Raw genomic sequence first — 72,089 nt, 5'->3', positions numbered from 1 at the left:
TATGCCAAGGTCAAGTCCGAACCTTGAGATCACATTTTCTTAACCAAGGTCGAGCTCGAACCTTGTTATGCCGAGGTTGAGTCTGAACCTCGAGATCACATTTTCTTAACCAAGGTCGAGCTCGAACCTTATTATGCCGAGGTCGAGTCCGAACCTCGAGATCACATTTGCTTAACCAAGGTCGAGTTTGAACCTTGATATGCCAAGGTCGAGTCCGAACCTTGAGATCACATTTTCTTAACCAAGGTCGAGCTCGAACCTTGTTATGCCGAGGCCGAGTCCGAACCTTGTTATGCCGAGGTCGAGTCCGAACCTCGAGATCACATTTGCTTAACCAAGGTCGAGTTCGAACCTTGATTTGCCAAGGTCGAGTCAGAACCTTGAGACTATATTTTCTTAACTAAGGTCGAGCTCGACCCTTAAAAATCACATCTACTTAACAAGATCGAATTTGAACATTCAAACATCAAATTTGGGAGCTCCTCAGAAGCCCCTTTGCTCTTACATCACTCGGTGCTGGGGGGGCAAGCGTATTGGCCAGCAGAGTTGCCAACTTGTCCCTCACCAATCTATTGACCCGGTCAAAGGTTTACTAGCCTGACCAAGCAGCAAACTCATTATTGTCGAGTTCCTCAGCTCGGCCATGAAACATGGATATCGAAATACCACATCGGCCCAAAGATGCCACGTCATCAAACGGATAAAAATACAATTTTTTCACCGTGCCGCAATCACAAGGTATAACCCTAACAATGCCAATGTGCCGGTAGACAGTAAAATCCCTAATATTAATCAAAATTTGAGGTCGAGTACGAACCAAATCCGAGGTCGAATACGAACCTCAATGCCCTCGCCTAAGGTCGAGTTCGAACCTTAATTAAATCATTTTACTCAAAATTTGAGGTCGAGTACGAACCCTAAGGCGGCAAATTCTGAGGTCGGATACGAACCTCGACAGGCTCACTTGAGGATTGAGTTCAAACCTTAACGCGTTTATTTGAGGTTCGAATACGAACCCTAAACATTCTCATCCGAGGTCGAGAACGAACCTTGTGAAGGATTACCTAACCCTATCTTAAGGTCGAATACGAGCCCGAATCTCGTCCAATTTTGAGGTCAAACACGGACCTCAGCACCCTTATTTAAAGTCGAGTACGAACCTTAAGTTCGTTCAGCAGAATTCGAGCCCGAACCTCATCCAAGTTTGAGGTCAAACACGGACCTCAGCACCCTTATTTAAAGTCGAGTACGAACCTTAAGTTCGTTCAGCAGAATTCGAACCCGAACCTTGTTAAAGGTCGAGGTCAAATACGGACCTCAACATCCTTATTTAAGGTCGAGTCCGAACCTTAATAAAATCGTTTCAACCAAATCCGAGGTCGAGTACGAACCAAATCTGAGGTCGAATACGAACCTCGACACTCTTGTTAAGGTCAGGTCTGAACCTTGTCATTCGAGGTCGAATACGAACCTTGGTGCCCTCACCTAAGGTCGAGTTCAAACCTTAATTAAATCATTTTACTCAAAATTTGAGGTCGAGTACGAACCCTAACACGCCCATTTAAGGTCGAGTACGAACCTTAACACGTCTATTTAAGGTCGAGTACGAACCTCGACATGTTTATTCGAGGTCGAGTACGAACCTTAGTATGCTAATCTGAGGTCGAGTTCGAACCTCAGCATGATTAAGGTTGAGTCCGAACCTTCACAAAAATTATCTAACAGAAAAATCTGAGGACGAATTCGAACCTCGGTATGACAAAGGTTGAGTCCGAACCTTCGCAAAAGTTACTTAATGAAAAATCCGAGGTCGAATTCGAACCTCGGTATGATTGAGGTCGAATCCGAACTATAGTACGATTAAGGTCAAACACGAACCTTAACACGATTATTCGAGGTCGAGTACGAACCTTAACACGTTTCTTCGAGGTCGAATACGAACCTTAACGTATTTGTTTAAGGTTGAATACGAACCTTAAACACGCGAACTTGAGGTCGAGCCCGAACCTCGGAATGATCGAGGTCAAATATGAACCTCGGCACTACTATTAAGATCAAGCTTGAACCTTCACGAAAATCTAAGGTCAGGTTCGAACCTCAGCTTATTACGGTCAAGTTTGAACCTTCACCAAAATTACTTAGATCTAAGGTCGAATTCGAATCCTGGTCCGATTGAAATCGAGTTCGAACCTTCACGAGAAACTACTTAAAATTAAGGTCGAATTTGGATCTCAGCGTGAGCTATCACAAAAAATGAGAGTGTACAACAGACATCGAACGTGTGTCTCAAAACATGTGCAAAGCAAAAACCAAACGCAAACACATAAAAGCAGAAGAAAAATATGCATATACAAACAAAGTTCCCAGAGTTCAACGCTTGAATTCAAAACAAAAAATCCAAGCAAAGGGAAAATTAAACTAGGTCATAACAAAATTGGCCTACGTAGAGGCATTCTCGATGGAGCTATCCTCCACGTCGTCCTCCTTGACGAGCTCGGTCTTAACTCCTCGACCTACGGTCTTCAGAGCTCGGGGGGCTAATGTACTATCTGTACCGCTACGCCGAGCTCAAACTCGGCATCTCAGCGCAAAGCGACCTCGGACACGCGCTAGGTGACGTCAGCTTGTCACTTAAACAGATTATAACTGATCTTGGGCCCAAGGCCCAACGTAATCATATCATATCATATCTCATCATATCATATCATATCATATCATATCATATCATATCTTATCATATCATATCATATGATATCTTATCATATCATATCTTATCTCAGGCCCAAGGCCCAAGACAACCCTAATTCACACAAAGGTATTGATAGACTATGGCCAAGGCCAAGGAATCCAAGAGGTGATATACTGAAAGAACCAAGAGGAATGGGATGATCTTAAAGACCTTGTTCATATATTTTGTAAATAGTCTCTTGTATAGGTTATTTTGCCTTTGTATTTGTGAGGCACTTTACTTGTTTTTTCCTAGTGTTTGTATATTGTTTTTAAGGTAGGCTACTTGGAGAGTTTAGCTCCATTTAACCTCCCTAGTTGATACATTCATTTTGTATTTTTTCAGTAGGGAAAAGGGGGTGACATTTAGCAATGCTTGAGGGTGTGTTTAGAAATTGGGCTTGAGTTGGGCCTAGGCAAAATTTTGCATATTGGACTCATTTTGCTCCTAATTTTTCATAGATTTGATTTAGCTAGGTCTCATCATCATATGATGAACCTAACTAAACCAAATCAAGGATTTTCAAATTAAATCATGGAGCATTTTGAGCCAAAGGCCGCCTAGCTCTTCCTTTCCTCCTTGGCCGAAATTTCAAGCATTCCTTCTTGAGTTTTGAAGCTTGTCTTGCAAGCTTCTAAACTCAAGTAAGGTAAGCTTACCTTACCATGGTTCTTAAGTGAACCATGGTCAAGGTTAGCTTCTCCTACAAGCTAGCTAAACCGTGGGAGTTTAAGTTAACCCTACCATGGTTCCTCGTGAACCATGGTTAAGGTTAGCTTCTCCTACAAGCTACCTTCCCCTATATAATTGATTTTCCTACTCTTGTACTCACTTTTGACAAATTTGAGAAATATAATCTGAATTTCTCTCCCACTCAAGAGTCACAAAAACCGAAGAGAACCCTCACTCTAAGGATTCTCTCAAAGTGCTTCTACTTTTGGCTTGGTTCCTAAAGCTTCCTTCACAAGCTTAAGGAGTGGCCGAACCTCCTTCATAGACTTCACCTCCATTGAAGCTTCTTCAAAGGAGATTTCAGAGATCTTAAGGAGTAAACCTCAAGGCATTTCGGTCCTTAGCATGGAACTCTTGAAGAAACATCAATCTACTTCAACTAGTTCCATCATTTTTGGTATCTAGAGCCTAGTGCTCTTGAGGTTTTGTTCTAATTTTTTCTTCATTGAATCCGTGTTGTTCCTTCCTTATTTTGTCTTGAAATTGAGTTTGCTGTATGGATCTATGTTTTCTAAAATTTCTGATGGATCCTTATGTCACATGTGAAGTAATTGATTCATGATTTTTGCTTGTTCCTAATTCCTTGAATCAATTCGGTTTGTGCTTTAGGTTCATGTGCTTGTGCTTTTATTTTTGCTTGAGTCTCTCTATTCCTATAAGCATGAGTCCGTGATTGGACATTGACAATACTTAGTGTATGTTTTTGTTTTTGAATCATATGTTTTGTCTAGAGTCATGTGTAGTCCTTTGAATGTCATTGAATCCTAGACTAGCTTGTTTTAACCTAATTTTTGTTTTGTGTTGATTGTGTCCGAATTTGTTGTGTCTTTTTCTTATTAAATATGTACCTTACCATATGTGCTTTTGATTTACATGTTTGAGTTCTTAATTTGCTATTAGTTCTAGCAAATTTCCTAGAGTTAGGTTTCTATTATGTCATATTAAAAGTTTTGTCAAGATAAGCTCATAAACACTTTCCTATTAGGTTCCTTTGTGTTTTGTTGTGTGGCTGAACCTTATTGAAATTCTTTGAACTATAAAACAGAGGCAAAACAGAGGTGTATGTGTCCTAATTTCATGAGAAAAACAAAGAAAAATAGTGCTTAAAAATTTGACCAAAAAAAATCCTACAAAATAGTGAAGCACTAGTGAAAACATGCTTGTTGACACCTCTTGTTTTGTGTAAAATTTTTGCTGCAGTTTTTCTACCTTGAAACCGAGAATTCTAAGTGTTTAAAAGGCATTAAAACTCCTGAACATCAAAAGAAAAATAAGTGAAAAATATTTTGCTAAAAAGAAAAGGAAGAAAAAGCAAAAGAAAAAGCCAAATAGGAGTGAAAACTTGTTTGTATTGCTCTCAGTTTTGGTTTTGTTTTGGCATTAAAGTTTTGTAACCAGCCACATTAATTGAGTCTTATTTTTTTATTTCTAATCTTAGCTTTTAATTTGGTAATCCATTCTAGTGCCTTTCCTAGGATAATCTTTGTGTGCTAGCTTTCAAAATTTCCTTTAATTGTTGCTTGTCATTTTTGTGGAACTCTTTCTAGTTTGTCACATTCTTTTCTACCATTTGGTGTAGCTATTCTAAATTGTTCTTTTTCATTTTTAGCACTAATATTCTAGTCTTGAAGGTGGTTGAGTGCTTCTTAAAAGGTGTAGGAGGCCAAGGCAAATGACATCCACTTGAAGGCTTTGGTGGTTGCTTAGAGAGTTTGTTCTCTCTTGGTGGCTAGGCTCTTGAAAACACCTAGAAGTGACTAACATCAAAGTTGCTTCTAAAGAGAGGAGTGAAACACCTTGTGAGGCTGCAGTTGGTGGCTGAATTGGAGCAACAAGAAACTAAACCATTTGTGAAAGTTTGTGAAAATTTAGAACAAATTTTAGTGACGGAAATTTTTGATTCTAAAACTAGTTTCCTTACAAAATCCGTGACTAAAATTTGCTTCTAATTAGTGGCAAATTTGTTTTACTTAAATTAGGTGCAGCCACTAAATTCATTTGATTGTGAATTTACATTTCATTTGGAGTGTGAATTTGCATTTCATTTGAAGAAAATTTGAATTTCATTTTCTTGTAATTTTTGATTTCCAAATTTTTGTACAAGGCCTTTATTAAGGAGTGTCTTGGAGTGCCTTTGGTGTATCTCCATCTCTCCTTAAGAGTTCTCATAGTAAATTTCGTTTAGCACTTGTGAGAGGGTCCTTGAAGGTCTTTGGTACCTCTCAAGCTCTCACTTAGGTTTAAATTGCTTACCACGCCTAGTTTATGTTTTCAGTCATTTAAGTTTTCAAGCAATTTTAATTTTAAGCAATTTATGTTTTCAGTCATTTAAGTTTTCAAGCAATTTATTTTTTCTTGCTCTTTATGTTTTCAAGCATCATATAATTGTACACATAGGCACTTGTTTGTTATTTTTCTTTAAGAAAAGTTCTTTGTGAAAATTGTTTTGTGCAAGACAAAAGTACAAGGGAGTTTAGAGATTTTTACTTGAAGAGACTTGGTTATTAAGTGGCTCTTTAGTAGCTCACCTCCCTCCAAAGTTCAATTTGTACTCTTAGACCTCCAAGTGCCAAGTCTAAGCACTTAAAAAAATCTTATTTTCATAAAAACTATTTTTGTGTGGAAAAATCTCTTGAATTAAAATGTCTCAAAATTCCTCCAATAGTGAAAGTGATGGATCTCCAAAAAGTCTTTCTTACATCACTAAAGAGCTCAAATCACTTAAACTATGGAAAAAGCAAGAGTCCATTCAAAGAGAGAAGGAAAGAATTGAAAGAGAAGGACAACTTGCTTATTTAGAGGAAGAATTGAGAATTTTAAGGCAAGAGGAAGAAAAATTGAAAGAAGATATGAAGAAACATAGAAAAAAGAGTAGGAGCTCACATTCCCAATACACATCCCCTAATGAAAGCATGAATCAAGGGGATCACTACCAACATACTCCTAGGAGGTCCACAAAGCCAAGGGAAGTCAAAGTTGACCTTCCCCAATTTTTTGGCAAAGATGATGTGGAGTTATACCTAGATTGGGAAATGAAGGTTGAGCAACTCTTTGTTTGCCATAGGGTGAGTGAAGAGAGAAAAGTCCCTCTGGCTACCCTTAGCTTCCAAGGGCATGCCATGTATTGGTGGACAGCCCTAGAAAGAGAGAGACGCCTCCACAATGATCCTCCAATTCAATATTGGAATGATCTTAAAAGTGCAATGAGGAGGATGCACATTCCCACCTATTATGGAAGGGAGCTTATGAATAAGCTCCAAAAGCTCCAACAAAGGGATTTGTCTGTAGAACAGTACAGGCAACAAATGGAGCTTTTAATGATGAGGGCTTGTATTAGGGAAGAGGAAGCCACCACTGTAGCTAGATTCCTAGTGGTCTTGACTTAGAGATTAGAGACCAAGTGGAGCTACTACCCTACAGGGACTTAAATGATTTAGTCCAACTTTGCGTAAGGGTAGAACAACAAATGTTGAGAAAATCTTCTTTTAAAAGAGAAGGCTCCCACTCTAGATCTCTTAAGAAAGACTACATGGAGGAGGAAAAATCTTTTGAAAAGAAAAATATTTTAGAACCCTCCAAGGAATTAGCTAAGAATAAGGATAAAAACAAAGAGAAGGGTAAAGGTACCCACACTCCACACACTAGCACAAAGACTAGTGATATTAAATGTTCCAAGTGTCTAGGGAGAGGCCACATTGCTTCTCAATGCCCTACAAAGAAAGTCATGATCTTAAGGGGGCATGACACTTATAGTAGTCAAGAAGAGACTACTACCTCCTCTTCTAGTGAGAGTGAGGTTGAAACAAAACTTCAAAGGACCCAAGTGGAGCCATTTTATCCTTATGAAGGAGAGCTCCTAATGCTTAGGAGAATCCTTCATAATCAACCTAGTGGTACCCTATCCCAAAGAGAGAACATCTTTCATACAAGATGTAATATTTTAAATAATGCTTGTTCTCTCATTGTTGATAGTGGTTCATGGTGCAATTGTTGTAGCACTAGGTTGGTTAAAAAGATGAGTTTAATTACTATGCCACATCCTCAACCTTATCATTTGCAATGGCTTAATAAGGATGGAGACATAGTAGTTGACCAACAAGTGAAGGTCAAGTTTTCCATTGGGAAGTATGAGGATCAAGTTTTATGTGATATAGTACCAATGGAAGCTTGTCATATTTTGTTAGGAAGACCATGGCAATTTGAAAAGAAAACTATACATAATGGTCTTACTAATGAAATTTCCTTCACTCACAAGGAAAAGAAATTTGTATTTTATCCTCTTTCACCTCAACAAGTGGCTGAGGATCAAGCACAAATGAAAAACAAAAGAAAAAGAGAAAAGGTAGGGAAGAGTAAAGAGGAAGAAATATCCTCTAAGGGAATTACGTCTAAAGAGAATTGCTTTATCACTAAAGAATCTATGAAAACTACTCTCTTTATTCATAAAGATCTTAACTCTTACCCTCACGCTGCCACTAGTCTTGAAGAAGAGATTCACAAATCCATTATTTTTAAAGAAAAAAAATCTCAACTTCAAGATTTTGTGAAGGAGAAGTGGACTTCATTTAGTTCTACTTCTCATGCTACTTCCTTGGTGGTGCCCAAGGTAGATAGCCTTCCTTTTTGTAGGACTTGTCCTACCTTAGTTATGTCAATAATGCACCCAATTTATGGAATATATTATTTGTTGGATATAACATATGAACCTTCAAGGTTCCTTGTGACAAATTCTTTTCATAACTATCCAACAAATAATATAATCCAAAATTGTTTAGGAAATTTCTTAGTAGTATTTTCCTTATTTTCTAGGAAATGCCTAGGTTACCACATAGGGTACTTTAGGCAAGATATTTTAGTTTTTAGGATTAAGTCTTTAGTGTGCTATAGTTTTAGTTTTAACACATTTTTAGGATTTAATAATATACCTAGTCTATGTTTAAGAAAGGATCCTATTCATTATATTAGTAGGTCTAGTGTCATTGATTTCTTTAGGTTCCATAAAAGGATTCCTTCTAGGATATTCCTTTCACATTTATTTGTTGAAAATATCACCTCTAATGAATTTTATTATATATTTGTAGGTATGGCCAATAATCATGAGGACCCTCGAGATTTGAGGTCAAATCCTTTTCAAGAGGGAGGGGATGATAGACTATGGCCAAGGCCAAGGAATCCAAGAGGTGATATACTGAAAGAACCAAGAGGAATGGGATGATCTTAAAGACATTGTTCATATATTTTGTAAATAGTCTCTTGTATAGGTTATTTTGCCTTTGTATTTGTGAGGCACTTTACTTGTTTTTTCCTAGTGTTTGTATATTGTTTTTAAGGTAGGCTACTTGGAGAGTTTAGCTCCATTTAACCTCCCTAGTTGATACATTCATTTTGTATTTTTTCAGTAGGGAAAAGGGGGTGACATTTAGCAATGCTTGAGGGTGTGTTTAGAAATTGGGCTTGAGTTGGGCCTAGGCAAAATTTTGCATATTGGACTCATTTTGCTCCTAATTTTTCATAGATTTGATTTAGCTAGGTCTCATCATCATATGATGAACCTAACTAAACCAAATCAAGGATTTTTAAATTAAATCATGGAGCATTTTGAGCCAAAGGCCGCCTAGCTCTTCCTTTCCTCCTTGGCCGAAATTTCAAGCATTCCTTCTTGAGTTTTGAAGCTTGTCTTGCAAGCTTCTAAACTCAAGTAAGGTAAGCTTACCTTACCATGGTTCTTAAGTGAACCATGGTCAAGGTTAGCTTCTCCTACAAGCTAGCTAAACCGTGGGAGTTTAAGTTAACCCTACCATGGTTCCTCGTGAACCATGGTTAAGGTTAGCTTCTCCTACAAGCTACCTTCCCCTATATAATTGATTTTCCTACTCTTGTACTCACTTTTGAAAAATTTGAGAAATATAATCTGAATTTCTCTCCCACTCAAGAGTCACAAAAACCGAAGAGAACCCTCACTCTAAGGATTCTCTCAAAGTGCTTCTACTTTTGGCTTGGTTCCTAAAGCTTCCTTCACAAGTTTAAGGAGTGGCCGAACCTCCTTCATAGACTTCACCTCCATTGAAGCTTCTTCAAAGGAGATTTCAGAGATCTTAAGGAGTAAACCTCAAGGCATTTCGGTCCTTAGCATGGAACTCTTGAAGAAACATCAATCTACTTCAACTAGTTCCATCAGGTATATGCATTATTTATACGAGATTCATACTCTCACAAACACTAACTTTAGCATCGGAGCCTCTTTTGCAAGTACCAACCCCATCTTGGAGCACCAGCGTACTAGTAAAGGAGGCTCACCGATCTTACCTGGTGGATCAGCTCTACAGCAGATTTCCGGTAAGAATAGAAACATTAATGTTCCAATGAATTACAAAAAAGATTGAAATATCTAGAACAAAGTCACACTTAGCACAAATCAACTCACATCTCAAAATCTCTTGTGGTGCTCATTTTGAATCTCTTGCTTAGCGAGACTTGGTCTCAATTAGCGTCCAAATACACCATGTTCTTTATGCTCTTGCACTTAATATTAGTGAGAGCATAGTCTCGCTTAATGCATACAAAAATGTCATTCTTTATATGGGTTCTACACTTAGAATGAGGTCTCTTACAGTTAGTGCCAAAACCTTGATGCTCATTATGGCTATAATGCTTAGTGAAAGTTAGGACTTGTTAAATGTAAGAAAGTCAAAGAGCAAGTTCTAACTTTGAGGGAGTCTTGGTCTTAGCAAGGAAGTCTCCTCCCTGTACAGACTCACAAATTTGTATAGTTTGGGGTTTACGAAAACTGTTTGTTTTAATCTTAGGATAAAGAAAAACATATATTTTTTTTTATAAAGATAAGAAATATTATAAAAATGGACGTAATAAGGATTGAACTTAATCCTCATACTTTTAACAACCTCAACTCTTCCCCACCCAATCATTAGGCTAACCCTAATAGTTAAACATGTTGTATAGTTTGAGATATTTCAAAAGTTTAATTAATTTGTGAAATTATTTTAAATTTAAATTTAAACTCAAAATAATTATTTTATTAATTATAGGTTTTAAAACTTAATTAATATTAGTTTTAATGAGATGTAATTGTAACGTAGTAAGTTATTTCAGAAGGCCCAAAAGCTCAATATGAGTGATTTAGTAGCCCAGAACGGGCCATTCCCAAACTGGAACGGGCCATTCCAAACTACTAAATTGTCCTGTAAATCGTAGTTGAGAACGGGTCATTCTAAATGTAGTACGGACTGTTCTGGATGGAGTACAGGGCGTCCTGAAGGGAGTACAGGCCGTTCTGGATGGAGAACGAGCCGTTCTGGATGAGTCTCAAAATGGACTGTTCTGGTTTTAGAACGGACTGTTCTGTAGTGATTTTTGCACATGATGAAGGGGTGTAGAACGGGCCGTTCCGGATTTAGAACGGGCCGTTCCGAATTCGAAACAGGCCGTTCTGGCCACTCCTGAACTTCTATATATAGGGGTTGTGTGGTGGAGTAGAAAATGTGTTTTTTTAGAAAGAAGTTTAATTTAGAGAGAAGGACTCTGGGTCTATGAGCTCCTTTTTCTCCCAAATTTCTCTGTATGATTCCTTTTCTCCTCTAGATCACTAATGCCTTCTTTCTTTTCTTGAAATTCAAATTAGGAAGCTTGCTTTGGGAGGATTGAAGTTCCAGGTTGAGCTTCGGAAGGGAATTCTACTTCTTCTCAGTTATTGGCTATTTTGAGCCAATCTTCAAGTGAGGGAAGCTAGAATGTTTTTTGTTTAAGTTGCATCTGAGTTTAGAAACTCAATTGATGCATAATGTTGAGAATCCATAGATGGATTGAAGAAAATCTCATTTTTGGGGTTTTGAGAAAAAAGAGGATTTTGATGCATAGGTTGGATGCATGTGAGATTTAAGTTTATTTTGAGTTGTATGGAGCCTATGCATTGTGTTTTGTGTTTGCATGTGGCTGGATTTGTTGGTTTGGATGAGATTTTTTGAACTCTCTAACTGAGATTAGGTCACTACAAAAAAAATTGGATTTAGCGACCACCAAAATCGGTTGCTAAATTGCTAACATCAGTCGCTATTTACCTTAGCGACCAAATTTAAGTAGTCGCAAAAAACCTAGTCGCAAAGCTATATAGTGACCAAAAATAAATAGCGACCGAAAATTTTGGTTTAGCGACCGAAAATTTCGGTCGCAAAATGGTTGCAATCATTTTGGTCGCTGAAGTGTATGGGGACCAAATAGTGACCGAATAAATCAGTCGCTAAATCGGTCGCTAAAGATTTATTTTTTATTTTATTAAATTTTATAGACGTTGTGAATTCGGTCACTACGAAATACTCATATTTGGCCTCTCAAGGATTCTATTTCACAATACTTCACTTTTTAACATGTTTTGTCCTTAATTACACAATTTTTGAGAAACTTCCCAGAAGGTCACTCATCCCTTTATTACTCCAAGTCAAGCACGCTTAACTGTGAAGTTCTTATGAGATAAGCTATAGAAAGGCATATGTATATTGTCAGTATAGGTAGTACAAATTAATTCATTTAAGTCATCCTCAAATATACAATCTCATACTTATACTATCTTTGGATCCCTCTCATTTCGGTGTATCCGAACCGTTATAAAAATATAAAAATATATTTAATAATTATATTACTAATAATAATTATTATATTATATTTAATTAATCTTTATTTATATATACTTACTTTTATAATTAACAATCTACTTATTTCTATTTAAAATTAATATAATGATACAATTTAAATTATCTATTATAAATTTAAAATTTAAAATAATATTTTTTATATTTTAAAATGAGAAGGGTTATATAATAACACTGATATAACTTTTACTAACTATTACATTGTTCAATAACTTTATATTAAATGTGACTTTTGTAAATCCAACCGTTAAATTGAAAGTTCATATCACTTTATATGTTTATTTCAAGTTTTGTTAAAATTGAACAACAACTTGAAGGTAATCAAAGTGCTCATATTTTAATATATTTTGAAATGTATATGTTACGTCAATTTTGTTTTACAAGAATGAAGTATCAAATCATCTTGAATTCATATAAAATTTTGAATATATGATCTAAGAGTAAAAAACTTTCAATCTAACGGTTGAATTTATAAAATTGACATTTAATATAAAGTTATTGAGCGATGTAATACTTAGTAAAAGTTACATCTGTGTTGTTATAACACTTTTCTTTTAAAATATTATTTTTATAAATTAAATTTTAGCATTTTAAATAAATTATTAATTAACTTAATATATTTATTCATCTTAAATCTAAGATATAAAATTCAAAAAATGTATTTATCCTTGTTTTATTTTTTAATTATCAATCATTAATAAAATACTAATTTAAAATCTTATCAAGTTATATCATAATATTTTCATATCAAGTTTAAAACCAGATATTAGTTATAAAATATGTTAATTTGTGTTGGAATTTTATTTCAACATGAAACTTTAAAATAAATGTGCGAATAAAAAAAAACTCCGTTAAAACAGTCACGTATTCTATTTGATAGAGAAAAAAGCAAGGAAACGCATTGTGATGTATTAAAAACTGATCAAAAATAACCAGCGGGTGGTTTGCCCAATTAGTTAAGGGGGAAGACTTAAGATTTTCTCCACGTAAGTATTTGTATGGATTCGAGCTCTACTATCAGCAATTTTAGTCTTTTTAAACAAAGTAGGTGTAATTGTAATAAAAAGGAGGTGTATATATCATAAGTTAAATACTATGAACATCTATGAGTAAAATTAAAATCAAAGGATAATAATTTTTTTAAATTACTAAAAAATATTTCATTTTATAATTGTTTCACAAATTCTTACTAATTTTTGTATAAGTCAATTGCTTTTAGACAATGAAACTAGCACGATTATATCAATTGAATTGAATGATTAAGCCTAACTTTTAAAATATCAATTGAAATAAAACAAGATTCATGAAAATAATTTCAAAATATATTAGGTAAATAATTTTTATATATAATAAAATTAAAGACAAGGATTAAAATAATCAATGGAGTTAATGTAATATTCATTTATAAATATTTAAATAAATTATAAGTAGCAAGGTATTATTTAATTGATGTTTAAAATAAAATATTTTATAATATCTAAATGAATTGATTTTTAAGATAAACTATTATATACATATCTAATTAATATAATTTTAAAATATATATGTATAATTAGATATATTTTAAATAAATATTTTTATATTAAAAATTAATTTATCATTAAAAAAATAAAAATATTTCAAAATATGGTTGTTGTTGAATCAGTTTTCCATAGTGAGATCATATTCATATATAATAATAGAATCATGTCTCCTCAAATAAACGATATCTACCCAAAGTAGTACGAGCATAATCTAAGATAGATGATATAACGTATTTTCAATAATTGATCTCATGTGTTATTGGTGTATATATTTATATATATAATTTATTTTATAATTTTTATTTATTAAAATAATGGAACATTAATTATATTTTATCAATTTTATATTTGTTTGATAAATTTTTATTAATCCTTATCTAAGCCAGTTATTTTTAATTTAATGGAACTAACGTGTTTATATCAATTAAACTAGATGTTTAAGTCAATTTTGAAAATAATGATGAAAATAAAATAAGATTTATGAAAAGAAGTTTATTTATCTTAATAAAATTGGAAAGCACAATAAATTATGCATTTTCATATTATCTAATAATGTAATAAAATATTAAGCATGGTAAAAGAGAAATAAATTTCTCAAGAGAAAAATAAATAAATTTTCTAGATAAATTATTATTTAAATTAGTCAATTCTTTTTAAAAAAAGATTCAATTAAAAAGATTATTATTTAGTTTTCATTTATAGCATTATGTTTCTCATTTTTTTAATACATCATGATATATTAATTATCTATTTTAAATTATATAATTTGTATTATTTTAAAAAATAAATTAATTTTATTGGGAGGTTATTAATTTTTATTTCTTATCATTAATATTTTTATCATTATAAAAATAATATTATATATTTTTATATTTTCTTTCATTTAAAAGAAATATATTTTTAAACTTTTTAAAAAATTTACATTTAGCGACCGATTTTAATTTGGTCGCTAAAATTATTATAAACAATAATATTTTTTATTTTTTTAGCGACCGATTTTAATTTGGTCGCAAAAATTATTATAAATAATAATACTTTTATTTTTTTAGCGACCGATTTGAATTTGGTCGCTAAAATTAGTATAAATAATAATTTTTTATATTCTTTTAGCGACCGATTTTAATTTAGTCGCTAAAATTATTATAAATAATAATATTTTATTTTTTTAGCGATCGGTTTTAATTTTGTAGCTAAAATTATTATAAATAAGAATATTTTTATTTTTTTAGCGACCGATTTTAATTTGGTCGCTAAAAAAATAAAAATATTATTATTTATAATAATTTCTGCAACCGATTTTAATTTGGTCGCTAAAATTAATATAAATAATAATATATTTATTTTTTTAGCAACCGAAACCGTTCCGTCACTATTTTAATCAACAATTATAATTTTAGCGACCGATTTAGCAACTGATTATTTGCCACTAAAAATTCGGTCGCTAAATAAAATTTGCAACCAAATCAGATTCGGTCGCTAATTATGTCGCTATTAGCGACGGAAAAAAAAACAGTCGCTAATTTCGGTGGCTAAATTGAGTTTTTTTTTTGTAGTGTTAGGCACAGGTTGAGCGCGCCAGGCGTGGAAGAGCTTATGGCTCTCGGGTTGGATGTTGGGCCAGGCGTGATTTGGTTGCGTCAGGCGTGGAGACTCTTAGGAGTCTTTATCTTAAGGACATCGAGCATGTGTTGAACGCACCAGGCGTGGATGAGTTTTAGGACTCTCAGGTTGGGATTAGGTTGGGCGAGCTCAGGCTGAGCTAGGTGTGAATATGTTTATGAATGAAATGATGCTAATGCATTTTAAGTTGAAGTTTTGGATCATGTATGTATGATATATGATATATGGTGAGGTGTGATTCATATGTATGCATAGTGATGATATATATATGAATGTTTAAATATGATATGGCATGAGTATATGTTCATATGTGTATGATTATTGATCATAATGGTGGGTAGACCATTATGATGTATGATGCATTATTGCATGTGATGTCTTATGACATGTGTATGATTGTTGATCATAATGGTGGGCACACCATGTATGATGTATGATGCATAATTGCATGTGATGCCTTATGGCACGAGTCTAGCCTAAGACTTGAGGAGAGGAAAAATATTTTCGAATTGGAAGCGCTCAGATAGAGTCTCTTGAGAGTGGTGCTTGGATAGGCCACTGATATATGAGAGTGGTGCTCAGGTAGGCCACTGGGTTGGGTGAGTCTCCTCTAAGTCCTTAGCTAGTGTTAGAGTGGGGTATGAGGTAGAGGGTTATTCCCTTAACCAAGTACTCGGGAAGGTGTGTGGACCCTTGCGGATAGTCGGTGGGCGAACTCCACAATTGACTTGGTTATGCATGTCAAGGTCGTGGTAAACCGGTACCCAACTGTGCTATACCTGACGGTGGATTTGGACTTCCAATTGTGTAAGTGACATCATCTGAATAAACCTGAGTGAGGATTATATCCTGTTTAACTGTGACCGAGCGGGCGCATTGGGCGTGAAAATGGTTGGGGTGGTTTCGGTAGAATGGGATGTCACTTATACAACTCTGTCATGTTAGGGAGATCTCTTAGGTGTATGCGTGACAATGCATTATATGATTGATATGCATTGATATCTGTCATGAGATGCATTTGTTGCATGATTATTAATATGATGAAGTGTGGTGTTTGACTTCATGATTGGTGGATTGTATTTTATGCATGAGTAGTATTGGATTGAGTGTATGGTGACTCTATGAATATGATTGATAGTTGGATGATTGTGTAGTATAGATTATTGTTCCATACTTGTATGATTGATTTTTGAACTCTAGCTTACCCTTCTGTTTCCATGTGGATGGACTGCGATGATCATACCTTGTATGGGAGCAGGTTAGGGCTAGCTTGGAGTTGGGGTGACCGCTGCGAGACGAGGAGTTTGATCCTCGTGTTAGAGTTACCATTTTGGGTAACAATTTCGTCTGTGCTTGACCAGCACTAGAGTCATATTATTTTTGGGATGACTGTATATATATATATATATATATATATATATATATATATGGTATTTTATTTTATAACCAGAAACTTAGTTATTTTCATTCTTATTTATACATGTATGTAGGAGTTATCCAGCTTAATATTTCTCTTAGTTCACTAGCAATAGTACAATTCCACTAAGTGTAGAGACCATGGTAGGTCGTTACAGTAATAACCTAATCATTGTAATTTTAATTAATTTTAATTATCAAATGTTTTATTAATTAATTAGTTTTAATTTTTGTAATTAATTATAGTTATAATGACCAATATCTCTTTCTATAAATATGAGAATTAGTAAGAGTCAACTCTTTTTTTCTGTTTTCTCATTTCTGGGTTAAAAATTTGTTAGTTCTTCAAGAGTTCAAATTATTTTGTGCTCTCAACTTCGGACAACAATTTAGAAGACTTATAGTTGTCAACGAAAATATTTTATAAATATGAGAGATGAGCACGAGACTATGAGACAAATTATTATCACTTCACTTTGTTATGAATCATGGTTTTAAATTGCGGACCGCAACACATGTTGCGGCCGCAATATTGCTGTTGCGGCCTTGTCCGCAACGGCATCGGACCGCAATTGCGATGATACTGGAAATCACACATTTTTCCGCAACGTAACGGTGTTGCGTCCGCAACACATCTGCAATGTACCGCAATACATCCGCAATACGATAAATTGATACTATAATTTTAAAATAAATTAAATTATTCATTAAAATAATAGAATATTTTAAAAAAAAGGAATTAAAATGTATAAATCCTTAAAAATAAAATATATATTGATAATTATAAATTTTTTATATTTAGTGAAAATAATTAATAATCTCACACCGCAACAGCCGCAATCCGCATCGCAATACCCGCAACCGCAGTAACTGCAACCGCGACCGCAACCGCAATTTAAAACCATGTTATGAATAAATAGACCGAAGGAGAAAATTGATATTTGATTTACCTTATAATTCTTAAAGCATAACTACCTATATAATATGTATATATTTGCAGTAGTGGCTGCAGCTAGCTCAAGGTCGGAAGAAAACAGTAGATACGTTGACAAAAGGGAGACTAGATTTTTGGCTGCGGCGAAGAATGGCATTGTGGAGATCCTGTTCGCAGTTCAGGACAAAATACCGAGCGCTGGGCACGAAACCAACTCCAACAACGAAAACGTGTTGCTAGTTGCAGTGAAGAATAGAGAAACCAAGGTCGTTGAGGTGCTGAAGAAGAATTTGATAAGGATCTGTTTGTTAGCTTGATTTTGAAAGTGGATAATGGGGAGAACACCGTGTTGCACCTGGCAGCAGCAAGTTCAACAAACAGCGAAAGAAGATGGCAGATAGCTGGTATTGGCACGCAAATTATGTTCAACATCAAGTGGCTTCTAGTGTGTATATTTATATTTCTACTGCTGCTGTTCTCTATTATTCATACAAGTTGAGGTCACTCGAAAACAGTATGACTCGAAAAAGGGATGTTTATGTTCCAGGAAAGCTACTCGAAATAAAGGGCAACACTTTCCGAGAGTGTATCAGGGATTTTGATTATTTACGCCCAAAAGTCGAATCGGAGAAAGAGACACTCAAAAATATGCAAAAGAGGTTACTACAGGTTTCTAAAAAGAGTTGGAGTCGAAACAGAGCAGTTAGTAGAAGGTAAGTCGAAAAGGCAAAGAACACGTGGAAAGAACGGTTATGAGAAGTTACTCCCCGTATCTGATATGAAAAGTAGTTATACACCCACGATGCACGCATAAGAAAGCAACCGCTCTCGAGAGTTTCTATAAATAGGCAAAGTTTGGCCTTTCACGAGGTCGGAAAACTCATACTTGAACTCTCAAGCACTCATTGCCTGCGCATATGGCTTTCGTGCAAGGAACTGTTTCTTCTGGGTATGATCACTTCTCTGCCACTTTTTTTTTTTTTTTTTAGGATTAGGATTAGTGTAGTTCCCTTGTGTTAATTGCGTAGTTTAGTTACATAATTATGCTCCAACTTTTCAATTGTAATTCTATGCAAGTGAACCATGATCTGTATTGCAAATATATGTATTGTTCATTTTGTTCATTTGCGTATTTATGTGTATGAAAATTATTACTTGTTAATGGTTGATGAATATTTAGAAACGAGTAATTGTTAATCTCATGTTCTCCTGTTCCTCAAAATCCAAACGAAACATACCTAAATTGAAACGTTTGTCGTGCTAGTTCGAATAAAAAGATTCCATAAAACGAATTTTACCGTAAACAGTAACATTATAAAACCGACCTTTAGGGCAAAAGATACTCTCACTTAAATACTCTATGTCGATCGTCCACGTGAAATTGAGTTTTTCTCGATAATTATTATTTGAAATTATACTTGATCCTTACCTATGTAATTAATCTATTAAGACAAACGCATATATAAATTTTAGAATCAACTTAGCCTATTTAATTAATATATTAAGAGAAACAAAGATATAAATTTTAGAATTAACTTAACCAAAAAAGTTGACCAGTAGAATGAGAGTTATTTTCTACTTATATATGTTATAATGGTTATATCATTAGTCAATGTAACATTTCTAACACACTTCCCTTGTGCCAAGGATTGAGCATCTTGTTTGTAGGATTGAACACATACGAGGGATTTTGATGACTACTGAATAACGAGTGGTACAATAGGTCCAACAACACTCGTTAGAATAAATTCTGATATCTTTGAAGAAAACATATTATGGTAATGATAAGTTCAACAAAGTATGACACAATTATTATTACCTTACAAGCTAACTTTATAAGTATATATGAATTAGGCTCACAACCTACTTTTTTAAGGTGGTATCAAAGTCTATTCCCACTAATTATTGATTATTATTAGGTTTATTGTGTCACCTGATATCAAACTATTATCAGACCACTCACATATGTCCAATTCTGTAAACTTCACCCTCAAAATGTTAGATTAACCATTATCCTTAGCGAAACCAAGAAGGGTAAGTCTTCGCACTACTATATTTTAGTTTTTTAGCAATATTTTATTTCTTACATTTGTTAAAATGTTATTACTATATATTGAATAAATAGGTTATTTTACAAAAAAAAATTAAAAAAATGTTATTATAGATAGAGTAACATTTTTTATTTCAATATTATTATTTTTAATTGTTTTCAAAATCAAAGTCTCATATCAAGTAAAAAAATGTCACATAGGTTATTTTGTAATATTTTTTTCGTATAGATAAATAATATTTTTTTTATCTCAACATTGTTATTTTTAATTGTTTCTAAAATCAAAGTTTCACATTGAGTAAAATAAAACATATTTCTTTCATCTTTAATTATGATCTATAATTAAAGTCGCACATCAAATAAATAAATGACTCATAAAAAACATATATAATAATATAGTTAAACTTAAAATAAATGAACTTTGATATTTGATATATAATTAGTAGTAACTAATTAAAAATATCCTCAATTTTTTCTTAAAAAACTCCTAGAAGTTTAGGAGGTATAAAAATATAATAATTAATAATTTTGTAAAAGTAAATTAGTAACATTTATATTAAATTTGTGTTGTAGTGGCAATTGAAGGCCAACTTATATTCGATGCATTTGCTATTGCTTCGTTAATGGCACTTTTGCTTCTCCGTAATGGCACTCATAGCGTTCCTCGCCATATATTCTCCTGAAAAACAACTTGAAGACTTCCGCAAGAGTTTGCCCTTGAAGCTTCTTGTCGGCTTAAGTTTTCTCTTCCTCTCCATCAATTCAGTGATCGTTTCCTTTCTCACTGCTCATTTCTTTGTGCTTAGGGATAAGTACAAGAACAAACTCTTCCCTCTTTATATTTCCCCGTCATTTTCTATTCCATTTTCTACTTAAAGCCATGTTCAACAAGTTACCGCAACCGAGTGCCCAACAACCCTTTTTAACTGGAGGTGCTTCTTATTAATATAATATGTTTGTTCAATTCAAACTCACGAGTAGGGTAATTTGTATCTGAATATTTTTTTGTCATGCGTACTATACGCTACATGTGGAACACAATACACACATTTCATATTCTGGACTTTTGTAATTTGTGCGAGTTTGTAATAGCATTAGCCAAGACGATGCTTAAATAAAGTTGATGAAATGGAAAGTGCTATTTTCATGTGTATGGAAATTGTACCAGATTAGTCTCGGATGCCCATTGAGAAGCTTACCTTACCCTAGTTGAAGAGTAGTCAGCTGGGTGAATGAATCTCTAAGTTGAATTGTATATGAATACTATGGGGAGACTCATAAAAAGAGTAATGTCAAACTGTTGCTATCATTTAAACAAATAAAAATATATCTTTAATTAACTTAATGATTGGTAATGTATTTTATCTTTGTAAAGATATAATATCTCTCAATCATACACCTTTAATTTGAATGTTGAAATGTATTTGTAGGTATCATCTTATCCTTAATCATATCAAACACTTATCCTAAAAGATTAGTGTGCTTATTTAACTTCTACAGTTAGATCATGTTAATTAAAAATTCCTACGATATCACAAATAAAAACAATGCAAACACAAACAAAGCCCTAGTTGATGATATTGAAGTTTCTAAAAGTGGTCAGAAGCTACTTTGAACTTCGCAAAGAGATGCAAACAGTGCGAGAATAGAATGAATGTCAACAAAAAAAAAACATAATTGAGTTGCAATTGTGTTGATTGGATAGAAATTTGTAACAAGAAATGCAAAAGGAATTTTCAATTCTCAAAAAGAGAATTTGTCATGGAGATCCAACAAATATATTTTATAAGAAGAACTAGTAATCTTAATATTGTGTATATTCTTTTTGGATAAACTAACTTCTATATAGGTTTAGAACTAAACAAGACTTTGTGCTTTTATATATATTAGTAGGGTCGAGGTACTTTGTGTCTCTATTAAAAATAAAATAAAAATTAAATAATAAAAATATATTAATCTAATTAGTATTATAATTAATCCATTAGTTTTTAAAATAAAAAAGTATAATGGTAAAAAAAAAGTGGAAACTAATGTGGTTACTAAAAAATATATCTCCTTTATATATATTAGAGGGGTAGAGGTACTTCGTGCATCTAATAGTTATTCATTAATAAAATATTAGAAAGTTGTGTATAATTATTTAAAGAAAATTTAAGATTTTTTTTATATCTGGGAGTATAATGGTCTATTAAAAAATGAAAACTAAAAAGCAGTTACATCTCCTATATCCCCTTTATAATAGTTATATATATATATATATATATATATATATATATATATATATATATTATATTTTTTGGATAAAAATTAGATATAAAATAAATAACACGTATAATTCAACAAAACTAATAGACAAACATATACGACAAATATATAGAATTGGATAAAAAGAGCACATATATTGGTAGAAAATAATTGTACAACATTGCTTTTTTCAAGTCGATTTTAATACATTCAACATTGTATAAGATGCAATAAAATTTTTGTAAATACAAGTAACGTATTTACATTTAGGGTCTGAAAATCGACATATAATATTATATATTTATGTCAATTAATTTATATTAATGAAAAATTACTTTTAAAATTAAACTTTTAAAATTGGTTAAAAGATGATCACTTTTAAAAATGATGTGCTGATATTTTTATAAATAATGTTATTATTTTTAAAATTGGTTAAAATTTAATTAATTTTAAAAATTCTTTCAAAATTGATTAGTTTTTAACTGATTTTAAAAAAATATGGTTTGTGTTACTTATAAAATTCGTTATTTAACAACTGATTTTAAATGTAATATAAAAATTGGTTGTGAGATAATCGATTTTGAATATCATGTTCTAAATTGGAGAGAACCCTTCTCAATCGTGTTTTCTCTCTTCTGTCTCACGGCCATCGTTGTGCTCAGACCATTGTGCTCTCTCTCTCTCGCAGACACTTTCCTTTTTCTCTCCCTGCAACTCTCTCTCTCACGCACACCGGGTTTTTTCTCTTTGTTGCGCCCGCCGTGACCATTGCCCTTTCCATTCTTCAATTAAAGGTTTGTGCGTTTCACTTTTCTCACGCTCTTTTTTCCCATTGGTCAAGGTTTTTAATTGAATGTTAGGGCTTTCAATTGAGCACACATTGTAAGGTCATATGACTATGTTGTTTTTCTTTCTTTACTCGATTAGGTTCTTTAAGTTTATGTGTTTGGTTATGTTAAAGTTGGATGGGTTCTTCTTTACACTACTTAGGGGAAGTTTCATGGTAGCACCACAAAGACACTAGAATACGTGGTGAGGCAAAACGTGTCAAATTATCTTGGTGCAACTAAGAAATTGTAGTTGATGTCATTTTTTTGCTAGCTGATGTGTAAAAGAACATCGATGAGGTTAAGTTAAAGATTAACTCTTCTGCGATGCAACTTTCCAACAATACTAAAGATAATTTAGAGAAAATAAAAGAAGGTATTGATGGGATGTGAGTAGAATTTGAAATCTTGACTTGGTTTGAGGTTTTGAAATGTCTTTGTTTTGCTAACAATTGTGTATTGTGTACTGTAGGAGCCTGGCTCTGATTATTCTTGTTGTTGTTACGCTCATTCTTGCATTTCTCGGATTCTGTAAGTTTTGTTTTATTTTTTATTTTAATAGTTGTTTCTATTATGCTTCTCTTGTTGAATGGTAAAGTTTGTTGTTATTGTCTCATTTGCTTGTGTTTTGTAGTCAATACTTTATGTAGTATTTTCAATATTTGGGTTGTAAACTCTGGTGTACTTGTAAGTTTAAATAATTGAGCTTTGTTCTATATCTTTATTACTTCTGGAGTTTTTAATTCTTGATGGGTTTGTCCTATTAAATCTCTAGTAAGTAATTCATGTGCTTTCAATGGCTGCAACTTGGTCATTGTTGGGTGGATTCTATTTACTTTCACATTGATACTTTGTGGTGTATTTCTCTTTCTTCACCAGTAAGTTCATTCTTTCTTGCAGAATTTGTATTGAAATTTTATTTTTCACCTTAATTATTGCCATTATGGTTGCTTTGCTATTTTTTTCTATTACAAATCATTTTGTTTTCCATCTTGGGGTAAATTTGGTGTCTTGTGTTAATGATTTGGTATGGTACCTATAGAAGAATGATTAAACATAAATGTCTAGTTATTTATGTTTTTAAATCAATATAGATCTTACATAGAATAAAATTAATCACTTATGATGATTGCATTCTTTGGTTGCAATGGTTGAATCAGTAAGGGTCTTTTTAAGAATGTTCGAGACCAAAAAAAGAAAGACATTAAAAAGTACATTGATATATATATATATATATATATATATATATATATATATATATATATGGAGCATATCAAGTGAGAGCGAATTTATTATGAGAGATGAGAGGGTTAAAATATAACTCTTAGATTAATCAAATTAGAGAAAATTTGGGGTTTAATCAAGTGAGAGAAAATTAATCTAAAGGTTATATTTTAACCCTCTCATCTCTTATAATAAATTTCCTCTCACTTGATATGCTCTCTCTCTGTATATATATATATATATATTCTGACCTTATTATTGTTAATTTTCTTTGTTCAAGATATGCTTATTTTTCTGATTGAGAGGGTGAATAGTTAGAGTTTGATGAATAGGCTTTCATTATGAAATCACCAATATTCACTACAAAAAAATGTGTGATTTGTGGCGGTTATTTTGGTAGTTTCTGGCGGTTAGAAACCGCCACAAATTGCATTACCGGCGTCATTAATAACCGCCGGATCTACGGTCGCCAAAAACCGTTTGTGGCGGATATTTTGTAAACGCTGGTTTTGTGCGCCAGAAAATTCAATCTCTTTCTGGCGGTTTGAAACCGCCACAAAATGCATTTTGGTTTGACATGTTTGACAGTTTCTGGCGGTCTGAAACCGCCACAAAATTGCAGCTCTGTTTGACTTGTTCATCATTTTCTGGCGGTTTTAAACCGCCACAATATTCATTTTAATTGATTTTTAAACCTCCACAAAATTATTATTATTTCTGGTTGTTTACATTTTCTAGTGGTTTTAGATTGCCATTTCTCACATTTTCTAACAATTTTAAACCGTCAAAAATATACTTTATTTAAAATAAGAATTATTGTCAATTCTAAAATAAGAATGATTTGAGATGCAGAGGAAATAAGGAAACACTAGTTATTTAGTTCTAAATTAACCGTCTCTATGAATCAAATTATTGTCATTATTGTTAAATTTTTAATCGTCAATATAAAGCTCAATATTAGCAGAATAATCCTTTTCCAGTTTAGATCCCATCTGAACCATACATGAAAAAAGGTTCAAGACAAACGATAACAACTACCTGGATGCGTGGCCCAGATTTGGTCTGCAGACCTTTAATAGTTTCCCCACCTCTCCCTATGATTAACCCAACCTATATAAAAGAAACCCATGTGACTTGAGGTTATATACATTAACATAAAACATGAATAATGACCTTTAATAAAAATAAGATAGAGATACTCATTAACGTATAACATGAATAATGACCTTTTCATTTGGAACTTGAATCTGAATTTGTTCGGAGCCCACAGTAACTTGAGCAGGGGAGAGGCCTCGAGCTACAAGTGAAGGAGAACCCCCAGCATCAGCCTGTAGAATCTCAAAACAAACCATCAAAAAAAGTGTTAGAATAAATGCAAAAAAACAAAAAGGATATCAGCAAACTAATAGTCAATAGTATTTTGTTATTTTCTTATAAACTTTCTCTGCTACATAGGAACTGGCTTTATATTGTTATATCTTTTATTCAAGTGTTTATATTGTCTTAATGATTATGGCATTTTAACTTACTGCTACAACTATTAATTACTATCCTGCAGCTTGGCATTTGTCTAAATTATTCAAGTGTTTATATTATTCAAGTGTTTATATTGATTATGACTTAGACCCTTGAGCTGACACTTCCATATGGATGGACTCACTTCCATATGAATTAACTAAGGTCCTGTCAAAATTGAAAGATGATGCAGCAACAGCAGACAAAAAACTTTAATAGATCCTATCACCGTATGCAAGCGTTCTTTGATCCAAAATGAGCTTTAATTTAACTGAACTTTCTTTTACCAATAACATGTCCAGCTCCTTGACCATTGGTTTTTATACAAGGAAAGCCTCAAGCTCGCTTAGACCAAGCACCAGGACAAAATTCGACACTATTACAATATGTTTATGACCTACGGTTTCTTCCTTTCCATGATGAACCAGGCCGCGTTAATTTGGGTACTTGTTCCTTACTCTGCAGTTTCACGAGAGCATTAGGGAAAAGTAGCAATAGAGCAGGATAGCTTATGCACAACATAAATGCACAACCTTTACCTTGTTCCCCTGGACAGCTCCTATGTATTTTAATCTGTAAATACCATCCAGATTGCAAATCAGGATCCAAGATTTTGAAAAACTTAAAAACTTTTGCATTTTACTAGTTACAAAGCAAGAGGGGAAACACAAGATGAACACACAATCGTAGACACATTATGTGGGCTAAAAGATGACTCACTACAGTCTCAAGTCTACAACAGCCTAATTTGCTGACTAAGTCAAGATAAAATCCACCCAGACATCAGTGAATCTCGCATAATTTGATTCAATTTTTTTTACTACTTTGTATGAAGGAAATATTTTATAAAGTGCTTCAATAATTGAAAAGTACTAAACAAATATGTTCCTTGAATCGAATCCATAGTCTGCTCTAACTAACGATTGGTGATGGGAAATTGGAAAAGGTATCAAGTGGTTTGAGGATTGAGGCCAAAAGGCACCGCACCAATGTTTGTTACAATTTCACCTAAGGCTCAACTAATACATATCATAACGAAGAAGACGTTTTCACTGCTCTTACAAACCAAAAAACTGCAACTAATGTAATTAATTCCAAGTGTTAAAAACCTTCACTGTAAATCATCATATCAATACAGGAATTTAAACTAGTATCTTTGTGAGATCCTAGTTTAAATTCCTAGATTAATAACAGAGAATTAAAATGACTTAAATATATAACATAAAATAAAAAGTTACATAATAACAGAATTTAATTCTAGCCAGCTCTAATTAACTAGCTACATATATATAAGGTTGGTGAAACAGATTTATCAACATAACTGTAAAGAAACTAACAACAGCAGTATAGCTTAATTACCATAGGTTTGTCATAAAACGGAAGTTTTACTCCCATGCCCGACCTCGAAGCTTGGGAGTCTTTAGAGAAACAACATCCAATATTCTTCCATATTGAGAGGATAATCAATACAAAGATCTCTTCAATTCTGCCACATCGGACAAAAAAATAGAAAACAACGTTAACAACAAAAGTGCATATCCAATTACAACATCCAAGATGCAAATTCAGTGCAACCATAAAAGAAATGAAACTTCTTATATTGGCAAGTAACAATGAAGGGAGAGAAAATATACCTTAAACTTCATTGTGGTTAAGATTAAATTAAATGATCGACTTGGGGTCACCTGGGAAAAAAGGAAGAAAATGAAACAGAGAACTCATATATATATATATATACCTTAAATTAAGTATAAAGAACAAATACATATAGAGAAGTTTTTCCTTTTGTTGATCAAAAACAACTACATGTAGAGAAGCATAGTAGATACATACATAGGGGATCATTGTAGCAGGAACGTGAACATAAAGAATGCAAATCCTCTTTCCTTCGGAGTGTTGTATTGTAGCAGGAACGTGAACATAAAAAAAAAACTCAACTTTCTCTCTCAACAATTGGTAACTATCTCTATAACCCCCATTATTTTCAACCTAGAAATTAATCATCAAAATCTCTCAAACCCACCAAAAATTCTTTCACTGGAACTCAAAAAACCAACAAAAATTGAAAATTTCTATGTTGCCTACAATTTGCAGATAGGATGCTGAATAAAACTTTATTAATGAATAGACGATACAAAACTAGTTGCCACCACTTAGTTATGTAATGCAGTTCCAAAGTGATGGTGAAAGGTGCTCACATTTAAGTCGTTGTACACAGGTTCGTCGTGTACAGAGTTATGTGGACACAATTGACAACCTCAAGGCAAGAAATTATGTTGCATTTAGCAATTCCTCTAACAATGTAGTACCTGTGATTTGGGATGCCTTTGATTTTGGCTTATGTGTTCCATCAATGATGAACCTAAATAATAATAATAACACCCGAAATTAAAACAAATGATTTAGAGCTTCCTCTTTGAGACTACAGAAGCACAAAAATTAAAAAGATAAAAAGATAAGTGTGTTCTAGAGAAACAAAATTGTGATGAATTAAATGAAACTATGAAAGGGACTTTGGAGATAACACGTGGATATTGTTGCCATCCCATCGTCGCTTCACGCAGAAAACAAAATACTATTTTGAACAATCTGTTGGTGTGTTTGCTTCCTCTTTTACTTGCCTTTTCTATAAAAAAAATATTTTTGTTAGTTGCGGGTGATGAACTACACATGTAGAGAACACAATAAAAGATAATAATAGGAACGGTGAAACCTTTCAGAGGTTCCAAGTATCTCACTATGACTTCCAATCCTATCAGTTTCATCCCGGAAGTCCTGTTGGTCAACTGATATCACCAAGATCTGCCATCTCAGCTTCCAGCACCTCATCGTAAAAGCTCAGCTAGTTTATCGAACCAGCTCAGAAACTAGTGCGGCTATATATCTTATCTATAACTTAAGCATTGACGAGTAATAATCGTAAAAGCTACAATGACCAAGGTTTTAATTAAACAAAATCCCCACAATCGTTTATCAATAAATCGAGTTATGCATCCGCAAAAATAGAGAGACAACAAAGAAGATACAAAATTACCTTGTAACCAAACACCAAATCCATTTTCATTGATCACAAGGTGTTCTAGAATCCTTGAGAAGAGAGAAAAAAGGAAAATCGAACAATTAATCTGATTTAAGTCATAATTATAACTACGAAAAAGAAAATCATGATTAAAGCATAAAAGTAAAAGATTGAGGGATTATAAGTTGTGAGAACCCTAGACTGAGATTTTCGCGTGGAAAAAGGGTTGTAGTTAGTAGGGGCGAACGCTGAAGGAAGAGAGAGATGATCGAAGAAAAAGTGATCCAAAAATGCGAAGAAGAGCTTTGTTTCCGATTTGGAGCGCTTCAAAAGTCACAGAAGTGCGAGAAAGAGAGAGAGTTTTGAATTTAAGTTCTTAACTTTTAATTTTATTCTTTTAACAATAAAAAATATTTTAATTAAATTGGTTACGTGGTGACATAAAGAGGTGGCAGAGCAATATATAGTTATTTAAACATTGTGGCGGTCTTAAACCGCTAAAAATTTAATCTTTTGTGGCGGTTATAATAACCGCTAGAACTACAACCGTTTTTAGCGGTTTATTGAAACCGCCAGAAAATAACCGCTATTAATTACATAATTTTTTGTAGTGATTCATTGCTTCATTTTTTTTCTATAGATATATTTTTCTTATTTCCAATAATTGATATTAAAAGATATGACTTTTAAGATCGGTTATCCTCATAACCCATCTTAAAGGTATACTTTTAAGATCGGTTAATAATTGATTTTAAAAATGATATTTTGAGTCGATTTTTATAGATAACCTAACTTAGTATTCTTCACTAATTAACATATACAACCTCATTACTCTTCTCCCTCCTACAAGTTCTCCATCCCTTTAGTTTGCTGCCCCTTACCATCACCCTTGTTCACCCCTATGTAGCTTGCTCCTCGACACTGCACCGCACTATAGGTGTTCTTTTTTTTCTTTTTTTTTTCTTTCCATGTTTGTTTGTGGGTTTGTTTCCATTTAGCCATTTTTTGTATTTTAGATCCAATGAGAGGTTTTGAACAAAGTGTTTTTCTTTTAGATCTGTTTAAGGCTTTTGTGCCAATAAAATTGTACATAAAATGTTTCGGTTTCAGATCTGGTTGTATCGAAGGTGGACCAAATGAGTTGGATTAGAAGTTGGAAGTTTGAAGGGTTTTGGTTATTACACAAGGAGAAGGTTTGATTTAGGATAAGGAAAAGTGGGGCATAAAAGGGTCGGGGGTTTAGGGGTAAGGGCCGAAGAAGGTGAAGGATGTGTATTTACCACTATTCTTATGGCCATACATATGTTTTGAAACCAAATTACTAGTGTAAACTAACATGTGATAAACATTTTTAATAAGATATTTTATGTGGTTAGTGTTAGGAGCGAAGCCTATAGCTACACTAGGGAGTGTTTTATTTCTTGGTGTGAACAAAAGCATTACAAGGTGTTAATTATATAGTAATATAGAAAGAAAAACTCCTTAAAAATATTAGATGTGGGACTAAATCAAACTACACAATACTAACAATTCACCCACTTGGAGTTTGTGACACCCTTACTACCCCAACACATATATTGTAATAATAAAACTAACAAATAAATTTTCAACGTTGGTAAAAGGGTTCACATAAAAACCTTCACAAATGTTCTTTAATATCCAAAATGATTGAAAATAAAACTTGGAAAGTAAAACTTTAGAGTTTACAAATTATTTTCAAAATAATAAATACAACTCTAAATCTATATAAAACATCCATGTCCTAGAAATCCTCTACCCCGATGTCACAATATCAGAGCATACCCATAATTCAACTGTTGACATTCTAGATGCCACTCAAAGCCAGATTTTCCTCACCTAAAACATCCACAAATTGTAAGGTGAGAAAAGAAAACATCTATATGTAAAGCACATAAGAAGAACACAACATAATCTCATCTTTACTCATTACTTAATGAAATATTCACAAACATTTATATATATCATAATTTATCAATCATTCATCATCTTCACATCTCAATTCACAATTACACCAATTCATCACAATCCACACAAATCTTACAATTAACACTATGCCAAGGCCATGCCACATTTGACACAAGTGATACGGGTTAATTGCTTCACTCATCCCACACCATGTCAGGGGCACACTCGTCCTTGTAGTATCACTTACTCAAGGTTCGTCTCATTCCTGGTCATTAGTGTGAGGAACCGCAATCACATTACAATCCACATAATCTCTTACAATTAACCCTATGCCAAGGCTGCCACATCTGACATAAGTGATACGTGTTAATTGCCTCACTCATCCCACACTATGCCAGGGGCATGCTATCCCTGAAGCATCACTTATCCAGGGGTCGTCTCATTCCTGGTCATATGTGTGAGGAACCACAAATACATTCATATTCACATTCAATACAAAATTCCATCTCATAACTCAATTTCATATCACATACAATAAATTCACACAATACAATGATTCACATATTCCTCAAGCAATTCACCATAAATATACATCTATAACAATAATATAACATTAATTTAAAACTCAATTAATACATCAATTTAATACAATATTAAATCAAACAGTAAAACTCCCAATTTTTCTAAAACCTAACTCACAGACACTTTTCTACAATTTCGTTCTATCTCCCAGATCATTCTTACAAATTAAATATATATTTCTAATCCTTAATACATACAGAATCTAATGGGATCATCAATTCCTCAAACAGAAATAATTATAAAATTACCCATAATCCTAAGGGACTCTTCCTCTACCCAATTTCCTCATGTAACTCTACATATAAATAATACTCTTTTCCCTCGTACCTGGATAAACAGTAGCTGAAACTAAAACAAAGATCTCCTTGGTCTCCTCCTCTAAGTGCCCATCGGTCTTCAAAGAGTGTAGAAGGAAAAGAAGAGTATGTAGAATAAAGAAGTCAAAACTGAAAGAAGTCAAAACTGAAAAGTGTGCTTTTTGGGAGTGCTAGAGCTCTCTATTTATAGGCATCAAGCATCGCCGGAATGACCTTTTTCAAATCTGGAACGGCCCGTTCTGGACTCTAACGGCATGCGTAAAATTCACATCCAAAACGGCTTGTTCTCAAACCAGAACGACCCGTTCTGGGGTTGTATTTAACCCATAACGTCCATATTTGGAACAGCCCATTCCCAACTAGGGTTACAAGCCTTTTTCATAGTTTGGAACGTCTCATTCCAATTTGGGAACGCCCCGTTCCCAACTAAGATTTGTAGGCAACTTTAGTATTTTGGAACGGCCCGTTCTAATTTGGGAACGACCCGTTCTGGGCTACTAAATCACCCCTATTGAGATTTGGGCCCTCGTACAATCTGTGAAAATCGGGCTGTTACAATTCTCCCCTCTTTTTAGAAATTTCGTCCCCAAAATTCACCTGAAAACAAAAATCAGTAGGCTTCTCGCATCTTGCTTTCTAACTCCCATGCCACCTCACTACCTTACTCATGTACAACTCTAACAATCTCACCAAGGAATGTCTATTATCAACAAGGGTACGTAAGGCAAGTAAACTTGGTGAGTCTATCCACTATAACCCAAAAAGAATCAAATTTCGTAATCATCTTAGGCAAGCCTACAACCAAGGTTTATCTACACACCATCTCACATCCAAAATGAGACGTCTAAAGGCTGCAAAAGTCTTAAAGACTTCTAGCATGCTAAATACAAGTACACAAATTCCTCTACTCCTCTCTTCACCTTAGGCCACTACGCTTTCGCCATGCCACTCTGATACATCTTAGTAGCTCCTAAATGAATGTTAAGAGTACTCTTATGTCCCTCTTCGAAGATTATCTTTCATAATTCGGGATTACTAAGCACCCAAGTTTTGTTCTTGCACCTCAAAATAACGTCGATTCCTACTCAAAAAAGGTTATCTATACTCCTACCAATCTTCTCCACTTAGTTCACTAAGAAAGGCTCTAACTCCTGGGCTTCTCTAATCTCATCCATTAATTCACTAGTCACTTTTAACATAATCAATTCAATGCTCCTAAGGGTAATCTCACACACCAAGCTTAAGTCTCTAAATTCTTCAATCAAATTCCAACCCTTAAATCATCAAAATTGATAGATCAATGATCATCATAATCAAGGTATCTGCTATAATATTAGTTTTACTTCTATGATCCTCTCCAAAGATCAAACACCTAAGCGTACGTTCACTAAGTATACATACCAGATCTCTAATTTCACCACTCCTTCTACACCCAAGTCAAACTCTTATACATACCAGATCTCTAATTTCACCACTCCTTCTACACCCAAGTCAAACTCTTATCCATCACCTTATCCTATAGCCTCATATCTTGTCACCAAAATGAATCAACTAATTATGCTTCTCTAATTTCTTTCAACGATCCACTTGTTACTCAAGTCATACCTAGTTTAACACTACTAGGAGTAATCTCACAAGTCAAACTTAAATCCCAAATTTGAGCCAAAAGATCCATCTCTCTAATCATAAGGGAAGATAAATGTAAAGATTTCCTATTTAAAACATCCACCACCACATTGGCTTTACTCAGATAACAACTAAGATTGAAATCCTAGTCCTCTAGAAATTCCAACTATCTCTGTCTCATATTTAACTACTTCAGGTCAATCTAATATTTACAGCTCTTATGATCAATAAATACCTCAAGCTTATAATCATATAGGTAGTGTCTCTGAATCTTAGAATAAATATTACAACCGCTAACCCAAGGTCATGGGTAGGGTTATTCCTCTCATAAATTTTCAATTCCTAGAAACATATGCTACTACCTTTCCTTCTTGCATCAGCACTCCACCCAAACCCATCTTAGAAGCATCACTATATACCACAAAATACTTACTAAAATCCGGTAGTATTAACACTAGTCAATCTTTCCTTAAGAGTTTGAAAACTGCTCTCACATTTGTTATCCCACACAAAGGCAACTCCTTCCTAGTCAATCCAGTCAAAGGTAATAGTAAGCGACCTAGAGAAGTAAGCGACGAAATGCTTTGGAGAGTTGAAAATAAGCATAGGTCCAGGAATTCTCGACATAGATTAACCTTTCGAACTTCTGCTGAATCCATGGGTAGGCAAGAGACAACCTAGTGAACTGAAACATCTTAATAACCAGAGGAAAAGAAAGCAAAAGCGATTCCCGTAGTAGCGATGAGAGAAATGAGAGCAGCCTAAACCGTGAACCGCTATCTTAAAAATTTACTCAATAAATTTCCTATAAACTATCCCAATAAAACTCCTAACCTCACTAATTGACTTTTGGTATCTCCCACTTAAGCACAACTTCTACCTTAGGTAGATCTACGTTATATCTTCGCAAGAAATTACAATGCCTAGAACACTCACCTCATACAATCAAAAATCATACTTAGATAATTTAGCCTAAATGTATCTTGGATATATCTTCACAATTAACTCTAATATGATGATATCACATTCTAAGGTCAATCTCACTAAACACACAAACCTTCACTAATTGATCCATAAGGTCATCTATTCTCATATCCACATACATGCATATCAAATCATATTAGAATACCTATTTAAACTTTCATATATATCCTTCCCAAGCATATATATGAATCTATCACTATTTTACACCATATAGCATGTGCATGAACTTAACTTTACCACATAGCATCATACAACCTTGAACAACCTTTCAATCCACATGACAACACCTCAGAACATCATAACAAAATCATTTTTATCCTTGCATTGCCTAATAACTCAAAAACATCATGATAGCATACATATCCCATCAATAACTGTCAAGGAAAATGATACCTAGAGAGTTATACTCATCCAAATGATCTCAAACCTATCTCAAAAGAAAGCTAAGAGAATAAGCTACAACTATTATGAAGACATGAGATTCTAAAAAAGATCCTCTTCTTAGCTAAAAAAAATTCAAAAACCACAACAGATATATTCAGCGCTTACAACTAGACTTCTGATTACCAAAGCAACTATAATTGAAGTTCTAAACCTTCATTTTACCTGATTCCAGTGCCATTAAAAAGATAATTTCCAAGGCTACAACTTTCATGAAGACTGCAAAATCTAACTCTATCAATACTATACTGATATTGCCACAAAAAAACTGCAATGAAAATATCCTCTACACCATACAGCAATAGTGTACTAACATCCCACAAAATACCTCAACCATTCCAAACTCACTTCTTTCCACCTTAAACTCATATCCAAGCTTTTCAGCACAAAAGACTTATAACTGAAATAAAATCCTCATGCAACCTAACCCTTAACTAGGTTAATATGCAAGTATCAAAACTTAAGGAAATCACCAACACTTTGACCTTTCATCAAGAATGCTCAAAGCTCTAATGCTCAACACATAACCTCTTGGATTCAATCACTACAACTATAGTTTTCAGAAACTTCACCAATTGTAACCTCTTAATACACTCGACAAATCAATGTCTTACCCACATCCAAGGTTAATAGCTCTAGTTGGTTAGCACAAGGCTTCGTCCACTATTACTGGCACATATGCTCGCAACACGAGCGATACCACCCAACTACTACTTCTTACGTAAGCAAGAAGTATCAAAATAAATAAGCAATCATGAGAATAAAGAAAAACAATCATAAATAGCATCATCTAAGCTATGTCATCTCTATCAGCCAAATTTTAAGAAAACAATACACATAATTAAATAGACAACAAACAAAATCAATCATCACACTAGCACATCAATAAGTTTCACAATCAATTTAATCCATCATTCATCTACCAAGCAAGCATAGTAGACTCATAACTCACAGTTGATTGGATCGACCTGCTCTGATACCACTAAATGTGACACCCTTACTACCCCAACACATATATTGTAATAATAAAACTAACAAATAAATTTTCAACGTCGGTAAAAGGGTTCACATAAAAACCTTCACAAATGTTCTTCAATATCCAAAATGATTGAAAATAAAACTTGGAAAGTAAAACTTTAGAGTTTACAAATTATTTTCAAAACAATAAATACAACTCCAAATCTATATAAAAAACCCATGTCCTAGAAATTCTCTGCCCCGATGTCACAATATCAGAGCATACCCATAATTCAACTGTTAGCATTTTAGATGTCACTCATAGTCGGGTCTTCCTCACCTAAAACATCCACAAATTGTACGGTGAGAAAAGAAAACATCTATATGTAAAGCACATAAGAAGAACACAACATAATCTCATCTTTACTCATTACTTAATGAAATATTCACAAGCATTTATATATATCATAATTTATAATCATTCATCATCTTCACATCTCAATTCACTATTACACCAATCCATCACAATCCACACAAATCTTACAATTAACATTATATGTCAAGGCCACGCCACATTTGACACAAGTGATATGGGTTAATTGCCTCAATCATCCCACACCATGTCAGGGGCACGCTCGTCCTTGTAGCATCACTTACTCAAGGTTCGTCTCATTCTTGGTCATTAGTGTGAAGAACCACAATCACATTACAATCCACAAAATCTCTTACAATTAACCCTATGTTAAGGCTGCCACATCTGACATAAGTGATACCTATTAATTGCCTCACTCATCCCACACTATGCTAGTGCCAGGGGCACGTTATCCTTGTAGCATCACTTATCCAGGGCTCGTCTCATCCCTGGTCATATGTGTGAGGAACCACAATTACATTCATATTCACATTCAATACAACATTCCATCTCATAACTCAATTTCATATCACATACAATAAATTCACACAATACAATAATTCACATATTCCTCAAGCAATTCACCATAAATATACATTTATAATAATAATATAACATTAATATAAAACTCAATTAATACATCAATTTAATTCAATGTTAAATCAAACAGTAAAACTCCCAATTTTTCTAAAACTTAACTCAGAGGCACTTTTCTACAATTTCGTTCTCTCTCCCAGATCATCATTCTTACAAATTAAATATATATTTCTAATCCTCAATACATACAGAATCTAATGGGATCATCAATTCCTCAAACAGAAATAATTATAAAATTATCCATAATCCTAAGAGACTCTTCCTCTACCCAATTTCCTCATGTAACTCTACATATAAATAATTCCCTTTTCCCCCGTACCTGGATAGACAGTAGGTGAAACTAAAATAAAGATCTCCTTGGTCTCCTTCTCTAAGTGCCCCTCGGTCTTCAGAGAGTATATAAGGAAAAGAAGAGAATGTAGAATAAATGAGTCAGAACTAAAAGAAGTGAGAACGGAAATGTGTGCTTTTTGGGAGTGCTAGAGCTCTCTATTTATAGGCATCAAGCGTCACTGGAACAACTTGTTTCAAATCTGGAACAGGCCGTTCTGGACTCTAACGGCATGTGTAAAATTCACATCCAAAACGGCCTGTTCTCAAACCACAACGGCCCGTTTTGGGGTTGCATTAATTTAACCCATAACGTCCATATTTGGAACGTCCCGTTCTTAAACTAGAACGGTTCGTTCCCAACTAGGGTTACAAGCCTTTTTCATAGTTTGGAACGCCTCGTTCCCAACTAAGATTTGTAGGCAACTTTAGTATTTTGGAACGGCCCGTTCCAATTTGGGAACGACCCGTTCGGAGATACTAAATCACCCTCGTTTTAGTAGTTTGGAACAACCCATTCCAATTTGGGAACGGCCCGTTCTGGGCTACTAAATCACCCCTATTGGGCTTTGGGCCCTCGTACAATTTGTGAAAATCGGGCTGTTACAGAGTTTGATATACATCAAGTCCTTGTAAATAATAAATTCATCTACTTTTCACCTAGTGTAGCACTTTCATCATCAATTATCCTCGAAGGCCAGTTGAGGCAATATAAAGCCTCAACTTATCAGTTATGACAATCTTGGTTAACATATCGACTAGATTCTCTAATCCTAAGATCTTCAACAAAGACAAATCACCATCACTTATCAAATCTCTAATAAAATGATACTTCAATTCAATGTGCTTGCATATGGAATGAAAGACTGGATTTTTAGCAAGACACATATAGCACTTTGACTGTCACTAAACAATGGAGAGTCATCTTGTTCCTTTCCCAATTCTTTGAGAAAGTTCTTCAACCATATCATTTCTTTGGCGAGTTCTAAGGTAGCCACATACTCGGCTTCAACGATTGAGAGAGCAACTTTACCTTGCACTTTAGATTTCCAACTAACATCAATACCGCCTAAGGTAAAAAGTGTAACCTGTGGTGCTTTTTTTGCCATTCAAATCTCCTCCCAAATTTACATCAAAAAACCCTGTAAACTGAGATTGTTTCTTTTAAAACACAGGCATACCACCAAAGTACCTTTCAGATATCTCAATATCCATTTCACGCCTTCCCAATGCTCTTTTCCAAGGTTGGATAAGAACCTACTCGCAATTCCCACTGCATGTGCTATGTCAGGTCTAGTACATACCATAGCATACATCAAACTCCCTATTGTAGACACATATGGAACTTTAGACACATCACTTTCTTCTTCGTCTATTTGAGAAAATTTTCTTTTTTAGAAACTTTAGGTGAGTTCCCAAAGGAGTATTCTTGGTCTTGGCATCTCCAGCATTAAACCTGTCAAGCAATTTTTTTAATATATTTTTGGGACAACTTAAAAGTACCTTCTGATTTGTTCTTAAAGATTCTCATACCAAGAATTTGTTTGGTTGGACCAAGATCCTTCATCTCAAAGCTTTTAGCCAACTACTGTTTGAACTTATTAATTTCTATCATACTCAATCATGCAATAAATATGTCCTCAATGTATATAAACTAAGGATAATATAACTATCAACATACATCTTAACATAACAACAGTGATCTTCTTCACATCTGTGAAATCTTGAGTTGCGCATAAATTCATTAAACTTTTTTGTACCCCTGTCTCGGCACTTATTTCAAGCCATATAAGCTTTATGAAGCTTGCATACAAGGTTCTCCTTACCTTATACTTCAAATCCTTCTGGCTATGTCATAAAGATGTCTTCTTGTAAATCACCATCTAGGAATGTAGTTTTAACATCTAACTACTTCAAATGAAGATTCTCTGCAACTACAATACTTGAGATAACTCTTATGGTAGTCATCTTGACAACAGGAAAGAAAATCTCTGTGAAGTCAATTCCCTATTTTTGTCGAAATCATTTTCACTATGAGTTTCACCTTGTATCTTCTGTTGTCGTTAGGTTCTTCCTTTAGCCTGTAGACCCACTTATTCTGCAAAGCTTTCTTCCCTTGTGGTAGTTTGGTCTAAGACCAAGTTCCATACTTCTGAAGGGATTTCATCTCATCTTTCATTGCTAGTTCCCACTTAATGGAGTTATTCCCTTGTATAGCCTCAACAAGATATTCTGGCTCACCAATATTAATTAATAACAAGTAATTTAAGGAAAGGGAATACCTTTGTGGTGCTATTATTATTCTACTAGATCTTCTTAGTTGGGTCTCGAGAGTTTGTGGTAATATTATTGGTTTCAATTCTGACTGAATCTCCACTTCTATATTTTATATTGTGTTGGCAAAATCACTTTTAGAAATTTCTTCTAATGTTGCTTTCTTAGAAAGATCTGGTTGTTTGCTTGCACACACAGATTCTATAGACTTGTCTTTATAGAACACATTTTCATTAAAGGTGACATTTCTACTTCTAATATCTTCCTATTTTGGTCATCCCAAAACCTATAGCCATACATGTTAGATCCATAACCAATGAAATAACATATTTTTGTTGTAAGGTGCAACTCAATTATCCCTACCATCAGAGTTTATCATAACATATGAGATACAACCAAAAGATCTTAGATGTGAAAGATTTACCTCTTTTTCTAGACCATACTTTTTCAAGTAGATGATAATCTAAAGGAACTGATGGTCCTCTATTTATGAGATAGGCTGTAGTGTTTATTACCTCTACCCAAAATACCTTAGGTAGGCTAGACTCGATCCTTATACATCTAGCACTTTTGTTTAGAGTTATGTTCATCCTCTCCGCCACACTATTTTGTTCTAGTGTTCCTAGTATTGTCTTGATCATTCTGATCCTGTTTTCTGAGCAAAAGTTTTTTAAATTTTTGGCTATCATATTCTCCACCATTATCAAATTTCAAACTTTTAAGTTTTAAACATGTCTGAGTTTTAACTTCTACTTTCCACCTTTTGAACATAGTGAACGCATGAGATTTATTTTAAGAAAATTGACTTACACCTTTCTTGTAGAGTCATCAATAAAGGTGACGTAATAATGTGAGCCTCCAAGAGATTTTACTAGAGCTGGACTTAAAAAATCTATATGCACCAGTTTTAGCCTTTCAACTTTGGATTTCTTTCCTGACCCTGAGAAGCTAACCTTTTTCTGTTCTCCCAAGATACAATGTTCACAAAACATGCTTTAAGTTAAATAGTTTACCTTTTGACACCATGATTTTCATTCCTTTTTCACTCATATGTCCAACTTTTTGATGCCATAAAAAGGAATTGTTGGCAGGCTCACAATAACTGCTACCATATCCTCATCTGCAACCATGTAAAGGGACCCTCGTTTCTTTCCACAAGTAAGAACTAGGTTACCTTTCGTTACCTTCCAAGTTCCATCTCCAAAAGTGGTGTAATGCCCTTCATCATCCAACTACCCTATGGATATTAGGTTTCTCTTTAAGATAATATGTTTGACATTGTGTAATGTCCATAAGGTCCCATTAGAGGTTCTAATGTCAATATCACCTCTTCCCACAATATTAAGAGATTTGCCATCTACAAGGTAAACCTTCCCAAATTTTCCAAAAAAAATAGTTAGATAATAATTCTAAGGAAGGTGTAGTGTGGAATGACGCACCTGAGTCCATAATCCATGAGTCAATAGAACTATCTAAACTATAAATTAATGCATATGCACTTTCATTAGTTGCTGCATTTACAGATTCATCATTATCATCTTGCTTCTTGTTTTTGTTTTTCCTCTTTGGAGCCTTGCATTGATTGGTAAAGTGACCTCTTTTGTCACAATTCCAACTAGTGATATCTTTCCAGGTTTTTTTTCTATCATCTTCCTCTGGATTTTAATTTGCCTCAGCTTTGACTATGACCCTTCTGCCTACTGCTTCCTCTAGTTTCAGTATTGAATGATGAACTAGAAGCAGAACTAGAAGACTCCCATGAATCTCTTCTATGAACATCTTTGCTTAAGATTAAGTCACGAATATCATTGTTTCAATTTGTTACTCCTTATATATAGAGCTACTAAATGTAGTAACAATTGCACCCCAACTATCCGGTAAAGATGATAGTAGAATCAATGTTTCATCTCATCTTCAAAGGCGATCTGCATTGATGCCAACTAGGCAAGAATTGTATTGAATTCATTAATATGATTAGTCACAGAATTACCTTCTCCCATTCTGAGGTTGACTAGCTGACATATTAAATATACTTTGTTGATTATAGTTGGTTTCTCGTACATGTTGGACAATGCCTTCATCAGATTTGCAGTTGTTTTCTCGTTCAAAATGTTGAACACAACATTCTTGGCTAATGTCAATCGGATCACACCAAGAGCCTGCCGGTTTAAAAATTCCCAATCTGCCTGCTTCATGTCATCTAGCCTCTTCCTTGTTAAGGGTTGATACATCTTCTTATGATAGAGATTGTTAAAGAAAAAGATACACACTAGATAGGGGGTTGAATAATGTATATCAAAAACTCGCACCCTTTTTAAAATGCAATAAGGTAGTAAAAACTTTCACAGATGAAGTGTTGGAATGCAACAGAAGAAGGAGCACAGATCTTTTATACTGGTTCATTTCAAACACATAGACCATGTCTAGTTATCAATCCAACCGGATTGAGTTTCACTATCTTTTCAAGATACAACTATTCAACAAGCCAGTTTTGGCTTAAACCTAAGTAGTCTTTGACTTGCCTCTTCAAGCAACTATCCAAGTATTCTTTCAACGAGTCTCTCAAGGCTCAACACCAAGTATTCTTTTAAACAAGTCTCTTCAAGCTCAACACCAAGTATTCTTTTCAACCAAGCCTCTCCAGGCTCAAACACTAGTATTTTTTTAACAAGTTTCTCTAGGCTCAACCATTGCAAATAGAAATTTGAAAAGAGCTACAAAGATAGCTTTGTCTCTTCTAGACGTGATGCTATAAAACTTAAGCACAAATAGTCTATAAAGAACTATTACAAGATTTACAATAAAAAGCTTTTTTGTAACACTTTAGCTTTGTATGCCTCAATATATTTCTCAATGTGAACTTCTTAGTAAGTGTTGATCTTTTTATTATAGTGCTTATCACTTTTCATTATTTGAAGGCTAGACCCTTTTATAGTAGCTTAAGAGAAAATAACCATTACAACAAATTTGAGTTGAATTTTTTAATTTTCTTTACGAGTTGTTTCGTCTGTCTTCTTTGTTAATCTTAGAGATTATTGTTGATGCATTTAATACAAGCATTAAATGTCTTTCAGTAAGGCGTGTATCTCTTATTTGATATTGCAGACTACTTATCTTCATTTTCTTCTAAATTGAGCATGACAAAAGTAATGTCAGCATAGAGCAGTTGAAGTCAAAGTAGAATAGTCTTTTGCAGAGCCTTTTTCGTGATATCCATGATTTTGCTTTTTGCTTCTTACAGATATTTTATATTTTTCTTATTCGATAAACTTTGAGAATTTTGAAGCTTTTTCTTATTTGATCGCTTAAGGAATAACACATTAAAAGAAATTTAATGTTAGTCTCATTTAGAAGTATTCAATTTAATGTCTTGAGACAGACTATATGTTTTGTTTGATTTCCTTCATCTTATAGATGATATATATATTTTCCACATTCTGTTTGATATGATATATCTTTGAAGAGTGTTGACTTTGTTTAAAGAAGATTTGTTGTTTGTCCTCATTAAAACTTAAAGGATTATCTTTTGTCTTAACACGGGATTTTTTATTTAACAATAATCATCTATATGCATCTTCTAGAATTTGAAGTCTTTGCCGTCCAATTTCTCAATCTTCACCTTCCCTTCTTCTAACGCCATCACTCTTGTTGCTTTCTATAAACTAATAAAGCTCTCACTCCTTTTTCTAAACTAAGACTCCCATTTAGAAAACCAAATCTTTTCTGATGTGGAAGATCAAACAAAGTTGCAACCACCACTACAAGAAAAATCAGCATTATCTACAGAAGAGATCCGTAGATAAGCATGAAAATCTATAGGTAAGTGTTAATTATCTACGGAAAAAAATACGTAGGTAATAAGGTCGTAGATAACGTTACCTACGAAAAATTTTCCGTAGATACATTACCTACGAAAATTTTTTCGTAGGTAACTTTCCATAGATAACATTACTTACAGAAAAATTTCAATAGATAACCCACGAAAGTTGTTATCTACAAATTTTATCCGTAGATAACCTTCAAAAAAAATTTATTTAATTTTAATAAATTTATTAATGTAACAATCCTCATATTTGGCCTCTCAAGGATGCTATTTTATGACACTTCACTTTTTAACGTGTTTTGTCCTTACTGTACATTTTCTAGGAAATTTCCTAGAAGGTCACCCATCCCTATATTATTTCAAGTCAAGCACGCTTAACTGTGAAGTTCTGATGAGATAAACTATCAAAAAGTATATGCATGTTGTCAGTATAAGTAGTACAAATTAATTTATTTAAGTCATCCTCAACTATACAATCTCATACGTATATTATTTTTGGATCCCTCTCATTTTAGTGTGTCCAGGCTGCTATAAAAATATAAAAATATATATAATAATTATATTATCAATAATAATAATTATATTATATTTAATTAATCTTTATATATATATATATATATATATATATATATATATATATACTTGTATAATTAACAATCTACTTATTTCTATTTAAAATTAATATTATGATACAATTTAAATTATTTATTATAAATTTAAAAGTTTAAATAATAATTTATATATTTTAAAATGATAAGGGTTATAATAACACCGATGTAACTTTTACTAAGTATTACACCGCTCAATAACTTTATATTAAATGTGAATTTTGTAAATTCAACCGTTAGATTGAAAATGTATACTTAAAATATTATTTTTATAAATTAAATTTTAACATTTTAAATAAATTATATTAATTAACTTAATATATTTATTCATCTTAAATCTATAATATAAAATTCAAAAAATGTATTTATTCTTGTTTTATTTTCTAATTATCAACCATTAATAAAATACTAATTTAAAATCATATCTAATTATACCATAATATTTTCACATCAAATTTAAAACCAAATATTAGTATGTTATTTTTTATCATCATTAATTTATAAAAATAAAAAATTTAAAATGACAATTTTTAATAATATTTATTTTTTACCAAATATTCTTTACATCACTTAGATAACTAAAAAATTATCTACAAAAAAAATTTCGTAAGCAATATTCCGTAGATAACTAATTTCATAGGTAATATTCCGTAGATAACTAATTTCGTAGGTAATATTTCGTAGATAATTAATTTCATAAATAACTAAACATTATCTACAGAAAAAATTTCGTAGCTAATATTCCGTAGATAACTAATTCCGTACGTAATATTTTGTACATAACTAAACATTATCTACAATTTGGTAGGTAATATTCCATAGATAACTAATTAAAAATTATCTATAGAAAAAATTCTATAGGTAATATTCTGTAGATAACTAAACATTACCTACAGAAAAAATTTCATAGATAATAACAGTTTTTTTTGTAGTGCATAGAGCATACTAAGATATAAGCTACTAATATCAATTGTTAGGAGTAAATCGTATAAAGAAAATAAAAGAGAGAGAAAGAACAACTTAAGAATTTGACGTGGTTCAGCACATAATGTATGTACCTATGTCCATAGCTACATTAATTATATAGTAATATAGAAAGAAAAACTCCTTAAGAATATTAGATGTGGGACTAAATCAAACTACACATTACTAACAGTTGGAGTATTTTTTATGAGAATTGCTTAACAATAGCATGTTATTTTAGTATTCATATGTGTTTTGAGTTGTCCAAAATTAAAGTATTATTTATATAAACAATTATTTCTTGCAATTAAGTTGCTTAGCATTTGTATTGTACATGTAAACAAAGAATATGAGATTTACAAGAGAAACAATATATTTGTAAGTTAAACAACTGTTTGACATAAACTCTCATTACAGTGAAAATTAAGTGAATTGTTTAAAATTGATATGATATGTATGGACTCGTTTAAAAGATAAAATAAATGTTTAAATATATTTTTAGTCTCTTTAATTTAATGTAAACTTATTTTTACTTTCTCAAATTTAAGATTAATTTTTTTAGTCCCTGAAAATTTTAAAAATCTTGTTTTAGTTCTTATATTCAAATTTTGTTAGAGAATTTGACAAATGTTGACGCATAAAATTTACCTACTAGTATTGTTAGTAAAAATAACTCATGTTAAATTTAGTTGATACTGCATAATTGTCTCAATCTATCATATTTTGGATATGTTATCGATAACCTAAATGACTAAAAGAAGATTTTTGAAAATTATAAAAATTAAAAATAAAAATTTTAAATTTGAAGGACAAAAAATAAATTTACCTTCAATATAAGGGACTAAAAACATATTTAATCGTAAAATAAATTACTTATTTAAACAACATTAGGGATGTTCTTATATGCTTATTATTGTTTATATTATTGATTTAATCATTTTGTTAAAAGTCATTAATTAGATAAAAAAAAAAAAAGTTATAGGTTTAATAGGTAAATAACTTTTTCTTTTACAAGATCAGCTAAATAACTATAATCACATTATACTTTATTTTAGTAGTTAAAAATTAATTATTTCAAATAAAAAAAAGACCATTATGACCGAAATTTATTATAAAAAAAAAAAACAAATTAAAGTGTTTGAAATTTGTATATTATTTAATAGATTATTAAAATTATTTTTTTGTTAAATATAAATTATTTAATTAATTATGTGTTATATACGTTATTAATTATTTTTTAAAAAGTGCTTAGTTGCATTTAAAAAAATTATTTTTTAAATTGAAAATAATTTAATTAAGAAAACAATTAAAAAAGAAAAATTTTATATGTATTAAAGTATAACTTCTCATATTTATATAAGAATATCATTTTTTTCATTTTTTCAACATGGGAATAAAAGTGTACAAAATATGATCGAGTAACTTTCTCAAAAATAATACTTGAGAATGATTTTTCAAAACTTTTACTATACATGAAAATATGACATTCTCATGCTTCCATTTCCAAGAATAAACTAATAATCACCACAACAAAATTTATTATTAGTGACAATTATTTAATAACAATAAACAAACTGTCTATATTTTATTATCTAATAAAAATATTAATGATTAATATATAATAGTCACTAAAAATGTAATTATATTGTACCAAATTTTACTATTAGTAACAATTATCAATTGGAAAAATTTTATGTCCCAACTAGAGATAAAATAATTAAAGAGTATATAATTAAATAGATAGTAACTCTCATCACCTCACAAGTTGATTTAGTAAGATTGAGTTAGACCTATAATTTACTATTTTAAGTTGGTAACAAGTATTGGAAAAAAGTTAAGTCCTAGAGTATATAAGTAGAGCAGTTCTCACTTTACAAGTCTCACATCAATTAAAAATATAAGGAAATTAAAGAATATAAATAATGAATCATTTCTTAAACTTTTAGTGACAATAACAAAAAAATATTAAATGTCAGTAAAAACTGCCACAAAAATTTATACTTTTTTCTCGATTATTATAAAGGTTTTTACCAACATGCATAATAATTACAAGTATATATTTTACCGACATTGCATACAATGGTTAATGTAAAAATGTTGATAAAAGATTTCATAGTCATTTTTATTGCCACAAAAAAGAATATTAAATACTACTAAAAGTTGATTTATTGTAGGAAATACGTAAACAAATGCCTCCCAAAAAAATAACGCAACTAAGCAATGTGAAATTAGTGTATCATATAAACCTGCACTTGAGTATTCTTTCTGAAGTGAAGCACAATTCTTTGCTGATTTGAGTAACAATATTGTAACTTTTCTTTTGTCCTCTACAGCTTAAAGAAAAAACTCTTCGTCCTACCCACAAGAATCAGAGCATTACTTCAATATAGTGCACTTTCAAGAAGAAGAAAAAACTGAAATATGACAAGAAACACAATAAAGCGGGGTAGATAGTAGATACCAAGCCTTATCTTTGGTTAATTCCAAAGGAAAAAGGAAAAAGAGAATATGTACCTTTTACTTTTCTTAAGCTTTGTATTTTACTCAGCATGGATATTCATATGCATGTGATTATCGTGTGAGAAAATTCCCTTATTATTTCAATTTTAACTCGGTCGATCTATGACGACTATTGACTTGTGACACTTTTGAGGTTTATTCCCTAAAAAAAAATACATTATATTTATATAGAGTTAACGTATATAAATGAAGAAACTAAGAACATACATAACTAGAAAATAGATTTCATGTTTAAGTTTATTACAATGGGAAACTAGAAATTTATACAGTCGATATGACTCAATTATTTAATAAACAGTGATATAAAAAATTAAAAACTATAAAAGATATTATCTTGCAATTCGGAATTTGTTTCTAGTATAAAAGGAAAGCTTGCGTTACCCAGTATTAGCACCAGCAACCTGCAGTCTCCCATTTCACGTTACCATCATCATCCTTCTTAGAATTAATTCGTCGTTTCAACTTTGAAAAATGAATCCATATGGTGAGTCCAAAATGGAATTTAGGTGCAGAACATTTATAAGCTATTTTTGTTAATGAAAAGGGCATAAATTTGGGAGCAAAACAAACTCTCTATATTCTCATTCATGTTGCAAATGAAATTACACTTATTTGTAGCTGACAAAAAAAAACAACGTTTACATATTTTAAATGTCTCTCATAATTCACACCATTAATATTATTAAAACAAAATAAAACTCCTAATTTAAGTTTCATAACAAATCTCCCCCTGAAACTTAAATGCTTCTTCCATCTCTCATTCCAATCAGCTTTTTGCAATTTTCCAGCAGTGTAGTCGGCAGTGGCTTGGTAAATATATCTGCTGCTTGAACTCGGCTTCCGACATGCTCCAACTCGGCTTTTCCTTGTCTGATCTGCTCTCGGATGAAATGAAATCGGACGTCAATGTGCTTGCTCCTTCCATGATTGACCGGGTTCTTTGCCAACTCGATTGCTTCACTTCTAGGCCAAGAAAATATTTCATCAAGCCTAAGTCAGTCATCTCGAACTTCTTCTCCATTATCTCCTTGAACTCCTTAATCAGCTTTGCATTGCTTCCAGTGAATATGAGGTCGTCGACATAGAGAGCAACTACCATCATATCTTTTCCTGAGTTCTTTATGTATAAGGCATGCTCGTACGGACATTGCTCATACCCGTTCTTCTTGAAATACCCATCAATCCTTTCATTCCAAGCACGAGGAGCTTGCTTCAACCCGTAGAGGGCTTTTCTCAATCTCAGCACCTTCTTTTCTTCTCCTCTCTTCATGTACCCGAGTGGTTGCTCAACATACACCTCCTCCTTTAGCACTCCATTTAGAAAGGCTGACTTCACATCCATCTGTAGAATTTTCCATTGTCTCTGAGCAGCTAACGAGATCAGAAGTCGGATTGACTCCATTCTCGTGACAGGAGCAAAAACCTCATCATAGTCAACTCCTTCCTTTTGTTTATAGCCCTTCACAACAAGCCGAGCTTTATATCGCTCAACTTCTCCCTCAGCATTCATCTTCTTTTGTACACCCATTTTACTCCAATGGGCCGAGCTCCTTCAGGAAGGTTGGTCATTTCCCAAGTTTTATTACGCTCAATTGCTTCAAACTCCTCATCCATAGCTGTTCTCCACTTCTCATCTTGGACAGCTTTCTCAAAACTCAAGTCTTCAGAGTCGGCAAGAAGACATACAACATGGACTTCACTTGTAGTGTCGTAAATTTCCCTGAGGCTTCTCATCCTTGGCTGTTGTAGCTCGGATTCTTCATCTGAGAGCTCGGTCGTAGTTATTGTTGAAGGTACAACAATGTCCGAGCTATCCGAGCTAGTTTCTACTTCGGCCGAGTTACTCCAACACCATTGCTTTTTTTCCTCCACGTGAACATCTCGGCTCACCACCACCTTTTTGTTATCAGGATCAAATAACTTGTATGCTTTGGATTTTTCATCATATCCAATAAATATATACTTCTTGCTTCGATCTTCTAACTTTGTTCTATGCTGTCTTGGTACTTGCCCATAGGCCAGGCTACCGAACACCCTAAGATGAGAAACACTTGGCTTCATGCCACTCCAGATCTCCTGAGGCGTTTTCTCTCCTAGCTTTGCATGTGGGCATCTATTTTGCACATAGACTGCACACTGCACTGCCTCTGCCCAAAACTTTTTCGGCATATTCTTCCCTTTCAACATAGATCGAACCATATCAAGAATAGTTCGGTTCTTCCGTTCCGCTACACCATTTTGCTGCGGAGAATATGGGGCAGTCAAGAAACGCTTAATCCCATGTTCCTCGCAGTATTTGTTGAACTCAAAGGAAGTGAACTCGCCACCTCGGTCAGATCAGACTGCTTTGACAAATTTACTTGTCTCTTTTTCCACCATCACTTTGAATTTCTTGAAGGTTTCAAACACTTCTAGCTTCTCCTTCAAAAAATAAACCCACGTCTTTCTTGAGAAATCATCAATGAAAGAGAGGAAATACTTCTTACCACTGAATGATTCTGGAGTTATTGGGCCACACAGGTCGGTATGGATCAGTCCGAGTTACTCCTTTGCTCGGTACTCAGAACTCCTTGGGAAAGAAGTCCTCGCGTGCTTCCCGATCACACATTCTTCACAGAACTTCTTTTCAAACTCCATTTTAGGCAGTCCAATCACCATCTCCTTTTTTACCAGCTCGGTCAAACCCCTAAAGTGAAGATGACCGAACCTCCGATGCCACTTCATGGCCTCATCCTCCAAATCAAGTTGCATGCATTCATCTCGAACTATTTTCAGTTCAAGTTTGTACATGCGATTTTTCTTCATTTCTACTTGGGCAACTAGTCTCCCGAGTTTATCCTTCAGTTGTAGTTCTCGGTCTTTCATCAGAACCGAGTACCCTTTCTCCATTAACTGTCCCATGCTCAATATGTTGCTTCTGAGATCGGGTACGTAGTATACATCTCTGATCTCTCTGATTTTCCCATTTCTCTGTTGATATCGGATCGTTCCTCGGCCTTTAACAGTTACTTTTGAAGCATCTCCGAAAGAAACAGATCCGACCTCCTCCTTTGAAAGCATTTTGAACAAGTGCTCGTCACCACACATGTGATTGCTTGCTCCGGTGTCCAAGTACCAAACAGAGTTATCAGTACAACTCGGTTTGATCTCGGTTTCTGGAATAGTTGTCACCAGCAACAATCCTTCATCTTCTTCCTCGGCAAGGAAGTTGGTTGGTTCCTCCTTTTTCTTCTCGGACCTACAATCTTTGGAAATATGACCCAGATTTCCACAATTGTAGCATTTTATCGAGTAACACTCCTTGGCCACATGTCCATACTTCCCACAGTTATAACATTCAATAATGTTATTTGTGTTTGATCGGCCACCCCAGGTCTGACCTCGGCCTCCCCGCGCTTGACCTCGGCCACCCTGAGTTTGACCTCGGCCACGCCAGTTCTGTTGGCCGACATACTCATTACCTCGTCCTCCTCTTCCTCGACCACCTAGGCCTCTACCTCTTCCTCGTCCTCTATTATTCTGAGCATAGAGCACCTTGTCCTCCTTTATTGTCGCCTTTGCCTGGAGAGCTTGTTCAAGGGACTCCCCCTTCTCCTTCTTATTCTTTTTCCTCTGCTCATACGCCTCCAGGGACCCAGTAAGCTCTTCGACAGTGAGCGTTGACAGATCCTTGGACTCTTCAATTGCACACACTATATTCTCAAAGTCATCTGTCAATGACCTTAAGATCTTCTCCATAACTCGGCTTGAGGGAAGATTCTCTCCATTCATGTTTAGTTTGTTCGCCACAGTCTCCACCCGAGTAATGAACTCGGATACACCTTCTGACTCCTTCATCCTCATGTTTTCCAGTTCGCCCCTAAGGGTTTGAAGCCGAACTTGCTTCACGCGTTCATCTCCCTTTTTTACTTTCTCGAGTATGTCCCATGCTTCTTTTGAAGATTTAGCATTAGCTATCTTCTCAAAGCCCGACTCGTCAACAGCTCGGTACAACAAATACAGTGCTGCCTTGTCCTTTGCCCGAGCAACCTTCAATGCATTCATCTGGGCATTTGTATACCCCTCAGTGGTCACCGGTTCCTCGTACCCATTCTCAACCACATCCCAGTTGTCTTGGGAGCCGAGAAGGGCCTTCATCTACAGCTTCCAGTTATCGTAATTGACATCTTTAGTCAATTTGGGTAATGGAATGCCATTAGTTAAACCTGCCATCTCTCTTGAGTATATACGCTCCACTCACACACCTCACAAGAATTTTTTTCTCTTCTCTCGGGCTGGGTACACCAGGTCGGCTCAGGTCGGCTCAGGTCGGATCAGGTCGGCTTACTCTCACCTCACGCACACAAGCTCTGATGCCAATTTGTTAATGAAAAGGGCATAAATTTGGGAGCAAAATAAACTCTCTATATTCTCATTCATGTTGCAAATGAAATTACACTTATTTGTAGCTGACAAAAAAAACAACGTTTACATATTTTAAATGCCTCTCATAATTCACACCATTAATATTATTAAAACAAAATAAAACTCCTAATTTAAGTTTCATAACAATTTTTCTAATATTTCCAAATTCGATCTCCTTTGTACTCACGTTACTGTATAATTGCTATTAAATTTTGTTGAAAAATTCTTATTAGGCGGGTTTGAGGTTTAACTCACTCCTATAAAATTAATTTGTATAAGATGAGGGATGTTTCTCTCTTATATATTCTTTATTTATTTTATTTTTAAGTTGATGTAAGGCTTGTGAATTTTTTTCAATATACTCTATTACACTATTAAGTTTAGTGCATGGATAAATGGAAAATAATTTTTTTCGATGATGTAAGATAGATTAGACTTGCATTTTTCATGTTTAGCACTATTGCGTTTAATGTATGAATATTAAAAAATTTATAGAAAGTGGGTTTGAGTTTAACTCATCTCTATAGAACTAGCTTCTAAAATAGACATTATCCTCTATTTATATAGTTTTTATTTATTTTATTTTTAGTTGATTTAGGACTTGTAAGTTTTTCTTAATATACCCCATCATGCTCAGTACTATTAATCTTAGTGTGTGTAAAATGATTGTAATTAATTTCTCACCCTCAAGACTAATGAGAATCAAATTTTGTTTTATTATCATCTTAGATGTTAAGAATGAGTTTAACTAAATCTTCCCATATAGACTTATTTTATCAAAATGGCTCTCATCCTATATATAACTTCCTGATTTTAATGTAATGTAAATACTAAATAATTTGCATCCACGTCACAGATTCTTTGTTTTTCATAAAATCACCAGATATTGAAGTAAACGAAGTTGACAACATGGATCTATTCTCATCGTAAAAATCTTTATAATCTCTAATGTAAATTAATAGTTAATGTTTTTGTGGCCCGGTTATGGCTGGTTTATGATATTTGTATCCATGTGGGTATTATATGATTCCATTAATTCTCACACGAATTAATCCGTTGTTTCTCCAGAATCACCAACAATAACTGAAGGAACGGAAGTTGACAACGAGGCTTTTTCATCGTTCCGAGTTTGCGTATTGGCAGGGGAATGGGATGACGTTGTTCCGGCGTATAGAAACAACAGTGATTTCCACAAGATAAAGATCAACGAAAGCAGTGGCACTGCACTACACGTGGCAGTGAATGATGGGTTAATGGAAGTTGTGGACATTCTTGTTGATGCAATCATAGAGCATGAAAGGAGGGAAGTGTTGAGAGATGATAGTGCATTGAGATCAACCAATGAGAGAGGGGACACTCCTTTGCACCTTGCAGCTTCAAGAGGGTTCATTGGTATGTGTAAGTGCATCATAGGGGAAGCTGGCGAAAGGAGGGATTTGATTAAGGTTAAGAACAACAAGGGTGAAACACCTTTGTTTGGGGCTGTTCTCACATGCCAAACAAACACCTTTGTGTACCTCTATCATGTTTCCAATGATTTGGATGTTCCACTTAGGAACAATGATGGGGATACCATCCTTCATGCTGCCATTTGGAGAGAATTCTTTGGTAAGCAACCTTTTAATTCCATATTCATATTTTTATTACCGAAACAATTTTATTTTTATATAATTAAGTTATTTGTGTAAAATATTCATTGATACAAATTATCTTTATATTAGGAAAAGATCAAAATACTTAATGTAACTTTTATCGATTATTATATCATTTAATAACTTTTAATTGAATGAGATATTTTTAAAACTTACTGTTCCTAACGTAAATCCACCGTCATCGTTAGGGTCACCGCATCCGAGGTATTGTCCGCTTTGGCGCTCGTTGGGCCGTCACGGTTTTGTCCTTGAAAAGGCGTCTCGGTGGGCTAAGGAGGAAGGGTGTTTATAAACTACCCTTAGCCTCGACTTCTAAGCGATGTGGGACTTTTAGGCATACCGAAACAAGCCCCCAGTCGATGCTAAGGGGCAAGAGTGGCCTGAGCCCTCCTTCTAGCGCCAATGTTCCTACCGTAAATCCGCTGTCATCGTTAGGGTCACCGCATCGTTACGGTAGGAACATTGGCGCTAGAAGGAGGGCCCAAGCTAGCCACTCTTGCCCCTTAGCATCGACTAGGGGGCTTGTTCTGGTATGCCTAAAAGTCTCACATCGCTTAGGAGTCGAGGCTAAGGGTAGTTTATAAACACCCTTCCTCCTTAACCCACTGAGGCGCTTTTTCAAGGACAAAACCGTGACGGCCCAACGAGCGCCAAAGCGGACAATACCTCGGATGCGGTGACCCTAACGATGACAGCGGATTTACGGTAGGAACACTTACTATTATATTGAAAATAATTTTTACTTAAATAATATATATATAATTTTATATGAATCTAAAATTATTAGATACCACATTTATATAGGTCAAACTTTATATAATATATACTTTTGAAAATATATTAAAATATGAATAATTTTATTAGTTTCTTATTATTGATCAATTTTAATAAAATTTGACATAAATACAATGATAATATAAAGTTATAATTCAATAGTTGAATTAAAAAAAATTATTCTTAATATAAAGTTATTAAATGATATAATACTTATTAAAAATTGTACTAGTATAATTTGATCCTCTGTCTGTTAATTTAACACAAAGTTAGTGATCATAGAGTAATAGTTTGTAATAGTTAAACCAGTACAATTTGATTCATTTCCTTGCATTGTAAAGTCTTTCAAAACAAAAACAAAAATACTTTTTTAATCTTTTTGATCAAAAATACAATTTTTTAATCAACTTCTATACATTAAATATGAACGGTTATCTTACACAAGAGTGTTTTTGGAGATTATTCTCCAACAAGATCATTTTTAAGGATACTTTTTTACTTCTTATCTAATTTAATCACTACTAAAATTTCTCTTATTACATATGACTTTTCTTACGAATTTTTATGAAAAATTCGCAGGAAACATTGTTCTTACAAATTTTTCTGCAAAATTTTATCTACAAGTAATACTTTCGTAGATAATATATTTTTGCGAAATTTGTAGGAAAGTTTCCTACGAATTTTTTTACAAGAAATTCTGCAGGAATATTTTTTTACGAAAAAAATTAAAGAAATTGCTATAAATTCTATCAATAATTCTTCAACTTTCGAATGCTCACAATGAATGCATCCGAAGCATTTACTTCCATGCCTCCAACATATGATACATAATCTTTTAAATTCTAAGATTATAGATTACAGGTCTAATACTCAATCATACAAATCAACTTGTTAGGTAAGTGTTGTCCCAACTTATATACTCTTTAATTGTTTTATTTTCAATTGATGTGCGACTTGAAGTTTTTTTAAAATATTAAACTTATAAATTTAAATATTTTTTTAAATTTTTTCTGCGGATTAAAATTGGCAGAAAAATCTGCAGAAAAAGTTACTTACAAAATTTTTCTACCATTTAGTAAACATTACTTGCGATTTATTTTTGCAAGAAAATCTGCAAGAAACAAAATAAAGTTCTTACAATATTTTCTGCTAATTTTTACCATAGAAAAAAATTTCTATGATTATTAAAATTGTAGCAAAATTTACAAAAATTTCTTGTAAATTATTTTTCATAAAATTTTTTTTAAAGAAATATCTATAAATTATTTTTCTCAAATAAATTTGTAAAAAATTTTGCAAAATTATTATTGCAAGAAAATTCGTAAAAAATTTCTGCGAATATTTTTTTGTAGGAAAATTTGCAGAAAAATGACACTTTTCTAGTAGTGAATATTTTTATTTACCATATTTAATTATTTATTTATAAATTTAATTTAATAATTTTAAAATAAATTATTAATAATTAAAAATAATCTTATGTTGTAATATAATTTATTTATTATAAATTAAAAATATATTTTATATATTTAAAAATATATATTATATATTTAAAAATATATATTCATACAAATTTTAAATTAATTTATACATTTAAATGTAGTATTTATTTATAGATATAATTATTATAAAATTTAGTTAAATATAATAAATATGTAGCCTGTAAAATACAAGATTAATTGTATAGTATAAAGTGAAACATTACCTTAATTAAGTAGTGTTAATTATGATAAATCATCCGATCCATGTTTCAGTACATGAGGTGAAAAAAAAAAATAGATGAGACGAAAAGAAGATATATAAGGAACAAAAAAAAGGTGATAAAAGTGAAGGGGAAAAAGATAGAAAATGTGATGAAGATGAATTTGAAGAGAAAAAGAACGTATTTGTATAATTTTTCATTTAAAACCAAGATTTGATACAATGATAAAATTTATGTACATATCTAATAAATTATAAAGTTATAATTATCAGTAATTAGATTTTTAATTAATTATAATTGCATATTTTATTCTCTAAAATTTAATCATAAATTCTTATTGTTAGCACGTATAGATATATTCAAATTATATATAGTCGATATTGTCGTACGTAGGTAAAAAAATTGAATTTTAGTTGACAGTTAAAAAGAATATATATATATATATATATATATATATATATATATATATATATATATATATATATATATAAGTCAGCACATTTTTTTTTTGTATTGGTTAAAAAATAGCGTCGATTTTTTGATACTATATAAACTTAATTTAAGGGGTTAGTGTAAAAAAACTGAAGTTACACCTTAAAATAATATCAACTTTTTTGACTTGACGCTTATTTTTTGCAACTATTTTAACGTACAACACGTACAACGCAATACAAAGATTTAGACAAAAGAAATTTATTTATGCTAAATAATTGAACTTGATTGGTTAAAAGTTTTGATTGGTTAATGATTCGTTTGTGTGATTTGACAGATTTGGCAATTATAATTAGTCATTGCTATCCTATACTTGTGTACACACGAAACATTTATGGAATCACTCCTCTCATATTTCTTGCCACTAAGCCTTCGGCCTTCGAGAGTGGAACCTTTCTCTCATGGTGGAAGCAAATCCTATATTATTGTAAGTGTTGCATACTGATGTTGAGGCTACTCGAAAATCAGGGAAATCAAAAAATGTACTTATGAAGCTAGTCGAAAGATGGAGGAGGATGAAAACCTGTCTGGAACGTATTAGGAGTTTTATGTATTCATGTTAAAAATATAGTCGAAAACTTCGAAGCATATATAAAACTTCTCGAAAAATTGAGATTAACCCCTGTCAATAGTTGATTTGAGATCGAAGACAATTATTTTGAGTTGAACAATGCTCGAGACTTGGTGAAGTTGTGTGAGTACTTATGACCATACAAAGACAATTAGCGTCCAAGTCGAGAGGTTATAGTATACGCGAAGAACGGTTATGAGAAGTTACACTTTAGAAGCCACCTAATGAGCATAGTGGGTAGCGATTATCTCATAGTGGCCTACGTGCACGAACGTTTGAGTGAGTTAACCGTCATTGATTCACTCTATAAAATCAAGAAGCCTGCATTGTCACAAGGTCGGAAAATTTCATACTAAAACTACACTCTGAAGCACTCTCTGCCTGTGCTATGGCTTTTGTGCATGGAATTGTTTTTGGGTATGATTCCTTCTCGGCCATTTTCATTTTCGTTTTATAGGAGTAGAATTAGCGTAGTTTCTTGTTTTTAATCTTGTAATGTTCAATTATCATCAACGTTATATTCTTTTAAACCTTGCAAAAGTGAACCATGATATGTATTATAAATATATCTATCGTTCATTCTGTTTATTTAAGGATTTACTTTCATGAATTTTATTACTTGTTGGTCATTGATGAATATTTGGAAACAAGTAGCTTTTAAATCGTTCTACTCCATCTCGTTATACTCTAAATATCTCAAACCGAAACATACCTAAATTGAAACGCGTGTAGTGCTAATTCGAGTAAAAAGAATCCATAAACCAAGTTTCACCTAAACAAATTGGCACGCCCGGTGGGACCTGTTTAAATCAAACATAATTGGACTAGTTTTGGGTATGTGTGTTGCACGAGAATTAGGAGTGGAAGAACAATGTCTACGTCTAATAGAGAAACGGGCACCAACAATAATAATCACGTAGATGTAGAACAAGCAAATTCCAATCCTGATAATGTGACTAATGTCACCAGGGGGGCAACGTCTTCATCCCCTGTATTACTTGAAAACACAGCTAGGCAAACAAATGTTACTCAGGAACTAGCGAATGTCACTAGGGAATATCCCTGGGGTATGCCACAGAATTGGCAAAATACCCAACCTGTGCATGTCGAAATGCCAATACCGTTAATAGGACCCAATTCACAAATGCATGTATCCCCACAGAGATATAATCTTGGGCCGAATGGCATGGGTTTTTTTATGCATGACCCATATCAACATGTAGGAACAAGTCAGGAGGGTTCTCTGATTAGACAAGGCACTTATGTACCTACGGGTATTAGTAACCAAGCCATGATGGCTCTTCGACAACAAATGGACCATAGTAATCATGACATGGTTAATTTGTTGTCAACGCAAATGCATAATATTATGACTCCTCTATATGAATTGATAAATAAAATAGGAGACAAATTAGGTGATGGGACACCTTCGAGAGGCATGAGTGCGAATCTGAATGAAATGGAAAATCCTGGAGGGAATGAGAATTTTCATCAGAATGTAGTTCGACCTAATAGGAATCCACAGGACAACTTAGATCAAATGGTAGAAAGAATACTGAATAGACATGGATTCGATGTAGGTCGAAATGAACGTCCGTATTTTGTGTCAGCCTTCCCAGATTATATAACTAAAGTAGAACTACCTCGAGGAATAAAAGTACCAAAGTTTTCAAAATTTGTGGGAGAGTTAACTGAGTCAACAGTCGAACACATAGCTAGGTATGGAGTCGAATGTGGGGATTTGACAAATAATGAGTATTTAAAAATGAAATATTTTCCAAGTTCATTGACTAAACACGCTTTTACATGGTTCACAACCTTGACCCCGAATTCGATACACACTTGGGTTCAGTTAGAAGGTAGTTTCCATGAACATTTCTTCAGAGAAGAAACGAAGGTAGGTATAGTCGATCTAATGAACATTAAGAGGCAAAACCACAAAACTTTAGATGACTATCTAAATAGATTCAGGCAATTGAAATCTCGATGTTACACTAATATACCTGAACACGAATTAGTTAGGATTGCAGCAACGGGGTTAGATTTCTCGATACGTAAAAAATTAGTGAATGAACAGTTGAGAGACATGGCCCAATTAGCCGAGAAGGTAAGAAGTTGAGCAAATCAAAATAGAAAAAGAAAGATTAAGAAAATTTGATAAGTTTGTTCGAAAGGAAAAGGTGGCTTACTTAGAAAATTCTGAATTCAGTGAAGATCCCAACTGTGAGGTTTCGAGTGAAGATTTTGAGATCAACCTAGCAGAACTACGTCCTGGCCCCACGTATCAGTGTCAAATGTTAAAACCAGGGGATAGTGTAGAAGGAAATTCGATTAAGAAATATAGTTTCGACGTAACTAAAGCAGAAAAGATATTTGATATCTTACTAAAAGATAAACAAATTGTACTCCCAGAAAATCATAAGATCCCATCATTCGAGCAGAGAAAAGGAAATAAATTTTGCAAATATCATAATATGTATGGTCATTGGACTAACAACTGTGTACGTTTCAGGGATTTGATCGAAAAGGTGATTACTGATAGTCGCCTTGCTTTCGGAGAGAAGGATATGAAAGTTGACACAGACCCATTCGCTGCTCATACTGGATATGTCGAACCAGTTCCAATGGGGATCAACATGGTGGATGTTACTGTCGAAGATGATGAGAACATCGAACCTATCTCTGATGAGAAGCTCGAGGAATTAATGGAGGATTTTGCTAAGGAGCAGGAACTTATTTACCCAAAAGAAGGGCATAGTCTGGTTGAATTCCTGTCGAAGAAGAAAGAAGCTGATAAAGAGGTTATGTTGTGCCCTCGATGCAGCGCTATTTTTGATAGAGCTGCGGCTAAGGCGTTCGAAGAATCGGAAATGATGAAAAGTTATAAGGCTGAAAAGCTGCGTGAGAAAGCTAGACTCAACACACAGTCGAATGCTGGGTTAACCATGAGGCAGGTTCATATGCCTCAATATAATGCTCCAGTAGGGAAGATGGAGATGTACAACTCGTCAAGATTCGGCAATACTTTTGTGCCGAATGCGAATGTACCGATAGGAAAATAGAGTGCACCACCAAGGCCTGCAATCGGTGGAATAGGTCGAGGAAAACAGATAATGAATTATGTTGCACACCCAATGCAAGGAATTCTTAGGAAAGCTCCAAATTCGACTACAAGACCCTGTGGAGTCTCGATTGGAGGCTATGGGTGTGGCTTTCAACAGCCTTTCAACAATCTAACCAAAACCCAGTGGAGGAGACAGCAAAGGATGCGTAAGGCTACCTTCGAAGGCGTCAGGGGAAATCGTTTCTCGGTTTCGGTCCCTCAGAAAGGGGAATCCTCTCGGAAGTTCGTCGAAGACGATGAAGACATGATAACTGACTGTTTCGAGAGTGGCTTCGAGGATTCTTTGGAAGATATTTGTGGGGTAGTCTCCATTTTACCCTTAGAGTATGCTAGGGCTATGGAGTCTGTGAACGAACTAGAAGATATGCAGCGAGAAGATTTATTTGATGACCCCAACTATAAATCCAAAATCATATGGGTTAATCAAATCTCGAGGGTTATCCCCAAATTCAATTCTGCTGTGTTCGATTCTCCTACGGAGGAAATGAAAGGACATCTTAAGCCCCTATTGTTAACACTGATGATCGAAAGGCAAGAGGTGAACAAGGTCTTGGTCGATGGAGGCGCAGCTGTGAACATCCTACCCAAGATAATGCTGAAGAGGTTTGGAAAATCCTTAGCTGATTTGAAGCCTCACAACATAATGATCTCTGACTACGCAGGACAGTCTTCACACCCTGAAGGCATGATTCTGCTTGATGTGCATATTGGGAGTGTGAAGAGAACCACCATGTTTATAGTGACGCCATCCAAGGTGAATTTTAATGTTTTGCTGGGTCGAGAGTAGATCCATGGGGTAGGTGTTGTTCCTTCCACGGTGCACCAGAAGATTTTCTTCTGGAATGATGACGAAGGGTTGGAGGTTCTCGAGGCTGACCAGAAGACGTATGAAGTTGGCATGTATTTTGCTAATCAACAATTGACAGCATTTGCCAAGACCAAACCGTTTGATGCTTACAATTCTGGGGTGATGGATGAAGAAGAAGGAGTCAAGAAAAATTTTTGCTGGGACGTGAAGAAGGGATTTGTGATTCGAGCCGAAAAAGATCTGGCTCCACCTGAAGAATGAAGGATGAAGATCCTTACTCGAGCTTTTTAGCTCGAATATCGGCCTATGTGGCCGATCGAACGGCCAACATGGCCGAGGAACAGTATATTGGAAATGGCAAGAATAGTACGGCCATTGTGGCCGAAGAAAAACAAAAAACAAAGGTAAACTTCGAGGTTGGAAAAACAAAGAAAAACAAAAAACAAATGTGGACCTCGAAGTTGGGAAAAATGAAGAAAAACAAAAAACAGAGAAAAATCGAGGAAGACCAAGTTGCCTCGAGACAAACAGAAAAAGAAAAAATAGAAAGAGACCAGGAGGTCGAAAAAACCAAAGAGTGCAAAGACCAAGAACTAGAACCCAAGTTAGATTGTGTTTTCGATGATTCGCCCCTGGGATTCGAAAGGTCCACCAATGAAGAACATAAGTTAGAGTCCCAAGATCCACTTGAAGAAATTAATCTGGGAACTGTCGAAAATAGGAAAGTAACTTATATCAGCAAGTTCTTGCAAGGGAAGTTAAAGGAGGAAATAGTTCGAGTTTTGCATGAATACAAAGATTGCTTTGCATGGGATTATGATGAAATGCCAGGATTAGATCGAGAGTTGGTAGAGCATAGGCTACCCATGATCCCAGGAAAGAAACCTGTGAAGCAAAGTCCTCGAAGATTTGCTCCTGAAGTAGTTGAAAAAATCAAGGGAGAAATTGAAAGATTACTGAAAGCGAAGTTCATCAGAACTTCAAGATATCCCGAGTGGATCTCGAATATAGTGCCGGTTATGAAGAAAAACGGAAAACTCAGAGTATGCATTGACTTTCGAGATCTTAACATGGCAACTCCCAAAGATGAGTATCCTATGCCCATAGCTGAAACTATGATAGACGCCGCTGCAGGTAATGAAATTATAACCTTGCTCGATGGTTATTCTGGATATAACCAAATTTATATTACAGCTAATGATGTATCGAAAACTATTTTTCGATGTCCAGGTGCTCTAGGCATCTATGAATGGGTGATGATGCCATTTGGATTAAAAAACGCAGGTGCTACTTATCAGAGGGCAATGAATTTAATATTCCATGATTTAATTGGTAAGTTTGTACAAGTATATATTGATGATATAATTGTTCGGTCGAAGCGAAAAGAGGACCACCTAAACCATTTAAAATTATCTTTTGAAAGAATGACAAAGCATGGTTTGAAAATGAATCCTCTAAAGTGTGCTTTTGGTGTTACAGCAGGAGAATTTCTGGGGTTTGTCATACACCAGAAAGGAATTGAAGTTAATCGAAATAAGACGAAAGCTATCATGGAGACTAAACCTCCATCGAACAAGAAGGAACTTCAATCTCTCTTAGGTAAAGTAAATTTTTTGAGAAGATTTATCTCGAATTTGTCTGGTAAAACTAAAGTGTTCTCTCCTCTGTTACGTTTAAAAAAGGAGTAAGAATTTCGATTGAATGAAGAGCACCAGAAAGCGTTCGAGGAAATTAAAGCTTACCTGGCTCATCCTCCACTGCTTGAACCACTCTCTAAAGGGAAGCAACTGAAGTTGTATATTTCGGCTAGTGATTCGACTGTTGCGGGCATGCTGGTGCAAGATGATGATAATGGCATCGAGAGAGTCATTTATTATTTAAGTCGAATGTTAGTAGGGGCAGAAATTAGATATTCCCCTTTAGAGAAATTATGTTTAAGTCTTTATGTTGCTTGTACAAAGTTGAAGTACTATATTAAGACTCGTGATGTTGTAATATTTTGTCGAAGTAATGTGATTAAGTATATGTTGTGTATACCTGTTTTACATTCTCGAGTTGGTAAATGGGCACTTGCATTAACTGAATATTCATTAACTTTCGAGCCGTTAAAAGCAACTAAAGGTCAAATAATTGCAGATTTTCTCGCTGACCACTCGAAAGAGACAAAGGAAGTTATTTACTTAATCACAAAACCTTGGCAATTATATTTCGATGGCTCTAAACACGAATTGGGCGCTGGAATAGGTCTTTTAATCATATCCCCCGAAGGGTTCCCGACTAAGTTATCATTTGAAACGAACAAAAGGTACTCGAACAATGAAACTGAGTATCAGACATTAATAACGGGACTCGAAATTCTCGAAGAGTTGGGCGCTCGAAATGTATTGATTCAAGGTGACTCACAATTAGTCATCAAACAATTAACACAAGAGTACAAGTGTTTAAACGAAAAACTAATTGAATTCAAAACTCGAGCTGTGCAGTTACTTAACGCATTTGATGAAGTTCAATTACAACATATTCCTCGAGACTCGAATATCATTGCGAATGAATTGGCTCAGATGGCATCAGGGTATAAAGTAAGTAAAGAATTTCTAGAGTATCTGATTCATACCGAAAATGAATTGATAAGCCATCTGGAGGTTCTAAGTGTTGGTTCTTCGAATCAACGAGATTGGACAAGCGAATTGATCAAATACTTGTGAAATCCCAATATAAATGTGGAAAGAAAGATCAAACTCCAAGCCCTCAATTATGTATTGCTAGATAATGAATTATATAAAAGAGGTTTCGATGGAATCCTATTCAGGTGTCTTGGAAGTCATGAGAGTTATATAGCTATGGCAGAGATACATGAAGGCATTTGTGGAGCACATCAGGTTGGAAAGAAGATGAAATGGGTTTTGTCGAGAAAAGGTTTGTATTGGCCAACTATGATGAAGGATTGTATCGAATTCGCAAAAAGTTGCGAAGAGTGTCAAAAACATGGACCGATACGAAAGGTACCAGCAAGTGAGTTGCATTCGATCATTAAACCTTGGCTATTTCGAGGTTGGGCAATGGATTTAATTGGACAAATACACCCACCTTCCTCGAAAAATCACAGATATATATTGGTCGCCATAGATTACCTTACAAAATGGGTTGAAGCTATCCCTTTAAAAGATGCCGAGCAAAAAGACATAATTAATTTCGTCAAAGATCATATTATTACAAGGTTTGGGATTCCTCAAACAATTACTACTGATCAAGGCACAGTCTTCACGGGTCGAAAAGTCGCTCAATATACGGAATCAAGAGGGATTAAGTTGATAACTTCAACACCATATTATGCACAAGCAAATGGTCAAGTCGAGGCTGCTAACAAAGTGGTGATCGGGTTAATCAAAATGCATGTATCAAGCAGGCCACGAAGTTGTCACGAAACTCTTGTTCAAATACTATGGGCTTACAGAAATTCTCCAAGAGATGCTACAAAAACTACTCCATATAAATTAGTGTATGGGCATGAGGCTATCCTTCCTATTGATATTAACTTACAATCAATTCATATACAAAAACAGAATGATTTGCCTATCGAGGATTATTGGAACTTAATGTATGACGAATTGATATCTCTAGACGAAGAAAGGTTAATAGCGTTACAAAGCCTTGTTCAACAAAAAGAAAGAATTGAGAAATCGTACAATAAGAAAGTGAAAGCACAACGATTTCGAGTCGGGGACTTGGTGTTAAAGGTGATCCTTCCCATGGATCAGAAATCTCGATACCTAGGGAAGTGGTCCTACAATTGGGAAGGTACCTTTATAGTCAAGCAAGTATATTCAAGCAATGCGTATGTGATCAGAGAATTAAATTCGAATGCAAGCAAAGTAATAAATGGAAAATACTTAAAGTGCTTTCATAAAAGGGTAGAATACTGATTGTTCAAGGATAAATAAAAGTAAAGATAGAGAAGAGAAATCTAATTATTACAAAATTTTGATCTAAAATCTTTGAAAGCCTTGTAAGCCTCGTCCAAACGTTTTCTTCGAGAGGTGCATTGAGCTTCCAAATGCTTCTTCTGCTCTAAGGTTTTCGCAAGTCGAGAAGATATGACCTTGCCTTCCTCTTTGAGACCTGTTTGACGCTGCTTGATCTCTTGACTTTGAACCTTAATGGCATCTTTCTTCGAGCGAGCCTTCTCTAACTCATGTTGGAGAGACTTGATGGTGATCTCTATATCCTTTTCTTCTTGTTGTAATTTTTGCAGAGAAGACACCATTTCCGCCGTTGAGTCTTTGATCGTAAGCAGGTCAGTTCGGAGCTTCTCGAGTTTAGCACGGTCTTCTTCGCTTTCAACCTCGACATGGGTGACCTCTTGAAAAGCAGTGGACCTCAAGAGGAAGGTTTAAGTAAGATAATAGATCATCCATCATCTGCTCAACCTCTGTCTTGAACTCAGGAAGGAGAAAGGCCTGGTCAAGATCTTTGACATACGCCTTTGATCGAAAAGAGTCAAGTAGAGGTTTATATGATGGAGTTTCATAAACTTCCTCGACAACTTTAACTTTTTCTTTTTCCGACTCCAAAGGACCACTTGTCCAATTATCCAAGACCTCGAAGATGCTGTTAATATCTTCATCTTCGTCGTTGAAGAAGCTCATCAAATCTAATTCAGGAGAAGGAATCGAAGAAAGGCCTTGAACAGAAGAGGTAGCACCTCCTTGAGTTGAAGGGGAAGTAGTGAAGTCGAACCTGTATAAACGAAAAATATATAAGTTGGTTTCATTAAGAGTCAGAATAAGAGTACAAAGGTGAAAGAAATATACCCTTGTTCGTACTCAAGGGAGGTTGTAGCTCGAAAGAAGGTTCACCTTGGGCAGAATCTTGCGAAGCTTCTATATTCGCCAAGGTTTTTGACGGGGGAATCTTATCCCCCTCGACCGTAGAAGGAATTTCTATATTCAGTAAAGGCCCCGTTGAAGGAACCTTTCCCTCGACTTGAGGAGGAAGTTCAATTGAAGCCGCGACCGAGGCAAGCTCAGCAACATTTAACTGGGGTTTAATCAACTGCAAAATGAATAAAGTGTGAATGGAAGAAAAGATTAGAGGTTAAAAGATGAAAACACGGCGAAAAGATGAACCTGTTGAGACGCCCCAGTAATAGGAGAGATATCTTGTGACATTTCCCGAGAGGAATCGATCTGAATAACTTCGACACCCTATTATGAACAGGTATCTTAGGAAAAAGAAGGAAATATGAAGGAATGTAATCGAAAATCAAAATGAAAGTACCTTGGGAAATGATTTCATGGCATCTTGAAGAAGTTTCTCTCCGGAGGGCTTCTGAGTTTTCTTGGGCAGAGGGATTGTTAATTTACCCTTGCCTTTATCTTGTTTTTTCATGGTTGAGACCTAAAATGGAAAGATTTTTTAGACTCGGGATAAAGAGATATAAAAGCAAATAATGTACTTACGGTCTTGGTGCTACCCGAGTCAACCTTGTGAACCTTTTGTTTTTTAGCGGTTTCGATACTCTGAAACAGAATCAGAAAAGGTCAAGCAAAATAAACAAATTGAAGGTGTTCGAAAGATTAGCTTGAAATAAATGTACCGTGGTACGTAAAGAAACCTTGTCAGAAGCGGTCTTTCTTTTTTGACCTTTAAGTGATGATCCTTTCGCATCACCATCATCATCGCTTTCCCAATCGGGATTTTGCTCGTCGTGTTGAGGGACACGTTGGAAAACATCAGCTACGTAAAAAATATAGTGAGTGCATAAGGTTATCATAGAATCAAAAATTTTCTTGGGTATAGTCATTTACCAGGGGAAAGATTAGTGTTATCGACCCAACATAAAGGCCACCATCTTCATCGAGGAAAATCGTACAAGGAACATCTCGCGTAAGTAACTCGATCTTTTACAGGAATTGCTTTATGTTCAAGATAAAATGGGTCGAGCGTTTTTACCCAAGGAGGATGAGATAAATACTTAGCCAAACCAAAAAGAGCGTTTGGAAGAGGAGGTATTCTTTTAGGACAAAATTTTTCGAAATCAGTTTTTCTTTAGGATTAATTACCTTTTTCGAGCGAATGTTCCTCTGTACCATTTTCGATAGAGAGACGGAAGCGTCGAAGATGGTCCGACCAATGTTGTCAGGTGGATAACACACTTTAAAAAATTGCTCAAACTGATAAATAATAATTCGGTTCTTGAAAGTATCTGATTGTTTGGGACCCTGCGAAGAAAGAGGAGAGTTAATCAGCTTCTTCAAAAATGTATCAAAATCGAGAAGTTTATCCATATGATATGTACACCACCATCGAAGATAACACTTTGACATTAAGAAAGAGGGAGAGAAACGGCAGGGGGTAAATCTGAGTTCTTTTTCAGGTCGAAGAATAAATTCTAAAACTTCCTCATAGTTTCCTGTATCGACACAGATGTCAGAATCAATACTTTCTTTTCTTCGAAGGGGAAGAGGCTTCATCTGACACAGTCCAAATTGGCGAGCAAACATCTAGGGTTGGTAGGGATCGATCCTAACTTCTTTTTGTCTCATACTAGACATGATTACGTCCCAGGATAAAAAGCTAGCCCACATCTCGACAGAAGCTGAAGTGATATTCCAAACCTGGTTATTTTGTCGAAGCCAGGATGGACCTGTCAAGGTGGGTCGAATGAAAGGAGCTAAATCCTCACTAAATTCAGTGAAGCTTAGAATGGCGTTAACATATGTTACAAAATTATCAACTAAACGTTTTCGAGGGGTCAAAGTTGTTAAACGCGCACCCTCAAGTTCGAATGTGGGAGTGAAGGATGAAGTAAGGGATAGTTTCTTCTCGAAAATGGCATTCAGCCATAGTTGAAGCAGCCATAAGGGTCCAGAAAGATTTCGAGGACCATTCTCTCGAAAAAGGCTTTCAGAAGCTTCATCGAGACAGGTATACAAGGAAGCCAATAAAAGTTTACTTAAACAAACTTTCTTTTTCAAATGTAAGGCTTGGGCGAGAGTAAAGTAATATTTTGGAACCTGAAGCGAAGGAGTACAAAACACGCAAGCAGATAACCAGTACATTAAAAATGCAATATGTTCAGACGGCGAAACAGGGGTCCCGGGTTGTCCTACATGAGCATTGATGAAAGCTAGATACGTCTTCTTATCCCATGTAATGGAAAGTTCTTTGATCGAAATCTCTTCCTCGAAAACATCAGGGTAGAATCTATCTCCCAAAGGGGTTAAACCAGTTATGGCAGCAATATCTAGCAAAGTAGGGCAGACGAACCCACAGGGAAACTCGAAGGCTCGCGTCTCCCTATTCTAGAAGAAAATTACAGACAAGAGCATTTGTGGGTCGAACAGATGTAAGTCAAATTTTGCAAGCTGAATAAACTCAAATATACCAGTTTCGACCCATGAAGAACTCATTTCATTTTCCACACGAAGCAACCATTCCAAATGCCTATTTTTTACGGGAGGAAAGGCCCTAAAAATCTTGGTAGTATCTCTAAGCAAAGAAAGGTCTATCTCTAGTGAATGAATAAAGGGCAGAGTAGACAAATCCTCAGGTAACAAAGTATTACCAAATTTCTTCCTATTTTGACCAACGAACGGTCCTAGAAAAGCATGAATATTACCATTCTCAAGGGAGAAGGGAAGGAGTACCTGGGAGTTATAAATCTTGAGGCTGGCCTCCTCCATGCCAGGAATGGGTACGAAGGCTTCATTGCTATCTGGGACATTACAAACTTGCACATCACTCATCAACAAAGGAATGGACTGACTAGAAGTTGCAGTTTCCATTACAGCATGAGATGTTGTAACAGCCATAGTTGGAGACGAGGAAGAAGTGGCGGTAGGAGACACTGTGGAAGCTATGGCAGCAGAGGTAGACGCAGTAGAGGAAGCCATGACGGTGGAAATATTGATGAAGGCAAAAAGCTTAGAATGGAGAAATGGAGGTTACCGGAGAAGGAAGAAGCCAAGAAACGCAGAAGCAGAAAACGAAAAGACTTGAGCGCCAAGAAGAAAAGCAGTGAATGTGATTTTACCCTAGGGTAAAAAGAAAAAGAAGGGGTTTTAATGGGCTTGAGATGAAATGGGCCTGTAATTCAAGGTGAAATTCAAATCAAATAAAAATGGCCGCCAGGATATTTTAACAACAATGTGAGCACGCGCCGTCAATGTCATTAATGTCACATCAAACGGTCATTTGCATTAAATGTAGATCAGGGTATGAGTCAGAATAGGTTTTCATCGAGAAAATATGAAATTTGATTGGGTACTCCGATAAATAATCGAAAAACCACGTTTGATAGGAATTCAAATCTTTTTTCCCAGCTAGCACATCAAGATTGAATTCCTAGGGGGCATTTGTTGAGGCTACTCGAAAACCAGGGAAATCGAAAGATGTACTTATAAAGCTAGTCGAAAGATGGAGGAGGATGAAAACCTGTCTGGAACGTATTAGGAGTTTTATGTATTCATGTTAGAAATATAGTCGAAAACTTCGAAGCATATATAAAACTTCTCGGAAAATTGAGATTAACCCCTGCCAATAGTTGATTTGAGATCGAAGACAATTATTTCGAGTTGAACAATGCTCGAGACTTGGTGAAGCTGTGTGAGTACTTATGACCATACAAAGACAATTAGCGTCCAAGTCGAGAGGTTAGTATACGCGAAGAACGGTTATGAGAAGTTACACTTTAGAAGCCACCTAATGAGCATAATGGGTAGCGTTTATCTCATAGTGGCCTACGTGCACGAACGTTTGAGTGAGTTAACCGTCATTGATTCACTCTATAAAATCAAGAAGCCTGCATTGTCACAAGGTCAGAAAACTTCATACTAAAACTACACTCTGAAGCACTCTCTGCCTGCGCTATGGCTTTCGTGCATGGAATTGTTTTTGGGTATGATTCCTTCTCGGCCATTTTCATTTTCGTTTTATAGGAGTAGAATTAGCGTAGTTTCTTGTTTTTAATCTTGTAATGTTCAATCATCATCAACGTTATATTGTTTTAAACCTTGCAAAAGTGAACCATGATCTGTATTGCAAATATATATATCGTTCATTCTGTTTATTTAAGGATTTACTTTCATGAATTTTATTACTTGTTGGTCATTGATGAATATTTGGAAACAAGTAGCTTTTAAATCGTTCTACTCCATCTCGTTATACTCTAAATATCTCAAACCGAAACATACCTAAATTGAAACGCGTGTAGTGCTAGTTCGAGTAAAAAGAATCCATAAACCGAGTTTCACCGTAAACAACTGACTAATATCCTTTCCTAAAAGTTTATTTTACTTATTTTACATAATAATAAATATCACATAAAATTCTTTAATTATTAGTTTTATTAACATAAAATTTATCTCCTAATATTTTTATTGGTCAAAATAACTACATAACACTTAATTGATATTAAATATCTGATTCAGTTTGTCTCATTGTGGATAATCTTAAAGTTTATTTGATGGTCTCGACATATATGATAAAATAGAATAGGTTAAATAATATTTTTGATTATTTATCTTATTTTATTATATTTATTTTATTTATTTCTCTATTAAAATGTTTATTTGGTTCTTCATCTTTTATATTAATTTGAATGAATTTGATTTTTTAAAATAATAATTATTTTTAATTTTATGACATGATTTTTAATTAAATTTTTATTGATTTAAAATGTGAAAGTTGTAATATTAGATTCACTTATATGAAATTAAAATTGTTCTGATGGGAATATGCAAGTGTTCCAATAGCAAGGATGACGTCCTTGTTGCTTCAATATTCACGACAGTGGGGGACACTTGGAAAGATACTCTGACACTAAAGTTAGAGAGAAGTCTAGGTTAAGAATAATATTAACGTTTTTGTAATACTTGATACCTCATATAAGTGGTATATAGTTTTGCCTGATTTTAAGAGATAATGTTGCATAATATTTGTTGATACACTTTTGTGATTGTGTGGTGTTTAATGAATATAATATTTTCCAAGATTTTTGAAGATATGGTATGAGGATTCCTCCTATCAATTGTGTTATGGATTTAATGTGGCAAGCTGACAGAGTTGCTTGGCTAGTCTGAGCTTGTCATGAGCTTGACTCAGATTGTCAGAGTTGGGAGGTACATAAAACCCCCTAGTTTTGAGTTTTGTAGGAGAACTATAAGTTTGTCTGGGTTGTTTATTGGTCAAGTGAAAGAGTTATTAGTATATAGCGCATGCTCGTGATGGTTTCCTAATTGCTTTAATGGGTAATGATTATTTCTGTTGTGGGTGAATATGGTCACTCATTGTGTTATGGTTTTGATCATGGGCCTTTGATATGGAGAGAGAGGGATTAATAGTTATGATTTTTGCGAGAGTGATTTTGAAGGACTGTTCATTTCTCATTGGTTCTGCTTTGTGTTTCATTTGTCTATTATTTGCAAAGCTCATTGTTGAGGTTGTTGTTGTTGTTCTGATTTTTTTTTGTCATCTTAGGTACTTTCCCTCCTCTTTGTTTTCTTTTAGTTTTTTGATTCACATTGCATTCAAGTGTGTTTGAATGGGGAGGAGGCATTTGGTGTTGTCTTTTGAGGATAATGACTATTTTAACATTAGGATGAGGTTGCTTGTTGAGAGTGATGTTTGCACTAACTGTGGGGGTACGTCTGGTGTGGATGATGCAGGGGTGGTTACTACTAGCATGGTTCAACAACTGGTAATGACAGAGCCTATTTTTGTTAAGGTTGAAGAGGTTGTGTAGTGGCAACCAGAGGACATGGGTGACGCTAAGGGTAAAAATCCTTTTGATAAAGAGGGTTACGAGTATGTGAAGAGTGAGGTGGATTGATAGTTGTGCTTTGTCCACAACGTGTGACTCTCATTTTGTTCAAAGTTTTTTCTTGTGTTGAGGACGATCGGGTATACTTGAGCAAGGAAATGACCCTCACTCATTCATGTATATGTACCGATGTGTCCTTTAGGATATTAGGGTTATAGTGTCATTTAGTGATTTGGAATGTTGCACCAAGCTAGCTTCATTTGAAAAATTGGGATTTCTAAGAGCCTTTAAAGTGTTGTGTACATACATTGGGATACTATTGCCAAGTTTATGTTCTTTTATCAAACGAAAGTGGGCCTGCCTAATAAGCTAGATTTCATTGAATGGGTGGAATATGATGGTTTTGTTAGCCTCTTTGCCTAGTCATTCAAGAGTTTCAAGAGCGATTATGTCCGTATAGAGGCAACTACTGGCCATGAAAGGAAGAATTTTGTGTTTCAGGGGTTGGATGGGGTAGCTAAATTTCCTTGGTATTGGAGAGAGAATCCCCATAGATTCAGTGGTGAAGGGAAGATGGGAATTATGAAGGCCAATGTTAACAAATGTTTGAAGTTGGTGAAGTTACCTCATCTTTTGGATGTGAAGGTTGTGCTTGCATTATCAAGTGCAGTCAATCTGGACCGAGCTTTGAAGCGTAAGTGTGGTTGTTGTGTTGTATATTCATACACTAGTTGTTTGTGTGTAGGATTGATAGGGAAGAGCATGTGAAAATAGTTGAAAATCAAGTTCAAGGTTGATGGAAAAAAGTAGGAGCCAATGGTTGTGGTTGGGACTGTTGAGGAGGATATGGTGATGCCTCTGGTTAGGAAACGGAAAAATGTTTGTGGTTTTGAGGATCAATGCTTATTTGAAATCACAGCTACCTAAGAAGTTTGACTCAACTAGAAA

General features: G+C 34.2%; 1 protein-coding gene across 1 annotated transcript; it reads left to right on the top strand.

Annotated features, from left to right (window-relative positions):
* The first annotated feature begins 52,243 nt into the window (after window positions 1-52,243).
* LOC109804658 (uncharacterized) lies at window positions 52,244-53,000 on the top strand. The gene is made up of 3 exons (XM_083069763.1): window positions 52,244-52,250; window positions 52,328-52,867; window positions 52,981-53,000. The coding sequence occupies exons 1-3, from the start codon at window positions 52,244-52,246 to the stop codon at window positions 52,998-53,000; spliced, it is 567 nt and encodes a 188-aa protein (XP_082925889.1).
* Window positions 53,001-72,089: the final 19,089 nt, after the last annotated feature.

The sequence above is a fragment of the Cajanus cajan genome, chromosome 2 (genome assembly GCF_000230855.2).
Source record: "Cajanus cajan strain Asha chromosome 2, NIPB_CcT2T_4, whole genome shotgun sequence".
In the NCBI taxonomy this organism is placed as follows: Eukaryota; Viridiplantae; Streptophyta; class Magnoliopsida; order Fabales; family Fabaceae; genus Cajanus; species Cajanus cajan.
Note: the sequence above shows the minus strand (reverse complement) of the source record. Positions and strands in the feature narration are given on the sequence as shown.

Bases quoted from the DNA above. Each gene is read 5' to 3' on its own strand.
- LOC109804658 (XM_083069763.1), top strand. The intron at 52,868-52,980 runs GTAAGCAACCTT...TCTTTATATTAG, and splicing joins CATTTGGAGAGAATTCTTTG to GAAAAGATCAAAATACTTAA.